This window comes from Equus przewalskii, chromosome 32 (genome assembly GCF_037783145.1).
Source record: "Equus przewalskii isolate Varuska chromosome 32, EquPr2, whole genome shotgun sequence".
In the NCBI taxonomy this organism is placed as follows: Eukaryota; Metazoa; Chordata; class Mammalia; order Perissodactyla; family Equidae; genus Equus; species Equus przewalskii.
In genome coordinates, this window is record NC_091862.1 from 312,261 (window position 1) to 369,262 (window position 57,002).

Sequence of the window (57,002 nt, forward strand, 5' to 3'; positions counted from 1 at the left end):
AAGACAATATAGAATATAGAATTGGTCAAATAAAATCGCTGTAGTCCTGAATATGAACTGGATATGTCAGTGTGAACTCAGGAGGTGTTTTATCTTGAAAACTTTTAAAGAGAAAGCAGCATTTATCCTGCTATATGAAGTGCATCACTATAAAGGTATTCCAAAAAAGAAATTAAATGATTAGAATTTCATCATTTGGTACCCACTAACAAATTAACGGACCAATGAAAGACAATCAGACATCTGATTCCTAACGAAGAGAACACGTCACCTACCGTCTTACAAAGGGACTAAGCCCCTGGATGCCACTACCCATTTGCAGGAAACACAGAGAACAGAGGAACACACTGAACTACACCACGAATCTGCAAATAGCAAAACAAGCTATAAGGAATAACCAGCCAATTGGCCTGTAAATTTTAAGGAAAAGAGCTGGAGGAGGAACTTAAGGAATAAAACAGACATAAAAACATCAATGTTTTTAAATGGAAGACTGTCATTACAGTGATTAGGTAATCACTGTAAAAGTCAGGCTAGTGGTTATTTTGGGGGGAGCTGAGGTTGTGGCAGGACTGCAGCATAGAGGGGCTTCTGGGGCAGGTGGCAAGGTTTTGGGTGGTGGTTGCAGGGATGTCTGTCTGAGTAGCAGTATGCTAAACATTTGTTAGGTTTTCTGTGTGTGCTGTATTTTACAACTATAATCACAGGAATTCAGTGAAGTAACTGGGAATAAGATAAATATATCAACAATAATTAATTTTAAAGTATGAAAAATTCCATTAATAACAGAAACCATAAAATAGGTATTAACTTTCAGGAAATGTAAAAGTCCTGTATGAAAAAAATTATCAAACTTTACTGAAGAAAGGAGAAGACCTATGTGTGCAGAGACACTTCTTTCTTGGATAGAAGGAGATGATATTGGAATGATGTCTTTCCAGTTAATCCACAAGTACTGGCATCACCAATGACTGGGAAACGCGAGACAAGGGCACTCTCTCTGGACTGCAGCCTGGCACGGAGCTGTCCAAACTCAGAGTGTAGAATGCTCCAGTATAGTGACTCCTTGGAATGTTTGCTACAGAAATACCTGTACTTTTCCACACATCCACACAGAAGCGCGTTCCCTGCAGCTCTGTGTGTAACAGTGCAACACTGCAGATAACGTAAATGCCCACAATTAAAGAAATGGGTAAAGAAAATGGGTAATGAAAGTACGTAAGAGGTGGTGTCATATATCTGCGACACCACTGGCTTCCATGTCATGCAAATATGTTTATGGTATATACTGACTGAAAAAGAAGGGAAGTTATAAAACCGAACGTATGCTTTAGTCTTTTTTCCAAATATGGGCTCAAAGCGGCCCCAAAGGAAAGACCCTGCACAGAGAGGGCTTGGGAGATACCCAGTCATCTGCTAGCTAACCTGGAGAAACAGGCAGAAGGGAGAGGAAGAAAGAACTTTCTTTTCTGATTATACACCTCTGAGCTGTTTGAAAATATAGTTTTACAATTCAAAAGAAAAACACACCCAAACAGTGAAACCCAACAAGGTACAAATGCCCCCCTGATGTTCACGAGAGAAACAAACACACCCCTCACCAGCGTCTGGATACAGCCCAGCTTTAACACGAGGCCTCTGGCTTAGAGCCTGCTGCTGCCGCTCACTAGCTATGCAACCTTGGGCAGATACCCCCTCACCTTCAAGAGAGGAGCAAGACCTACCTGCAGCTTCTGTGAGAAGGACAGGCAACGCACCTGGGAGACAGGAGGTGCTCAGTAGGTGAGACATAATAAACATGTTTTGTGGGCAACCTTAAATTTTCAGGCAGTTCATGCGTTCTCGTTGCAACATACAATGAAATGTTGATTGCAACAAACAACAAGCAAGCACACTGAAATGATTTCAGTCATTATATCTAAAATACAACTTTTTAACATGTATGATCACATGAATCTTACAAGGTATTATTTATAACATCAATCTAACACTTTTATAAACAGCATTTATTGTACAGAGTACTCTGAAGAAACAATTATGTACAGCCATCGTTTTCATTAATACGTCTATTCTGTCCTGCAATACTGAAAAGGTGGAATGTGTCTGGCACAAAAATAACCCCTAGGAATTACAAATTAGAAAACAACACTTTTAAAAAAGATCTTTTCTTTTCTGGTAGAAATATAAAAACTGTGGTTTATGGGGAAGAAACAAGCCAAAATAAAAAGTCCAATCAATTGTAGAGGTGGCTTTAACACTTAAAGTTTTGTCCCTTAAACCAACTGTCAACAGCAGTAAGTGTTTAAAAATCTAAATATAAATTAACGGGCAGCGCTGCCCAAATAGCAGCACAGTGTGAGCAACTTACAGTAACGCTGCGGTGTCCTCTGTGCAGAAACGACACCCTGCGCAGCATCCCCGCGGGACACGAGCAGGAGAGCTCCCCCTGGTACAGCAACCCACTAGAACGTCCAGCTTCTCACCAAATCGTCCACAACACCACCACTTGAATGTACCAAAACTGATTTGTTTTAAAAAAACAAGTGGGTAGGGGAGGCAGGAGAATACGAGGGCCATTACGTGGTCTTCCTGAAACCTTTTAGGATGGGGTAGATGTTTTCAAATGCTTCGTAAATCTCTGCTCTGACTTTAGCACCTACGAAGACAAGGTGGAGTAGAGATGAGTCTGAAATAGCATTTCTTAATCTATTAAGAAGGTGAGATCATTACTTTAAAACGAAACTACAAGCACAATTCTCTCCATACCCAGTTAGACTAAGGGACGCAGGCATTAAAACATGCATGACGGATCCCTTGTCACAATCCTATTTTTGTTTTTAAAGTATTTTCTTAAAACGGCCTACAAAAGCAACGCCCCAGGTGAATCCGGCCTCCCTCTCTGCAGTTTGCCCGTGTGACCAGCCTGGGTCCCTGCACCAGGTCATGAACCCAGCAGGGCAGCAGTGGAAATGGCTGAATCTTATTCTCCCAGTTGTTGCCTTCGACCAAGCTCTTCTGAACCTTCCTCTGTTTTCTAGAAACAATACTACTGATGAATCCCACAGCTTTAGAGGACAATTTCTAACTTAAAACGCCACCTCTTATCCAATGTAATGCTCACTGTTCCCCCTCTCCCCACCAAAGGTCATGCTTCGACTAAAGGATCAGCAGGACTGTGGTCTGATGCCCCTCCTCTTACGCCCTCTAGTGGGTATGTTTCTCATCAGGGTCAGGGTCGGGGGAAGAGAAAAAAGGGCACACAAATTACTTTTCAGCGCTGAGAAAATGCCGTTCTTGAAACCCCTTCAAACCTTCAGATACCACCTGCCATTACAACATACCTGTTAATACAACTTTTCCAGAAACAAATATAAGGAGAACAATTCTGGGTTTGATCATCCTGTAGATTAAACCAGGAAATAACTCTGGCTCATAACTAGAAGGAAAACAGCAAAAACAATTTAGAAATTAAAAGCTGTCCATGCTTTTAGATAAAATGAGGACATGTACAAGGGAAAATACTGAGTAAACAGCAAAATAATCAGGAGGGAAAGCCCAGTTCTTCAAGGAGCATCAAAGGAGAAAGGACGTGAGGCCAAGTGAGGCCAACTCTGTCTCTAATGAATCTGGATTTTCTGAGAACAAGAATTTCAGGTTTTGTAGTCTCTGACCCTTATCAAGCTTCATTCTGGACAAGTTTAGGTATATGGACTTGTAAGAGCCCAATAATCATTTATGTCTAAGATCTGATAGTAACAATTTGCCTTTTAACCATTCCCATCTCATCCCACTAAATGGAAATATGCTCTAGCTGTTAACTTTGGTCAGGCAATCTAACCACAGTGGTAGAGAAGACGCTGGCTGGAGAAGGAGTCTTCCCCTGACCACATGCACTACTGTGATGTCTTATTCTAACCCTAGTGATCTCATTTTGTTAGTTGAGAGAGGCTGAAAACAGTTAGGATGAGTGTCTGTTTAACCTGGTGGGAAATTCAGGACAGGCTTCTCTGAGGAAGAGACGCTTGGGTGGATATCTGAGATGCAAGTGGGAGCTTCCTGGGTGAAAGGTAAGACCAGAGTGTGCCAGGTCTAAACGCGGGATGCACAAAGGCCCTGTGCAAGAGGGGCAAGTCTGGGCGGTGCTGTGAGCAGAGAGGCTGCCGAGGTGGGCACGTCCTCACCAGGGAGTCACAGGGAAACCAATGGAAAGAATATTCCTATCACTCAACTTCACACTTTGCTGGCACATCTGATAGAATGCTGACTAGAAGAAAAGATTCAAACAACTGGGGAAAAAATTGATACAAGAGGTGGTGAATTTAATGCATGCATTTATAATGCATTGATTGAGCAATAAAATGATGAAACATACAGAATGGGAATCAATTCATCCCAGTAACAAGGAGTTTTGGATGTCACTAAGTGAAATGGGAAGCAGGAGGCTGGCGACAGTAAGAGATATTACAAAGACATCAGGAAGAAATTTCAATAATAAATACATCTGTGACCACATCATTTGTTTCTACATACTATTTTGCATATGTTTTATCATGAACAGTGTTTAAATAGATTATAAATGAACTGTTGCCAAAAGCAACAACAATACATTTCAGACTCACCTACTAAACTGCTGGTGGGTGAGCACGAGGCCTTCCAGCCTTATAGGGAACTTCACATCGCAGCTCCCCACCATGTTCTGGATCTTAAAGTCCAAGAACTTGGCTGGAAAACCCAACTTCTGTACAACTCTGGCATATTTTCTTGCTGCTAGTCTGGACTGTTCTTCACTAGGGAAAGGGAAAAGTGAGGTGTTTATACTCCAAGCCAGCTAAAATAATTATTCAGATGAGTAACTTACAAAAAGTCCAAAATAGGAAAGTTGTTTCAAAAGAAAAGTGTAAACTGGTCACCCCCCCCTTCCGATAAGAGAAAAGATCAACAGACATTAACTTCATTATAAAGTACTCCTGTGTCCTTGACAGGAAACTGTAGGCCTATATAAATGATCACCTTTTCGATTCACCAAATTACTGACAGCCATGGATTTTACAAGTATGAAGTAAAATATCATCATCACCATTACCTTGATTATTGTATTTTAGTCCACATATACCTACTGAGATGAAAACTAACAAGCTTCGTTTTGATAGGAAAATACTGATGAGATTTATACCTAAAGAATGTATACACTAATCCTGTCCTCTTTTATGTCAAGTCTCTATACATTTCTTTAACATTTGTTGCAAAAACTATGACAATGTAGAGCTCAGGGAAAAACAGCAGAATGAAAGTAACACTACGATCACACAAAGACTCAAGAACAGGGGTCAGGAACAACAGAAATTAAGCATACAAACATGCAGTGCTTTTTTTTCTTTGAGGAAAATAAATGTATTTATAGTTTCTTACCTTGATACAATAATCACCCAGCTAGATATAACACTATTCGGTCTGAGCAAACGCTGTGGACGAAGAGAGCTAACCACTGCAGGAAAGGCCATCTGGGACAGAAGCAAACATCTAGCACCCCTGAGATAAACTCATGTTTCTGATGTTCCATCCAGGCGAAAACAGGCAAATAAAAGGACTCCTAAACGAATCATTACGTGGAAGCCAGGGACAGACTCATGTGTTGCTTTCGGAAAAAACTCTGAGAGACCAGAGTCAGAAACATGCACAACAGTGGCCCTCCATTACAAGACAACTCTCCAAGTTCAGAAGCAGCAAAGGCATCCACAGCCCTCTAAGTAATGACCCCCCACCTGCATTTTATTATCCTTCTTTCAAAAGTTTAATTTGCTTCATTTCTAAAAGCTCTACAAAGCTAACGTTCCTAATCTTCCCTCCAGCTTTTGCCTTCTACCAAGTACGTGGCTCTGTTAGACAAGGTTTAGAATACAGTCTTGAGTTGCTTAATGACGGAGAGACATTCTGAGACACGCTTCGCTAGGCAATTTCGTCGCTGGGCAAACATCACTGAGTGCACTTACACAAACCTAGACGGTACAGCCCACTACACACCTAGGCTGCGTGGTACTAACCTTATGGGGCCACTGTCATCTGTGCCGTCTGTCCTGGACCAAAACGTCATTCTGCGGCACATGACTGTAGTCAAGGCCCCAAAGCACTAATCTTCACAGACAGGATCACCCCAAACAGAAGAGAACAAGGGCAACAGCACTTTCTGAGAGGGGGGCATTCCCTCAGCCCTGTATAACTCAAGCGCTCGCAATTAGGACTATTTACGACCAGGGGCAGCAGGCATCTATAACCAACACACGTGGTGCACTCACACACTCAGCTGTGAAATTCTGTGATTCCTGACTGGTGAATCTGTGCTATATATGAAATTCTTTACATAAAAGGATCCTTATTAATAGTTTTGATGTTAATTTATCAAATATACAGAAAATGCAACCAACTTATATGGTAATGAGCACTGTAACGTGCATGTGGAACTCAAGCCTGGTTTTAAGAAAATGAAATTAATGCTGTCTAAAGTGATTAGAATCAACCATTTTAATAAGAAAGCAACACTCACATTTATTAAAGTATTAGCCTGATACCTAGGAACCATGGGATACAACCATTTCCTTCAGAACCTATAGACCAGGAGAATGACCTGCTTACACCTACCTCTTGGCTCCCGTGCACACCATTTTCCCAGAGCTGAATATCAGTGCAGTGGTTCGGGGCTCTCTTATCCTCATGATTACAGCAGCAAAACGCTGAAACAGTCAGAGACAAGCGTTAACGAGGTCACGTCAGATGGCTGGTTTCTGTGGGGAGAGCTAGGCAATGACAGAGAACATCACAACTGAAAACAAGGACCTTGGACACGCACACGTTCCTACACAGAGTTCCCTCACATCGCCAGGTGCTATACATGCTTTTGCATAGAGAGCAGAACAGATAAACCGTGACTACTAAGGAGGTTAGACCAAGACCCGTGTCCATCCACACACATTCCAACAAGAGAAGATAAGTAATATCTGCAAAATTTTTTCAACTAAGTACATCATCAATAAATACCAATGCCTCTGTTTCTACCTTATATTTGCTGATGATCATGATTAGCTTCTATAACTATAAATGTTTTATTAATGATTTTTTAGACAAACTGATAAACCTTTTCTACCTCCAGAGGGAAATAACAAATCAGATTATAAGCATTATCAATATGTACTGAAGTGACCTCCTGTTTCCAGTTCACTTTTAGACACAGTATTAATGCATTAGCACTTACATAATGCAAAGTAAGACAAGATCAAAGTTTTTGCTTTTAATTTCTACTTTTTATGTTTTAACATGTTTTTCTTGTAACTCATGGGGAAAATATTTCAACCATGGGTTGAATTAATGGCCTCAGTTACTAGGTTACATGATAAAAAGCAAAGAATTACTTTCAGATAACTAGAAAATTTTACTATCTTGTATTTAATTACATAAGAAAAAATTCATATATTTCTAGTCGAGATGACCCTTGACAATTAGATTGCTTTAACAATTTGTTTAAAAACTGCTCTGTCTTCCCTGATTTTACTACCATGTAAAAATACTAGCCCTATATTCCAGTTTACACAAGTCCCAGGAAAATCCTAATTATTTTGCATTTCCTGAATTCCCTCTACTGCTTTTATTGGTCAGATAACTAACATCACTTCATTAGAGACTAGAAAATTATAAAATTATGTATTCAACTAAATAAAATTATGCTAGATAGAGATGAATTCTTACAATGCTACACATCATACGAACTCGCCGTGGTGGTTAAATGGTGACTTTCAGACCTTAACTACCTTAGGATCTTAGACGAATACTTAAAAACTTTTTTTATATTTAGATAATTTCTTAAGATAAAGATGAAAACACTGGTCACAAAACGGTTTTTCTTTACCCTTTACTCTCATTTTTATGTTACATAACGACCATTCAATTAACTGTGGAAGGGGTGACATTAATGTAATGTCCATTCTTGCCACTTCAACAATCATCAAATAGATATATAATGTGCACTGATGGACAGACAGTCAGACATTTCTTGGTTATCTGCCTCCTACTCTTCCTTGTGTCTGGAGAAAACAACACTGGATTGCTTTGGCTAAGGTAATAATATAAATGGCTGAGTCTATACCAGGTACGATAGTTAATGAGAAATATATATTTTATTTCCTTATTAAGGAAATTGTTACAGTTTATTAACATCATAAGTTCAACGTGATATATGCATTATCTTAATATGACATTGTATTTAAAGTCAAAGGTAAAATGCTTTAAATGATTTAAAAAATTCAATAGTTCTAACAAATCATCTTTCTTTCTTAAATTCTCACTCTAAATTCAAAATAATAGAACTGTTCTTATATCTAGGTATCTTTGTGGTTTACTAAATGGACATTGGTTAACTATAAAGATTTATTCTCTCGGGGCTGGCCCCGTGGCCGAGTGGTTAAGTTCGCGTGCTCCGCTGCAGGCGGCCCAGTGTTTCGTTGGTTCGAATCCTGGGCGCGGACATGGCACTGCTCATCAGACCACGCTGAGGCAGCGTCCCACATGCCACAACTGGAAGAACCCACAACGAAGAATACACAACTATGTACCGGGGGGGCTTTGGGGAGAAAAAGGAAAAAAAATAAAATCTTACTAAAGATTTATTCTCTCACTGTAAAAAGGGGTTCTAAAATGATTAGGTATATTTGATGTTCTCCATATTTAAATTAATTAGCTCAACCAGGCTGACCAAAAAGTGTCAAAAGCTAAATGAGCCATCTTCTTTCTTGGCCAGTTATTACAGCAACTCTGACTTCGGATCTTTCTCGCTTGTACACAAAGACAGAGTTATGTTTTAGAGATCTGGAAACTCACCCTAAGACCATTACTTAAGATTTTTCTCAACCCACAGCTAACATTTATTTATCCAACCTCCCTATCTGCTGTAGCTGGCAAACACACCCCTACACTTCTATAAAATTATTGTCTGCTTCCTACCTAATTGTTAACTACTACTCCAGTCTAAACTCATCTACATTACTTCCCTTCCCTTAACAGAAAGTAAACAAAAATCTCTGGACGATCAAAATAAATCTAAACCTGCCTCATTTTGACTGATGTTTCATCCTGATGATAAATGCTAATGAGTCATTCAATAATGACTCATATTTAAAATAATCAAGCTATACTTTATATTGATACAGTAACTTCTAAATATTGTTATGAAATATTCTGTTACCAATAGCTCATTCTACTAAGATAGTTATCTTACTAGAGGTTCATGAGCAAATATTAATAGTCGATAAGCTTTTGGGTTTGTGTCATTATGAAAATAAGAGTCTTCTATCTTCTTTGGTTATTGCCAATTAAACCATTAAAAATACACTCATGACTTCTTAGAGAAAATCAGACTCCTGAAGGAAATATCAGTTGTAAGATTACAGCTCATTCTAAGGAAAGTGCCTTCTCTAGCTTATGCAAACAGCAGCTCTTACCAGGTTTGGCCACCACCGATACCAAAGGGATAATCTTTCTTTTTTCAGGTTGAGGGGGAGGCAGAAACTTACTCATTATCTTTTCTCTTTGTTTTATTTAAATATCTCAAAATGGCTTGGTGTCACTCAAAATTATCAAATTTTTATACTTATGCATGTGCGCACACGTGTGTGCACAGACACACAACAAAAAGCCACCACCACCAGAAAATGACAGAGAAAAATATGTACATTGATTCAGACTTCACAAAAATATTGGTGGGGAAATTTTACTTGAGAAGCTCAAGAGGGTACTGAGAAATGTCGTATCTTGAGTTATCACAGGCCAGGAAAGACGGAAATGGAGGGCAAGGCTCTGGGCTCCCACTTCAGATTTCATTCAATGCCCAAATCAAAAAGCTCAGATTTGCTTAATAATGGTATGTAAATAGTTTTTCTGTTGATTGAAGCTCTCCTCTGTTAAAAGGCCAAGGCTAAAATAGTCCAAGTTTCCAACAACAGTTTTATTTTCCTTGACCTAAAGTCTTAGTGCTAACAACAAGGTGATCCAAACCTCAAAATCCCCACAAATTCTCAACCTGGGAAACTGCTCCTGGAAGGCCTATGAGAACTGGCCTGGCTCCCCTAAGTCTCAACCTGGTCACACCCTGACCCTGCCAAACAATGTCCTGTCCAGTCGGCTGCTCCACGGGGTGAGCTACTCTCCACAGAAGACATCACTGCACCTATCTCTACTCGATACACAGGAGCAGACACATGCCCGAGGAGGCATCCGTGCAAGTCGGCCTTCTAACGAACAGCCTACAAGGAAGTGTTTCAGGCTCTCCCAACTAAAACACTGTTTTCAGGCATCAGAATACATTCCCCAGTTTGCATGTGCTCAGAATCCAACTGGACATGGGTTCTCCCGGAAGATCGACCTGAAATCTACTAAACGGCCTCCTGAAAGACATGACTCCTGAAAACACAGATTCCTCCCTAGACCTCTGAATCAAGACCCAGGATAAGACAACAGACTTTCATTTTATTATTTACAGCCTCTTCCTTCTCACTTCTTCCCCTTGGTATTAACCCTTTTTTTGCTGTTTGTTCCACCATTACATTTGTTATCCAGCTCTTCCAAGCATTCAAAACCAAAACCTCAGGTAAAACATCTTATTAAGATCCCAACATAGTCACTTAGCAAAAGGGGTACGAGAATGTGATTTCACTGTTTCTAAGAGATTTCTACCCTGGCTAGGAGTTCCTAAACTAAAACATGTGACCTGGATTGTGGTTCAAAAAACAAGTGAAACAGCTCACTCAACATAGTATAATAAATTCACTGGCTAAAACAGAGCCAGATAATAACAATATTGTCCTCAGCTATTTATTGGCCAGCCAAGTAGTACCTGTACGACCGTTAATACATCTTTTAACACCCAGATAAATATTCCACAGGGGTGAGGAGCAGAACAATCAATTAATTAATTGAGAAAAAAGACTTGGTTCCTAACTGATTCTTGGGAGTTAATTCTTCCAGTTAGGATTAAGCAAACTAAAAAAAACTGGATATGAAGTGAGTTCCACATATTTTTTATGATATTTATGATTATTCTTATTCTTTTCCTCTCCTCCACCAGTCAGGTGCTTAAATGCTGCTACATGGTCATTGTTTCACGATGACATTCAACTAATGATATGATATGAAAGAAAAACTGAAGCTCTCATGGGTGACCTGGACAGGGAGTCTAACCAAGGGAGGCACAGAAGGACATCAGTAAAGACATGGCACTAAGCTGGGAAAACTTGGAGGTGCTGACACACATTACAGACAGGCTGTCACACAGAATTCATAGTTTTTCCTTCTACCCTCTCTTTTCTTTTTCTGATATAAAATCTTATTTTTCCCTTGTTACAAGAAATCAATTTAATGCTGGTTTCCCTTGCATAAAAATAAAGAGCATGCCAATAATTAATTATCCATCTTGGAGTTACTCTTTGACAGATGCCCCCACTTCGGGGGAACTATCTTCCGCAGGACCTTGCCTCAGAGCTCTTCGACCTGACCGTCTTCTAGATTCAGATGCCTGGTTTCTGTCTGGCCCTCTAAGAATGTCCACTCATTTTTGAATGCAAATGTTTACTATTTTTAAAAAATTAGCTTTTCTACTATGCAAGGATAAAAGACTTAACATACACTCAGATTGCTCTTAAAATCAGAAAACTTGTAGGTATTTTTCCCTCTAATCTTTTTATTATAAAAAGTTTTAAAGTTATACAAAGGTAGAAAGATATATTGTAATAAACTTCCTTGTACTTATTATCCAAATTTAACAATTGTTAACTTTTGGCCAATCTTGTTTCATCCATGTGCCCCTTTCCCAATTCTCCAACTGGATTATTTTCAAGTAAGTTCCAGATAGCATGTCGTTCTATATAGTTTTCAAAGTATAAGTGCAGTCAGACTATACATGTTGTTCTCTAACTTCATATGATCCCCACCACAATGGGTTATAAACTTAGTTTATCTTGCAGACTGCTGAATTCCTAGGGTCTCTTACATGGTAGCTATTCAATAAAAATGATACACATTTTGCTTTAAATTCTCGTTTTGTTGGTGTCAACAAACTAAAGCATGATACAAACTTTTTGATCTAGGAACCTTTAGAAGTAAATTCCTGTATTATTATAGTTTGAAATACATTAAAATTGTTCTGACCTTGGGATTATATTCAGCATTTCGGGCACGAAGTGCAATGGTCTTTAGGTCAAGTTTACAACCGAGATTCACTGTGGATACAATATTTCTGCAAGAAATTTGAAAAGAAAACACGGTTATTTAATTTTTACAGGATAAGGTATCAGATGGATATTTAGAAATCTGATTCTTTCACTTGAACTAACTGAATTTCATTAAATTTACACTAATTTATATTAATTTTTATATTAAAATTTTTTAAAAGTTGCTGACTTAAGTGTTTGACAAGTACAACACACCATGGTGAGCATTTTCCAAAGATTATCACTCCACATTTACGATGCACTATGAAGTCCTAACTATTAACATTCCCATTTTCAGAGGAAGCAGCTGAGGCTTCAATGGGGGAGCACCTGCTCTGGACACACATGGCTCCTAAATGGTGGAGTCAGGGCTGGGCCGTTTGTCTCCAGCGCCCTGTCCAAGCATTCCGCCTGTACTGACTCAACTCATCCCTGAGCTCTGAAACACCAGCATCACCACCACTAATCCCAAAAAACACTATTTATAAAGAAATATGCAGGCATGACTTTCTTAGTCCTTTCAAAATTAAGTATCTTTTGCAGGAACAAGAGTTCAGTATCTTTGACACAGGAAAAAAACTATTTTTTCTTCTGATTAGCCCTCAGTAAATCCAGAAAAACAGACATCACCATTTATTATCTGGGTCCAATGGACCTTTATTTTTCAATATTCTTATATAATTTTAAGAGTCACTTACAAAAGAATAACTACATAATGGAGAAGCAAGTTTATTAGAAATTTTAACAAATATTTAAATACAGCAAATCCAGAACTATTCTATATTTTCCTGGTTTTAAAAGTATGGACTCAAAATGGGCAATGCCCTTTGAATGAAACTAATTGCCCACCAACCATCAGGCATGGACCTGGAACATCACTGTCCTCTGAATACCGATTCCAGATTGCAAACCATCTCGAATCAGTGCTGGCTCATTGCTGTTTCTGGTTTGTTCTCTTGTACTGTCAAAATACAATACTTTTGATAGCTTACCATTTGGTTGAAAAGAGGATGTTGTCTTCTTTAATGCACAACTGTAAGGCCAATTAGGATGACCAACTCAATGAATGTTTCCACTTCTTCATCACCTATTTCCTTCCAATTTTATATACACACTTGCCTTCAGCATTTAACCACTTATGAACGGAACCAAGTAAATTTTGGTGCATCTATCACAAATTCAGTCATATAATTGTTAAATGTATTTTTTTTCTCTTTGTATGAAAATTGTGTTAAAATACACATAACATAAAATTGACTCTCAACTATTTTTAAGTGTACGGTTCAGTGGTATTCAATACATTCACATTGTGTGTAGCCACCACCACCATCCGTCCCTGTAACTCTTTTCATCTTGTAAAACTGAAACTCTGTCCCGATTAAAGACGAACTCCCCATCCTTGCCTCTTCCCAGGCCCTGGCAACCACCATTTTACCTTCTATCTCTATGCTTTTGACTATTCTAAGTACCTCATTTAAGTGGATCATATAGTATTTGTCTTTTTGTGACTGGCTTATTTCACTTAACATAATGCCCTCAAGGTTCCCCATTGTAGTATACTGCAGAACTCCTTTCCTTTTTACAGCTAAAGAATATTCCACTGTATGAATATACCATGTTTTGCTTATCCATTCATCTGTCCAGGACATCTGGGTCACTTCCCTATTTTAGATATTGTGAATAATATGGCTATGAACATGGTTGTACAAACATCTCTTTAAGACCCTGCTTTCACTTCTTTTGGGTATATACCCAGAAGTGGTCTTGTTGGGTCATATGGTAATTCTACTTCAATTTTTTGAGGAACCTCCATATTGTTTTCCACAGTCGCCGTACCATTTTACATTCCCACCAACAGTGCACAAGGATTCCAACTTCTCTACCTCCTTGCCACTTGCACTGTTTTTTTTTTTTAATTTTAGTCATCCTAATAAGTGTGAGGTGGTATCTCACTGTAGTTTTGATTTGCATTTCCCTAATGATTACTGATGTTGAACATTTTTTCATGTCCTTATTGACCATTCGTGTATCTTCTCTGGAGAAATGTCTATTCAACTCCTTTGCCCTTTTTGTGAATCAGGCAGTTTAGTTTTTGCTGTTAAGGTTTAGGAGTTCTCTATATATTCTGGATATTAATCCCTTATACGATACATGATTTGCAAATATTTTCTCCCATTCTGTGGGTTGCTTTTTTACTCTGTGGATAGAGTCTTTTGATGTACAATTTTTTTTAATTTTCATGAAGTCTAATTTGTCTATTTTTTCTTTTGTTCCTGTGCCTTTGGTGTCATATCTTGGAAATCACTGCCAAGTCCAATGTCATGGAGCTTTTGTCTTGTTTTCTTCTCAAAGTTTAATTTGTTTTAGGTCTTACATTTAGGTCCTTGATCTACTTTGAGTTAATTTTTGTATATGGTGTTAAATGAGAGTCCAACTTCATCCTTTAATGTAGACATCCAGTTTTCCCAGCACCATTTGTTGAAAGACTGTCCTTTCTCCACTGGATAGTCTTGGCACCCTTCCCCTTCCTGATTCGTTCATTGAGGCCAGCATTATGCTGACGCCAAACCCAGGCAAAGATACTACAAGAAAAGAAAACTACAGACCAATGTCCCTGTGATCATTGAAGCACAAATGCTCAAGAAACTTCTAGGAAACAGAATTCAGCAGCATATTAAAAGGATTATATACCATGACCAAATGGGATTAATTCCTAGAATACACGGATGGTTAAACATGAAAATTGATCAATGAAAAGCACTGGAACAACAAAGTGAAGAACGAAAAAAAACACCTGATCCATCATGATGCAGAAAAAGCATTTGACAAAATTCACTGCCCTTTCATGATAAAAACACTCAACAAAATAGGGACAGATGGAAATTATCTTAACATAATAAAAGTCATATGTGAAAAACCCACAGCAAACATAATACTCAATGTTGAAAGATTTAAGGCGTTACCTCTAAGATGTTTTTTCTTTCTTTCTTTTTTTTATTGAGGTAACATTGGTTTATAACATTATGTACATTTCAAGTGTACATCATTATATTTCAACTTCTGTATAGACTACATCATGTTCACCACCAAAATCTAGTTGCCATCTGTAATCTAAGTATTTTCTAATTGCCCTTGTAATCTCTTCTTTGATCCGTGGCTATTTAAAAGTGTGCTGTTTAATTTCTAAAATTTTGTAAATTTTCCGGTTTTCTTTGTGTTATTAATTTCTAACTTCACCTCATTTTGGTCAGATCCTTTGTATATCTATCTTTTAAAATTTACTGAGACTTAATTTGTGGCCTAACACATGGTATATCCTAGAAAATTTCCCATGTGTACTTGAAAATAGTGTGCATGCTGCTGTTGGGTGGCGTGTTCTGTACACGTCTGTTAGATCCAGTTGGTTTATTGTGTTAAGTCTTCTGTCTCCTTAGTTATCATCTGTCTGATTGTTCTATCCAGTATCGTGAGTGGGATACTAAAGTCTCCAACTATTATGGTAAAATTGTCTATTTCTTCCTTCAATTCTGTCGATTTGGGCCTTATATATTTTGATGGTCTGTCATTAGGTATGCAAAGGTTTATAATTATTCTATCTCCTTGCTATATTGAACGTTTCATTAATATGTAATATTCTTGTTTCCTGTAATCTTTTTTGATTTAAAGTCTGTTCTGTCTGATATTAGTATAGGTACTCCTGCTCTCTTCTGTTTACTATCTCCATAGATTATCTTTTTCCATCCTTTTACTTTCAACCTGTTTGTGTCTTTGGATCTTAACTGGGTCTCTGGTAGACAGCATATAGTTGGATCATTTGTTTTTATCCATTCTGCCAATCTCTCCCTTTTGACTGGAGAGTTTAATCCACTTACATGTAAAATAATTACTGATAAGATGTTTTCCGTATGCCCTATAGCTTCTTTGTCCCTCATTTCCTGCATTCCTCTCTTCTTTCGTGTTTAGTTGATTTTTAAAGTGAAATACTTAAGCTACTTCTTAATTTCTTTTCGTGTCTATTCTAAGCTATTTTCTTTGTGGTTACCATTGGGATTACATTTAACATCCTGAAGTTGTAACATTCTAATTTGAATTCATAGCAGCTTAACTTGAGTAACGTACAAAAACTCTTTTCCTTTAGGGCTCTGTCCCCACCCCTTTTGGTTACTGATGTCACAAAACTACATCTTCATACATCGTGTGACCCAAACATAAACTAATCATTATTTAAAATGCGCTAGTCTTTTAAATTATATAGAAAACAAGATCTGGAGTTACAAACCAAAGTTATAGTAATACTAGCTTTACGCTAACAATTGCTTTCTTTTCTTTAAGAGGTATTAGTCTCTTAAAATTATGTAGAAAACAAAAAGTAAAGTTACACACCATTGTTACAATAATCCTAGCTTTATAAATGATGTACTTGGCTTTAATGAGATCTTTATTTCTCAATACGGCTTGGAGGAGCCCTCTGGTATGGTTGCATTTCATCCAGCAGAACTCCCTTGAGCATTTCTTCCAGGGCAGGTGTAGTGGCCATGAACTATAAACTGTTTCAGCTTTTGTTTAACTGGGAATGTCTTGATTTTTCCCTCACTTTTGAAGGACAGTTTTACCAGATATAGGACTCTTGGCTGACAGTTTTACTTTCCCACTTTGAATCTATTGGTCCACTGTCTTCTGGCCTCCAAAGTTTCTGATGAGAAATCTGCTGATTCTGCTATTGAGCATTGCTTGTATGTGATGATTCCCTTCTCTCTTGCTGTTTTCAAGATTCACTCTTTGTATTTTGAAAGTCTGATTATAATGTGTCTCAGAGTGGGTGTCTCTGAATTCACCTTGTGTGGAGTTCGTTGAGCTGCTTCAATGTTCATATTCATGTCTTTCATCAAATGTGGGAAGTTCTCAGCCATTATTTCTTCAGACATTCTCTCTGCCCCTTTCTCTCTCTCTCCTCCTTCTGGGGCACCTACAATGTGTACATTGGTCTGCTTCATGGTGTCCCCCAGGATCCTTAGGCTCTGTTCATTTTTCTTCAATCCTTTTTCTTTCTCTTCCTCAGCCTCGATAATTTCTGTTGTCCTATCCTCGAGTTCACTGATTCTTTCTTCGGCCTGCTCAAATCTGTCTTTGAATCCCTCTAGTGAATTTTTTCACTTCAAATATCATACTTTCCAGATCCAGAATTCCTTTCTGGTTTCTTTTTAGGCCTTATAGCTCATTAGTGACATTTCCATTTTGCTCACACATCATTCTTTTTTTATTTCTCCACATCTTCCTTTAGTTCTCTGAACATCTTTAGGACAGTTGTTTTAAAGTCTTTGCCTAGTATATCTGTCATTAGGTCTTTCTCTGGGACAGATTATGTTGAATTGTTTTTCCCTTTGAATGAGCCATACTTTTCTGTTTCTTTGTGAGTCTTCTTTTTGTTGGACAGTGGACATCTGAATCTAGAAATGCGGCAATTCTGGAAATCAGATTCTCCCCCTTCTCCAGGGTTAGTTGTTTTTGTTATTTTTGTTTTTTTGATTGTTGTAGGCTATCTGTGCTGTGGATCAGCCTGAGGTCTTCTCAGGTCTTTTCTAGCCTTTCCTTGGGCATGCACATCACTTTTTTCCCTGTGAATGCAGTTGGTTTGGAACATCCCAGTCTTTGATGTCTGGCTCCCAAAAGAGGAAAATAGGTAAGTGAGGGTGGGGGGAAGGGCAATGACATTTTAAATCCCCTAGAAGTCACTTCAGCCAGAGGAGGAGGGGCTTGCAACAATGGGGGGAAGTGCAACAATGGCTGCCTGTCTCTTTGTCTGCACCTCTGTGATCAGCAGCAGCAATCAGTGAACAGAGAACAGAACCACAATATTTGTAGGACAGGGTCCTTTCACCCACCCTGGCTCCCACAGTCTGTGTGCAAGCTGCTCCAGGAACACCTGCACCGCTGCCTGCCAGGGAGTTGGGGGTGGAGGATGGGTAGCTGTTCCTGTGCTAAGAGCTGACACTGACCAAAACTGACTGCAATTCACCATCCAAACCTTACCCTGGCAGTTCCAAGCCTTCAACAGACTCGAGTTCCAAACTAGTTATATCAGACTGATTCTGCCAGTACAATTGTTGTCTGGGTGGGGAGACTGATTTCGGGTTGTCCTACCCTGCTATCTTTCCAGAATCTTAAAAAGGTATTCTCATACATTTTCATTAATTGAATATTTACCCTAATTCTTCATAAGGCTATTAAGATTTAGAGGCCACTGGATTCCCACTCAGTAGGGCTCTTAGCAGATAGTGGAAACTCAGTAATGTGGCCGACTGAACACTTTGTGGAATACCAGAAAGATTAAGGTGCCAGCAAGAAGCAAACACCCCATCCAAACTGGTTATAATTTATGATTTAAATCAGAGGTGCAAACTTAAGTGTCCCCAGGAGGCAGACAAGTGCGCAAGCCAACAGGAAATGGTGTTGAGAAAAGTGAACTAACAAGTGCTTATCTCTCAAAAATCATTAAAATTAAAATTGTGTCAGATCAAATAAATACCTGAGCCAAGATTTACGTCTTTGGATAAGAGAAACCATGACTAAACACTACTTAGTTCTAAAAAGGATGAGAAATGGCCTACAAGGAACCTGGGTGATGCAGTTATTCAAATAACCCCTTGATTTGGCCACAAGCTTCCTAAAAACAAAAGCTATACACTTCTCACTGATAGGTACAACGGAATATTTGTGCTTTTTAGAAAGGAGAGATTTCGTCCTACCCCTCCTATCCTGTTACATATGGGACCCTCTCGATTTAGGGACAGAAATCCACTTAGGGCAAGAACAGCCGTCCTCCGCTTGTGGGAAGGACATAGCTCTTCTAAGATTTATATGCAGCCCTCAAAACACCAATGAAGAAAAACAAGGACCACTGTGAACTATACTGAATCTGTGACTAAGCAATTAATTTTCCCAAAGACCTAAAACATCACAAAGGAAGGAGACTACATAAGGCTTGATTTAGCAAATCAGCTATAGGGAAATGTCTGTGACAACAACAATGAAATCCAAGCAGGATTTCATAGGCCCAAGTACACAAACACAAGCTGGCGGATTTCTGAAGATGTTCTAAGAGCCTCTCGCTGAGCACGCTAACTCACTAAGACAGCTCTGCTTCCCTCTCTTGGGCACAGAGAAAGCAGATTCTGACACACGATTACCATTAGCGCCACACCCTTAAAGAAGTCAATCCACCTGAAAACAACAACAGCTCCAAGGAACCCCCCCAGGGCAAGGCCGAGGACAACACAAGTACTCACTGTAGCTGCGGCACAATCCCAGAGCTCTCGGAGGCTGGCGTGGCAGGGGTGATGGGGGTCATGGGGGTCATGGGGGAGGGGTACAGGGGCGTGGTGCCTGGCAAGGGTGCAGTGGTAAGAGTCTGCGAGTGGAAGAGCTGTGGTGTCTGGCCCGAGGCCCCCTGTGTCGCCTGCTGGGATGTCGACTGCTGAACTGCTGCCGCTGCCTGCTGCTGCTGCTGTTGCTGCTGCTGCTGCTGCTGCTGCTGTTGCTGCTGCTGCTGCTGCTGCTGCTGCTGCTGCTGTTGCTGCTGCTGCCTTTGCTGCTCCTCCAAAATAGACAGGCTATTGGTGTTCTGAATAGGCTGTGGAGTCAGTCCTGTGCCGTAAGGCATCATAGGACTAAAGATAGGGATTCCAGGAGTCATGGCACCCTGTGGAGAGTCAGGAGAACAACGGGTTAGGCAGGCCGGTGTTGAGTGTTTGCAGGACTTGCCTGGTAGAAGAGCATGTGACACATGCAAAGACAGACACCTTCCGAGTATAAACGGGGTTATTAAGCATTAATAGGGAGGAACCTATTGTTCTTAGAGACATCACTTTCTTCTTCACGCTAACATGGTGCCTAAGAGCTTAGGATTTGCGATTAGACCTGGGTATCAAATCCAACTCTGCTACTTACTACACGTGAGAACTCGAGGAAGCTGCTCAACTGTTTAGGCATACCTAAGGGACAATAAGGCTCTAAGATTGTTAGAAAGAATAAGGGAGACAAGCAGAGTGACCACACATCCTTGTTTAGACTACTATCCCCGCATACCACCTGGAAGGACCCAGTTTCCCTCTCAAGGCATCTGTCCCAGTTTAAATGAAAAATTATATGGTTACCCTAGAGATATCCACTTAAACCATTCAACATGACAGGCACATAGAAAACTCTGAAGTGTTAGTAATGATAATGACGATTACTAGAATACTATTCGAAAAGGCTGATCATTTGCTCTCCCAAAACTTTAAATCAACAAAATCCAATGCATCTATCAGAATATCAATATGCTTTTCCATAATGATTCTAAACTTTTCCAGACATTGCTATATTCATTAATTCACCCGAGTTCTACAGCAGCCCTTCGGGAAAGGGAAAACAGATGCTGGTCTTCCCACATTAAAGACAAGAAAACTGACACCAAGAGAAGTTAAATGGCTTGCCCAAGACATAGATATCATTAGATGAGCCAAGATCACAACCAAGTTTTCCTGACACCCAGCCCCGTGCTTTCCCACAACACCAGAAGCCGTGGAGCCATGGGGCCTGCAGAGCTTGTAACGGCTTTGTGAGCCCCTCAGAATTACACCAACATGTCTGCATGGAGAGATCCACAGTTTTCACGGGCTGATTCTCAAATGGGTGCAGGACCCAAAAAAGAGCCATCCTTTCCCACTTCCTTCACTTTATTTGGCAGAAAGTATAAACTAAAAATATCTAAAATATTTACGTTAAGTTGTTTCACCAACATAGGCAAAGAAAGAAAATGAGAGGAGGAGACCAAATATATACTGCAGCCCTGACACTACAGGCGTCAGTCTGTTGCACCTATTACTTATTTCTACAAAAATATTGGCTAGGAAAAAATTCAGGTTACATTAATTTAGTAAGAGTAAGGCTTTGAAAGGTCTGTCTTTATGTCATACAAAAACATGAACTCAAAATGGATCACAGACATACATGTAACGGCTAAAACTATGAGGAGAAAAATCCTTAAGACTTTGAGTAGGCAGATTTCTTAGACAGGACACAAATGCACTAACCATGAAGTAAAACTGATAAATGGACGTTAGAACAAATTAAGAACTTCAACTCTTTGAAAGACACCATTAAGAAAATTAAAACATAAGCCACAGACTGGGAAAAATATCTACAATACATGTATCTGAGAAAGGACTTGTATTAGAATACATAAAGAACAATTACAGTTCAATAAAAGATGAATAAACCAGTAAAAAATAAGTAAAAGATACGAAGTACACTTTACAAATAAGATACATAAATGGCTAATAAGCACTTGACAAGATGCTCAAGATCATAGGTGACCAGGAAAATGCAAACTAAAACCATAAAGAAATACTACTAAGCAACCACCAGAATGGCTAAAAGTAAAAAAACCCAAGTGTTGGTGAGGCTGTGGAGCGACTAGGACTCACACATGCTGCTGGTGGAACTTTAGAATACAGTTTGGCAGTGTCTTAAAAAATGAAACATACACTTACCATATGATCTAGCAATCCCATGCCCAAGCATCTACCCAAGAGAAGTAAAAATACAGTGTACACAAAGCCTGTGCACAAATGTTTACAGCGCCTTTATTCATAATAGCCCCAACCTGGAAGCACGCTGAATGTCCACAACTGGAGAATGGGTAAACAAACTGTTGTATATCCACACAGTAGAGCACTACTTGGCAACAGAAAGGACTTTGCTGATATACAAACGTCATGCGGGGCAAAGAAGACAGACACAAAGAAAGCACGTACTGGTTTGATTCCATCTGCATGAAATTCTAGACTAGGCAAAACTATCTTTAGCTCTAGAAAGCAGTAGCTGCCTGGGGTTAGGGGAGTGACTGCAAAGGGGCAGGAAGGGATTTTTTTAGGGTAATTGAATTGTTCTATAACTTACACAGGGGTGTATGATTATCAAAACATACACTTAAAGCAGGTGTTTTTATTGTATGTAAATTATACTTCAACAGAGGTTATTTAAAACTTTTAAACATAGACATGTTATTTGGAACCTTAAACAAGACAAAAAGATAAAAATAGATAAAAAGATAAAATTAGAAAATGATTTGGTGACTTATTTTCAAAATCAAAGACCCTATAATAATCACTTGGAACACTTTCATAAGTGTTTATGAAAAGATCACATTTTTATGGACAAATACATATTTTAGCTTCCAAAGAAACTCCCCAAATTAAACACTATCATGCCTGTCCAAAGCCTAAAAGAACTTCTCAACAAAATAAGGGAGGTTTAAAGAAATACAAATCCATTTTCAACAGCAGATTGTTCAATTCCTTCCTTCCCTTTTACACCGTCTCCAGGAGGGACATCTGTCCCACCTGTGCCCCCGTCCAGCTGTGTTACCTGAGGGGAGGCCAAGCCCTGAGCATAAGGCGGCAGGCTGTTGTTCTGATCCATGACGCTCACTTTCTTCTTAGCAAATCAAAACCCTTTGGACTGGAACTCGCCTCAGCATTCGGTCTTTTCCTGGACCATCCCCAGCACACTCTTCTTAGCAACTTCCTCAGCTCTCTGGGTTATCTTCACATACACCAAGAAACAGTGACGCTGTCTTAAAAAAGGTTTGAAGTTTAATGTAAGAATATAGGTAAGCTGGACAGGCTTATAAACCAGTTTCATGGTTACACAAAAAAACAACAAAAAAACCAATGAAGCTCTTTTGGAATACATTTCTTTTTACCTTATAATGCTGAAATCTTATTCCTTCCACATTTCCTGTGACTGCATGCAAAACTGCCAATAGAAAAATCGTTTTGTTACATGTTTAATTTAAATACTCTTACAGTGTTCAAAATTAAGGTGTCATAATCAACATTAAAAAGTTTCAGAGCAAAATACCCAGAGAAAATGAATTTCTGAGCAAACTATCATATCTGAACAGAAATATTTATTAAGCAATGTCTAGACAGTGCTATTAGGCCAAGTTCAGATTTTTAAACATGCCAATCAGTTTTACATCCTCCATCATGTCTTGGGTGGATAAGTTAAGTTCCAAAATATTGAATTGGATCCAATACACTTTAATGTGATCATTTATTGAGCTGCTACCTTAATAAAACAGTGATAGAAGCTGTATAGACAAAAATAAATACAATATCATATTTTTGTATACACAATAACTTTACCTCTTTAGAACACATAAATACAAACTGTGCCTGTGTCTGGCTCTCCTTATGTCATCATCTCGTTACTGGCTACACATCTGAAATTACTCTTAGACCAAAGAAGCAAGGGACTGTCGAAAGACCTTTTTGTTCAGTTTAGTTCAGATGGGGATCCCTAACTTGCCCAGGGTTGCTGAGAACTGATTGAATCAAATAGGACTGACTGACTGACACATCAAGAACACGTCCAGTCACCACATGTAGCACGCACAGGATAAATGTTAGCTATTACTAGATTTCAGCTTAAACATTATCATTTAATAAGATATTCCCACGCAGAATGCATAGGTCTCAAAGTTACAAGCTATATGTCAAAGACACACATATTTGTTGGATGAACGTAAGAATCTCGCAATCACTTTGAAAGGACAAAGGACCCCAAAGATTATATATCTTACGCACTCATCACTAAAAAACAGACCAAAAATAAAAAATAAAAACTCTGCTTCAAAAACATAGGGCCAGCCCAGTGGTGCAACAGTTAAGTGCACACGTTCCGCTTCGGCAGCCCGGGGTTTGCTGGTTTGGCTCCTGGGTGTGGACATGGCACAGCTTGGCAAGCCATGCTGTGGAAGGCGTCCCACATATAAAGTAGAGGAAGAAGGGCATGGATGTTAGCTTGGGGCCAGTCTTCCTCAGCAAATAGAGGAGGATTGGCAGTACATGTTCGCTCAGGGCTAATCTTCCTCAAAAAAAAGAAAAAAGAAAATATGAGATGTAAGAAAATTAGCGTTTTTTGGCATCCTATAATAACAACAGTATCATCCTATAATTAAAAACAATAGAAGTGCTGCAAACATAAAAATGAACAGGATATGCAGTCTTTGGCATCACAGTTCCATCTGAAGGGTATGCAAATAATTGCTATAGGGCAAAGCTTAAGTGCTATAACAACAGATATGCACTATGCTAAGTTCCTTGAGTGCAGAAAAAAGCACACAAGTCTGTAATCCCTGCACTTAGCACCGAGCCTGGCGGATGGTACACGATCATGAATAAATGCACACATGCGCTGGAAGAAAAGATAAGATAAGGGCCATGTGTTCTAACAAGGGGTATTTTCACAAAGCAGGGAGCATCTGACGAGTCTAGTAAGGTGAGGAGGAATTTACAAATCAGCTCTTGACGCAAAAGAAAGATGGAACACGCAAAAGAGAGACGAAGATTGAAAGAGCACGCAGTACCCAAGCAACAAGCTTGGCACGACTGTATGGAAGGCTCCTGCAGGGGATGAGTTGGCAAATACAAGTGGGGTCACATTATCAGGAGTCTTAGTCATTATCACATAAGCAGTAAGAGCAGGGACCAAATTTTGAACGGCAGAGGAGTAGATCTCCTTTGGCGAGAGTGTGAATGAATTCGATGAGGTAAAACTGGAGGCTGCAAGTTCAATTTAAAGCAGGCCCTGCTAGAGACCGGGAGGGTGGGATTTAAAGCACTCACAAATATGACTAGCAATTTATGCAGAAGCTGAAGCTGATGGCTTCAGACTCCTTTCTGCAAACTGCCAGTCTAAGAAGAAACCTGAGTTCCTGGGTTGGGGCCTGATGTTACGTTGTTCAGAGCTCATGGCTCACTCCCAGTGATGGCACTGACCATCTCCCCTCGCCGGTGTCGTGAAAACCGCAGTGATTCCTGCACTAACTTAGGAAAGAAAGCTGTCTGCAAAGTGTCTTCATCTTTTGGAAACTGAAGCATCATATTCCATACTGTTTGGACACAATTACTGGTAAGGGAGAAGAATCAGTTAATGCTGCGCAGTCTCCTGGTGTCCATACAACTCAATCGAGCACCCGCTTTTCGTAGAGTAGCCTACCCAGACTTCTAAAGCGGAAAACCACGCTGGCCAGGGCCTCGACCGGGAGGCCTTGTGAATAAAGCGGCGTGCATTTAACTCTTACGCGCTCCCGAGCCCGAATCTCTGGCCTCTGGAAAAACCTTAGAACAATCTCAAGCGCAACTTTATACCAAAACCACGTCTGCTGGGAGCAAGACAGGTGGCACCGGCCAGAGGGAATCGCCTTCCAACCTCGTGGAGGAGACACGGACTGCATAACCGAGGTCCCCGGGCCCCGGCCGCGCGGACCGCCCACCCCCGCCGCCCGCGCCCGCCCCGGGACGCCGCTTTCGAGCCGCCGGCGGGACGCGGCCGGTACAGGCCCGAGCAGAGGACGGTCCCCGCGCGGCCTGCGCGCCCCCTCCGTATCTGCTCCCGCCATCGCCCCGGCCGCGCTGTAGCGGCCGCCTCTGCACGAGGCCTCGGAGAAGAGGAGACGCGAGGAGGGCTGTTACCTGGAGTCCCGGCAGAGACTGCTAACGGCCGCGGACACGAAGCTAAGCCGCAGGCGGCCCAGGCACCCGCCACGGCGACCCTTCTCGACCCTCCTGAACTCCAGGCGCGCGTTGATAATGTCACTTCCGCCAGTTCCGCCCTCGGCTTCAGCGGGCGGCCGGCGGCAGAGCGGCCGCCATAGCAAGTGTGGGCACTCCGTCACTTCCTGTGTTTCTTCGGCTGCTCGACTTACGGGGCGCGCGGGGCGGGGCGGAGCTCTCGAGGAGTTCCGGGGCGGGGCCGCCTTGCGCAAGCATCTTCTCATTGGTCTTTGCTGGACGTGGGCGAGATAGTGATTTTTAAATGTTGACTTTTCAAGCCGACTAGCGGTGTGACCTTTGACAAGTTACCTGACCTCTCTGCCCCAGTTTCTTCGTCTCTAGAATAGAATAACAGTAGCACTTGCCTTCGAAGGATTCGTGAGATGCATTAAGGAATGCATGAACAGTGGCACAGCATAAGCACTCAGTGCCTGCTGGCTATTCCCAAACACGCAGAAGGAGAAGGAAAACAAAAGCGGACAGCCTGGTTTACAGATTCAGTTGTATTTTAACTCTGCTGCTACCATCTTATTCACTCTTTTCATATTGGCAGGAAGAAACTCTGAGTAGTTTCTGTCTTTACTTCCTTGGTACTTGGTTGGACCTCAACACCGTCCTCTCCTTCTATGGCTCGTTTAGGCATAATCATATATTGTACTACTTGCAATTTTGCTTCCTTTGTGTTTATATAATCAAAGAGGTTGTGAACCCCTTAAGGAAAGGAAATATTATATACGTTTTTTGTATCCAGGACAGTACGTGAATAAGTACAGTACTTCTCTGTCCATAACCATCGAAGAAAACCCTTTGTTTTATCCTTTCTTTGTTTACAGTAAAACATGGGGAAAGTTTTAATTAAACAAGTACTTTTCAAAAGTCTTTTCTGGTTCCAGAATTGCATGTATACATCAGCAGTCCATCCTATGTTAGCCAATTGCTTGCTTGCTTTTTAAAAATATTTTAAAAATTGTAAAATATAATATTCATATAAGAAAGTGCATAAACATATGTACAGATTAACAGATGGCTAGAAATCAAGTAAAGAAACCGAGTATTGCCAGCACCAGAACCCCCCCATACCCCAAACAAGCTGTTCCTACTCACTGTGTACTCCTGAGTTATGTAGTGTGTATTCTTTTGCCCAACGTTACAAGACTCATCCATGTTGATATGTCTTCCCTCTAGCTGAAGTCGGTTAATTTTCTTTGCTGTGACATATCCCTCAATTGGTTCATCCATTCTGCTGTTTATGGACACTTGGCTCATTTCCAATTTGGGGCCATTAAGAACAATGCTGTATGAACATTCCTGCACATGTCTTCCGGGGAATATATACCTCGGCGTGAAATTGCTGGGTCATGACGTGTGTACATCTTCAGCTGTGCTAGGTGGTGCCAACCCCTTTTCGAAATTTGGCTGTACCAATTTCCACTCCAATACAGTATTTGAGTTTCCGTTGCTCCATAGTTTTACCATATTTTTTTTGTATAGTCAGACTTTAAAATTTTTGTCCATCACAAGTGAATTCGAATGCTTTCTTAGGAAAGAAAACCCTTTACATCCGTCAGCTTTCTTGCTACGGGGGTGCGCCGGTACCGACACGCCAAGCGGGGGCGCTAACCTCCAGGAGCAACGAGGGTGCGAGATAGAGCGGCCGGAGGGAGCGCCGCGGGGAAGCCGGAAGTGGCGCCGCTTCCGGCGGGGCCGCCATCTCGCCGTGAGACAGCAGGAGCCGCGCCGCGCGATGCTGTCCTCCGCTGCCCGGTTGCCGTGCTCCGGCAGAGACCCGGCGCTGGAGCCGCACGGCGCCGCGGGCCCTGTGCAGCTGCGCTTCTCGCCCTACGCCTTCAACGGAGGGTGAGCCCCGAGGGCCGCGCTTTCGCTTTCTCCCCCGTTCCTGCTCGAGTCGCCGCCCCGGGCCCCTAGCCGTGGGCGCTCGGGCCGCCTGGCTTCCGGCTTCTGGTGGCCGGCCCCCGGGTCTGGTGCGGACTACCGCGGGTCCCCGCTCTGTGCCGCAGGGAGACGTCAGGGAGGCTCTGAGACCTGCCTCTGACCTGGAGGATCTTAGACGCGGTCCTCCGGTGCGGTTTAGCATCTGAGGTTCGGGTCCTAGGCGCGACGGTGAGGGGCGGCTTAGCATCCGAGGTTCGGGTCCGAGGCGCGGAGCCGCGGCGGCGAGGGGCAGCCCAGCGTTCGAGGTTCGGGTCCGAGGCGCGGCGGTGAGGGGCGGCCCAGCATCCGAGGTTCGGGTCCGAGGCGCATAGTCGTGGTGGCGCTGCTCGCTGCGAAGTCCGATCGGATGACGCGGTCATTTTCTGTTTGAAGGGGAAGGTAGGATGAGTTGTCCAGGCTTAGTTTCATAGATCAGTACTTGTCTTTAAGGTTTAGCTAAGTCCAAGGAAACAGAAACTCAGAGTGGGGACCTTTTAATGTGTGCGTTTTTGCATGTTGCGTTCAAGTTGTCTTTCTTTTTTTGGTGCCAGCTTTATCTCGCGTAATACTTTCCCTTAGTAGCACGCTGAAAGAATTGATAGAAAGATTCTGTTTAGGGCTCTGAATGAAGATCGACGTAACAATGTAAATTGAAGTAATGGTTATATCAACCAGACTTTGTGCTTGAAAGCATGCACACCCAATTCGGACAGATGGTTAAGATAACTGGGTTAGTTATTACTTAAGCAGGTACTTCTGGATTAGAAATTTTAAGGCAGGTGTTTGGAGTATGTTGGAAGGAGAATGGAGGCCTGTGATGTTAGCCTTATTTCTGCCCCTGAAGGGCGGTGTGGTCTTGGGTACCTCTCAACTTCTTGAACCCAAGTTTCCTTATCTTTATTAGCTATTTTTAGTTTGGGAGAAGAATCAAGAGAAGCTTTTTGTAAATTTCAAGTGGTTATCTTTTCTAATCCTCACGATATTTGAGCGTTAGATGGTCTTAGCCCCATCTTGTCAAGTGAACTGGGGCTCGTAGAGGTTAAATGGCTGCAGGTGCAGAGCTGGTGTGGAGCTGAGCCAGGACCTGAATCCCTGGCTCTGTTGCCACTGAGCACGTCTGCTCTTGCCATTGCCCTTCTTAACACTTCCTGTGACAGCTAGTGAATAGTTACATCCTAAGATGGGTTATTAGACCCTTCATGGGGCAGTTACAACTTTTTCTAAGACTTTTCAAGGTACTTAATATTCAGTACTTCTTACTCACTTTTTAACCCCTTGTAATCCAACTTAAGCCATTATTGCCCTAAAACTTAGCCACTTATGACTTTCTGGTTGTTAAATTACCGTTTCTCAGTCTTTGTTCTTTTTGTCCAGCGTGTGTTGCTGCTTGCTCTTGGGCGGCCTTTGCTTCTGCATAGTAAAGTTCAGTTCCCTATCTTTTTCTACTCTAATTCTTTACTTGTGATTAAACTTCAACTCGTTGACCTCCATGTTTGTCACTCAGCCCTGTCACATATCATGGGAGGATAATGTACAAATCTGTTTCTCCAATTTTACCTCTCACGAGTCTCTCAATTCTGGCTTCTTAAATAAAACATTTGTACCTGGACTCTTTGCTCTCACCTTAACCCAAGATACTAAGACAGAAAGCAAGCTAATTATTCCTCTCAATCACCTCTTCTCCTTTGCACTGCTTATAATTATGCCATCGCTTACCCAAATTTAAAATCTTGGATGTCATAATTGGCTCTTCCAGCTTCTCACACATTTTGGTAGTTACAAAAACTTGTACAATTTGTGTGTTTATGTTTTTTGGATTTGTTTCTTCCTGTTCCTGTTGCATGAATCTTATTGGAACATTGTTTCTGTCCTATTTCTCATATCATGTTGTTGTCACGCTAGTCTTCTTAAAACTCCACTTTGCAGATGGAACTTTCCTCGTTCTTGCTTATATAACCTTTATGATCCCTCGCTAAAATTCCAAAATCTTTGATTGACGTTTGGGATTTTCTGTCGTCGGATCCCTGTCCAGCACATAAGCCTCCACTTGCTTACACAAAAAGGGACACCTGAACCAGTTGTTTGAATGTATCATTTGAATTATTACCTGTTTTCCTTTATTCACTGCCCATATTATCAGGAATGCCATTCTTTTCCGTTTCAGAGCTTTAGTGCACATCCCACCTCAGTAAGGATGGTGGCTAAAGTTTTCCAAGTGCTTACGCTCTGTTATCCCCATGCTGGGTGCTTTCTGTGAGTGATGTCATTAACTCACAGTCATCCTGTAACACAGGAACTGCTGTTATCGTAACTTGAACTTGGATGATTTGTCGAAGGTCGCAGAGCTAGTGAGTGGCAAGGACAGGTCTCAAGTACCTCCAGAGCCCACGTCCTCAGTGATCACTGCTCATACGTTTGCCACAGTGATCATAGTTAGCACTTACTGGGGGACCAGTTATGTTTCAGGCATTAGTATGAGGGCTTTACAATTATTAACTCAATCCTTGCAGCACCCTGACAAGATCACTACCATTATGACCTCTGATCTACATATCAGGACACTGAGGCCTTGAGAAGTTAAGCAGCTTACCCACAGCGTCATGTCTGCTGAGTAGGAGAGTCAGAATTGGAACTCAGTCTGCTTTTGCAGTTCACGCTGTAGGCCTCTTCAGTAAACTGCTGTCAGATCATACAACCACAAAGGGAGAAGTTTGATCTTTGTTCATTTTTCAACAGATATCTGGGTGTCTACGGAATGCTAGACGTTATAGAAGGGCTTGGATATAAAGAAATGAAAACACCAAGCGCCTCCTTTCAGCTCCGATAGCTTGTGTTATGGTACCGCTGTCTACACCTGAGCCTCCTGGGCAGGGCCCTGCCTTTGGCTGTTTTGTATTATCAGTGCCTTACACAAAATAGGTGCTTAACTTTTTGAAGATGATAATTCAGAGGTGCTTCTGTGACCATCTGCAAAAGAACCTTTGCTCTGATTTAGGCTTGTGGTTTTTGGGGAGTACTTAATGTCTTCTTCGCAGATGACGTGTAGCCAGGGCTCCTTTCCCCCCATCTTCCCTCTTCCATCTGAATCCTGCTCTTGCTCACATCTAGTGAATTTTATCCCTATATGTGCTATGGAGCCCTCTCCTGTTGGGAGAGGAGTTACTGCCATCTGGAAGAACTCATTAATGTTTTTGTCTTTCTTTTCTCCTCAGTACTATCTTGGCAATTGCTGGAGAAGATTTTTCCATTGTTGCTTCTGATACTCGATTGAGTGAAGGATATTCAATTCACACCCGGGACAGCCCCAAATGTTACAAATTGTAAGTAAATATTTCTAAGGACACATTTCCCAGTGCTTTGTGATGATTTAATGCTGCAAGAGATTCAACTTCTGAACAATTTGCTTCATGAGTTTCTAGATTGCCTCTTTGCAGCTTAGCTTGCATTTTTGTTAGAAAACGATTTTCTAAATTTGTGTTTCGTCATACTTACACAAGCGAGCCTAGAGTATATCTTTGCAAATTTGTGTATATTGACAGAATGAATTTCTAGAGTGGAATTGTTGAGTGAAAGTGCTGTGCATTTAAATTTTTACTAGGTACTCCCAAATGTCCTTTCTAAAAAGTTAGATCATATATACTCTTCCCCAGTATCTGAGAGTACCCATTTTCCACGGCATCACCAGCATTAGGCATTATTGGCCATTCTAATTGGTTGAAATCATCTCTTGTTTAGATTTGGATTTCTGAGTGACATGGAGGCTCTTTTCATATATGTATGGTGACTTGTGTCTCTGTAGCTTTCATAGAACTTTACCCATCTTTCCGTGGGGGGGTCGTTATACAGGTATAATTGATGCAGAATGTTGTATTGATTTCAGGTGTACAACACGATGATTCCATATTTGTGTATATTGCAAAATGGTCACCGCAGTAAGTCTGCTTAACGTCTGCATCACTATCCATGATTACAAGATTCTGCTTTCTTGTGATGAGGACTAAGATCTGTTCTCTTAGGAACTTTCAAATATGTGATAGAGTATCATTAACCATAGTCACCATGCTGTGCATTCCATCCCCAGGATCCTTTGTGTTGTTAATGATTTTCATATTTGTGGGAACCCTTTGTACACAAGAAAGTTAAAATTAGACTTTGGTCAAATGTACTACAAATATATATTCTTTGGTTTATTTTTTTAAACTCTGGTCATCTTATTTTTCTTTGTAGAAGTTTTAATTTTTTATGCAAAGTTATGACACTTTTCTATATGGACATTGGATTGTATCATACTTAAATCAGCTGCCCGCAAAACAAGATTGTAAAAAAGTCACCTATGTTTTCTTTAGTCCATTCAGAGTTTCATTTTTTGTTTAAGTCTTTGATCCACCTGTAATTCGTGTGATACAAGGAGTGAAATTTCAGGATTCAGACCTCCCACCCCTCTAAGGGCTAACTAGTTGTCCCATTACCATTTAGTAAATAATGGGAATAGGAGTTTTAAATTTAAAATTGTCCAAGACGTGTTTTGCCTTATTGTCTAATCAACTCAATTTCCTGAAATGTGCTTTTTACAGAACAGACAAAACAGTCATTGGATGCAGCGGTTTCCATGGAGACTGTCTTACCCTGACAAAGATTATTGAAGCAAGACTAAAGGTAGATGCCTTTGTGCATGTCTACACTGTTGAAAGTTAATAACAGTTCGTTACGTTATTTTAAGCATACACGGTCAGTACTGCTCAGAATAACTGGAGAAGTGCTGGGTCCGCAGGTGAAACTGTAGGCTATCCTAGAAATGAAGTGACGCTGTCAATGCAGCATCACTAACACAGCATAATGTGAAACTACAGGAAATTCCGTTTGTTAAAGTGACTGTACAGTAGAAAGGATTCTCTATCCTTTTTGGAGATACCCTGGGAGGGAGTTCCTCTGAAGATATTCTTCCCTCAAAATCAAACAACTCAATTTCTGTGGAGGAGCCAAGCTTTTAGACGGGAGGGTGGTTTGAAGTACCATCAGGTGACATGCTTTCCCGCTGTACAACATTGCACTCTTACTGGACAGGACATGTGAGCAGGAACAGGAAAGAATGAGCCAGGAGTGTGGATGAGAGTCACAGCCTAAGCCCATGTCACCCAACAGCTTAACAGGTGTTTGTTGACAGCCCCTGGGGAAGATGTGACACCAGATAGATGGGGGTAGAAGAGAGGAAAAAGGTTCATATTAGGAAGAAGTGAGAGAATGAGAGGGACTACCCTGCTTGCAGTTTTTAAAGGGGCTGACCTCTCACTGTCTGCGTGTCTTTCATGCAAGATGGGCAGGCATGTAGAACAAAGGCATACTGGCTCTTAATGAAACCCAAAGCCTATCTGGATTTTGATTACGGCCTGTGCGTATTACACAGTGTTTGCTTCAGCTGGTTTCAAGGAAAACAGGATAGGAGTAGTTTGGACTGTATTAAAATGAATTTTGTCTGCAATAACCAGCAAACACAGATTCTTCTCAGTTGGCAGCACTGCAGGGTTGGAGTGGGACTCTAAGCCACCGTATGTCAGTATTCACTTATATAGATCTGTGTCTCAAGCAACTATAGCCTAGTGACATTTTTTTCTTGGCTGTGGAATATCCGTACTACATGTATCAATATTATGTGCCTTGACTCTCACTTAATTTTGTAGGATATATGTTATGATTTTTACATAGTTGGTAAGTCCATCTGGTATATGAAAAAATTAGGGGTGATCATGTTCTGTTTTGCCTATTTGTAAATAACGTGAAATTTTTTACACTTAAGAGCAATGTCATAGTCACTGGAGTGTGAAATGCATTTATTTAACTGACACTTGCTTTTTGAATGTGTAGAAATGGTTTCGTTTCGTATTTATCAATTGTTAATACTTAAAATCTTTACTTATATCGAAAGCTTCAGCGACTTATATTTATTGACATATTTATACAATTCCTAATGCATATCTTGTAAGTGGAACTTGGAGAACAAAAATAAGCATGACATGGAGGTTAGTGTTTTGTTAATAAAATGAGAAAAGGAACAGTGAGTTTACCTTAATACACAATCCTTGAAATTTTTCTTTCATACATTATTACATAAATGGTGAGGTGAATAAAATGTTGGTGCATGCTTGTGAAATGAAATGAAGTTAAGAATTTTTTTTATAACCTTCTCCTTGGGAAAAAATTCTTCCGTACACCAATTTATCCATCACATGTAGCTCATTTCCGGTCTTTCTTCAGTATTTTGACTGTCACTGTTTGATTTTACAGTACTCTGGTTTCTCTTTAGACATGCATGCTTTGTGGCTGACAAAGAAATTGGTAAACTTAAATTCATTTTACGTTTGTAATTTTTGTAGAATTTCTCGGTCTACTGCATAATTTAGGATTTCCAAGGAGGTGGTAAATCTAGGATTGGAAGTCACTGTATGAGATCCTGTTTTGGATGCTTCTGTTCTCCATGGTGGATGCTTTAAGGAGGAAGACCACTGTCCTGCACTAGAATATGCAGAGCAAGGGTGCTCCGCCCGCACCTTCTGTTTGCACAGATACCTGCTCTGCAGAGGGAGTTATATCTGGGTCTGACCAGGGGTCAGCAAACTATGTGTAAAGGACCAGATAGTAAATGTTTTCAACTTTATGGACCATTTGGTCTCTGTTGCAGCTACTCAGCTCTGCCGTTGTAAGGCAAAATCAGGCATAGACAGCATGGAATAAATGAACGAGACTGTTTTCCAGTGAAACTTTATTTACAGAAGCAGATGGTGGGCTGGATTTGGCCCACGGGCTGTAGTCTGCTGACCCTGGTCTAGATGCAGAGTGGAGAGCTGGATTTGAAGCATCTTCCCCAGGTCACCTCATATGCACATGTAAGTGTGCCTTCGCTCTTAAATCAGCAGTGCCTGAGATAAGATGGCGTGAAAAATAGTCTTTAAACCTAGCATTCTGTCCCTTGAAAATTTTTATACCACCCAAAATGAGAGTATCATGAATTGATATTCTTAGTAATACTGTCTTGTTCTATTGTGAAAGAAATAAGCATCCTTTCAGCAAGATACTCATTCATTCTTTTCACTTTACTGTTCATTGTTTAGTCTAGTATATATATTCTGCCTCTCCATGTCTGTTATTTTTGTTAATGGTTTGCAGATGTATAAGCATTCCAATAACAAGGCCATGACTACGGGGGCGATTGCTGCGATGCTGTCTACAATCCTCTATTCAAGGCGCTTCTTTCCCTACTACGTTTACAACATCATCGGGGGACTTGATGAAGAAGGTAGATTCTTTCTTTCTGGAAAACGGAGGGGGTGGCATTTCTTAAATGTGTGTTTCCACCTAGAGTTGAAAAGAGCTATAAACGCCATCTTGCCCAACAACCTCATTTTCTGGATAATTAAAGCAATGAAGAAACTAAAACTAACAGGGAAATAAATGACTATCTAAAGACACACAGCAAGTGATATATTAAAGCTCCAATAGTGAATGAAGTCAGTTATTTTACTGTTTTCTCAAGATCTTGAATGAGTTCAGTAGTAGATAATTAGCATTTTTATCTTATAGGAAGAAGTCTGACTTGGAGAAGGTTGACCTGAGTATGATTCTAAGTAATCACAATTTATTAACAAGCGTATTTAACTTCGATAAGTTTTTTAAAAGTGATGTCTTAGAAGAAACGCATGCATTTCCACCAGTGTTTTCGGAATATTTTTGAAACACCTCTTTAATTTTCTGTCAGAGTCAGGCCTAAGAAAATCATTCCTGTTACTTGATATTTCCATCCTGTTTTTGATCCAAAGCTGTATTTCGGAGCAGGGGCACTGATGTTTTTCGCCAGGTCCCATTTGGATTGACTTGGTTGCTTCCAAAACGAAATACAATCTCCCAGCACAGATCTGTGCCACCGTTGAGGGTAGTCCCTTGTCAGAAGAAGTTCCAGGAGTGTGTGAGTGAGGACACCGCCACGGAAATAAGTGTGTCTTCTGAGGGAGACTCTGGGTGGGAAGGAGTCGGACTCTTCTCAGTTCCTTCTCTCTAAGACGTCAACTCCTGTCCCTTTCTGTTTTCGTTGCTCTCCCCGTCTTTAACTGCTACCCCATATGTGGCCTCAGGGAGCATTCTGATCATTTTGCCCCCCAGCTTGAGATGGAGACAGGTTAGGTTGACACCATTTCTTTCAAGGATTTCAACCTTCCTTGAAAACAAGCAGAAAATGTAAATCATAGAAATGGTGAATAGAAATTACCGTAAACCTAGGTCCTTCTAACCACAGATTAGCTTGCCTAACCCAGCAGGCTGGACACCTCTCGTGCCTTTCTTGACTCACATTATGTTTTGACGTGAGTATCAGATTAATAAATTCAGATTTTAGCAACATTAATAATAGCTACTATTGAATTTCAGCAGGCTGGAGTGTCCTTGGAGCTTTCCTGAGAGTCAGGCTCATTTGGGGAAGCTCGCATCTGCTCAGCAGCTGGGGTTTGGTGCGTGGCCGGTGCTTGATCTCCACGTGATGGTTTGGGCGATGGCCCCAGACGTTTCTAACCATCTTTTCTCATCTTACCCGGTTTCTTTGATTATTCTTTAAATTAGTTTTTATTTCTTAGAGGAGTTTATGTGTAATAAAGTAGTCCTCTGCCCTCCTTTCTCTTCCCCGAGACAGTCTTCAGCTCCCTCCTCCCGCTGTGCTGCTCTCTGGGTGTCTTTCCTTGTTGGAGTGGTTTACGTCTCGCAGCAGATTGCTGAGAAAGAAATCAGGACACCTTTTTTGAGACTTTGCTTTTAGGGTCTTTTCTTTGTCTTGGTGTTCTGAATGTTAGCGTGCTGTTCCTTGGCTGGGGTCTTTTCTCACTTCTTGTGTCTTCTCCTCCATCTCCCCTCCCCACCTTCTTGACAACCACCTGGATGATGGTCCTGTATTACCTCATTTTTTTCCCCGCATGTTGTCCATCTGTTTTTCTTTTTGTTCTACTCTGAGGATTTCTCCAACTTAGCTTCTCATCCTTTACAGAGTTGTTTTTATTTCTGCTGTTATTAATTTCCACGAGCTTTTTCTTATTTCTGGCTTCCTTATTTTTTTTTTTAAGTATCCTGTTATTAGATTTTTTTGTACTTCCTTTGAAGTTTTCCTGTGTTGGCTGCGTTTTATCAGATTGCTTTTTTCATTTTGTTTATTTATGGCTTCAGTCTTCTGTGTTGGAGGCTTCTTTCAAATTTCTGTTCATTTTCAGCTGTCCATTCAGACTGAAGAGTGATATTCCAAAGTCTGATTGTAAATTACGGTCTGCATTGTGTGGCATATCAACTTTGCATTTAATGCTTCTGTTTTCATTACTGCCCTTTACCCCATCTGATGTGCTCCTAAACCTGCTGCCCCAAGTCCAGCGCCTCTGTCAGGGTCTCAAGAGACTGAACTTCTGTCTTTTGTGTGGGTGAGGCGGGGACCTGGGGAGCAGCGCTCCTTACAGAGACCTTCAGGACACTGGGGTAAGCAGCTGACTTTCAGGACAGTGAGATCAACTGCTGACCTTCAGGACAATGGGATCAACTGCACCCTAGTTTGCTTACTGGTCCTGTGAAGGTCATTTAGGTAGTTTCCAGTTTCCTTAATATAAACAACAGGATGCACATCCCTGCATAAAATTTTGTGTGCTTCTCCAACTAAGCTCATCTCCCTGGAAAAAATTCCTAGAAGTTAAGTTTCTGGGTCAGATAATATATGCTCTCTGCATTTTGATGATGTCACTGGCTTGCCCTTCAGAAAGCATGAGCCAGTGCCCTCTACCGGCAGGGGTGTGAGTAGCTGGGGTTTTTTTGCATCCTTACCAGTATCAGGATTAACACATTTTAAACAGCTTTGCCCAATAAATACTTCATTGTTTTAGTTTATGTATATTTTTCATTTATTGAAGTTGAGCATCTTTTTGTATTTCGTGACCTTTTCATTTCTTCTTTGGAGACTGACTCATATATTAATCTTTGCTCATTTCCTTATTTTCAGGTTAGTCTTTTTCGTGTTGATTTATAAGAACTCCAACCACCAGTGTCAACCTTCTGTAGTGTATGTGGCAAATGCTTCCCAGGCCTGCTCTGTCTTTTACATTTTGGGGGTGTCTTTAGCTACACAGAGGTTTCTGAGTTTCCTGCAGGCAAATCTGTCAGTCTCTTCTTTATGGGATTAAGTGTCCTGCTTGTTAGAAAGGCCTCCCCCATCCCAGGCTTACCTCTATTTCTTTCCAGGACTTGTCTGGCTTTTTTTTTACATTGAGAACATTTTGCTTTACTGGAATTATTTTGATGAAGAAAAACACTTTATATCTACAGTCAAGACTCATGCCATTCTGCACTGCTGTTACAGGTGTCTCTTTTGCCTTTTCTCAGGGTCTTTCTGTCCTACTCGTGTTTTCCTCAAGTCTATGAGTGCAGTTTTCTGAGATTGGTTCCACCCTCAAGTGTGGGCCTCATTCTACTTGTGGCCTGTTGGGCTCACGAGATAACAGTTGCTCTTCTGACTTTAAACCTTGTATCCTTTCTTCTTGTGTTGAAGTTAGTCACCTGCCCGCTCTGGTCTTGTTCCTCGTCCTAAGCTTGCTTCCAGCGGAAACATTCCCCTGGGTTCTCCTAGGTGACCTCAGAGGCTGCCTTCTCAGCAGGGAATTCTGTCTTCATAATTCTACATGGAAAAAAGACACACAGCTAAGGGTGGCCATTGTCCATGGGTGGTAAGAAAACTGTCCTCTCACATCCCCAGGGTAACTGCTGGAGCATTTCAGTTCTGGTGTAATGTGGTTTAACAATCAGTTATATCACTTTTAAGTCACATCTTGTAAATGATCCATGATTTCTCACACCCAGGACAGTTGTTTTTAAAAGGGTTTTTTTTTAAATTACAGTGACGGACGCTTGTTCTTTGTAATAAAGTCAATACTGAAGCTTACGAGGTGATTCCCTTTTCTTGCCTCCAGTCCCACAAAGATAACTGACTGCAATTTGCTGTTTATCTTTTCGTACATTTTTGTGTGCTTATACAGATATATGTATGGTTTTCATATGCTTTTAAACAAAAATGGGACCGTGCTATACGTGTCACAGAGCTCTTCATTTTACGTTGTCCTGTGGATGTGTCCCCGCCCCGTCTTCCTCTTCCTGGGCTGTACATCGCTGTGTGGACGTGCCATTTTCTGCTCATGGATTTTAGGTTGCATTTAAGGTTTTGCTCTTTTCAGAGATACAGAGATGGTCTCTGTGTATTGATGTAAGCGTTCTTGTAGACAAATCCCATTATATAAGTGAAGGTAGTACTTTCACGTTTTGATAGATCCCACGCCAGATTGCTCTTCATAAAAAAGCATCATAATTGGTGCTCGCTTCAGGGAGCCTGCAAGCCCCGTTGATCCACCCACTCACCGTTGTCTGACTGTTAGGTTAACAGTGGGTGGATTCAGATCCTGTTTTTCTGACAAAAAGAGTGATTCTTAATTTTGGTAGTACAAAGCAAGTGGTTATATTTTAGGCAAAACTAACCTTTTCTTGTGGCTTTTGTGTTTTTCTGAAATTTCTCCTTGAGTAAATTGGTTTTTTATGGTGCTGATGCTGAAGAATGTGCTTGCTATTAGTTTAAAAATGCACAGTAAGTTTTCCCTGGGACTGCTCACGGTCATTGCTAGGGAAATGTTAAGTGCAAGTCTGTACTGGAACTGGACTGGCTCATTTTTTAGGAATATCGTGAGGAGTTTGGTGCAGAACTTAGAGCAGGACCCCTGATCCTTAACCAGTGCACCTGTGAGACCACATACGCATTGGGAGCTGCAGGGTAGTCATAGGTGACGTCAGTGTGAAGGGAGCTTAAAGCTCCTGGTGGCAAACACCATAATGGAGATGAGTGGGAGGTGGGCCTCTGACTGCATTCTGAGGGGAGCTGGGCAGACTGCTGGGTGTCACCTGGACAACAGTGAGTGTGCTTCTTGCTGGAATTTGGCTAAAATTTTAGCTGCTGGTCCATTTTGTATCACACTTTGAGTAAATTTACCTTTACCTTGATTTGGGATTGTGGTCAGGATGCATCCTCATGGAGACTGTTTTCTTCTTTAAGGGAAGGGAGCCGTGTACAGCTTTGACCCAGTGGGCTCCTACCAGCGAGACTCCTTCAAGGCTGGAGGCTCAGCCAGCGCCATGCTGCAGCCCCTGCTTGACAACCAGGTAACGAGCCTGCGTCCAGGTAGTGGTGACGTTGACACGAATCGCTTTCCTCCGAGTCCTCTTCCTTAGCTGGGGAGAGCAGGGCAATCAGGTTTTCTTGTAAATCACCGCTGAGTTTGTTAGGCAGATTTGCCCCCCCAAAACCTTCTTGCCTCTGTTGTGCCCACGCTTCTGCGGCCCTTCTGCTGCTCCCATGGCTTCAGCTTCTCCTGTGTTCTCTTGACTTCAAAATCTCTTATGTCAGCCACGGTTGGTCCGTGTTTTCAGGTCTCCTCTTGCCATCTTTACCTGAAGATCATGAAAATACCTTTCTCCTCCATACTCATCATTTCTCTGTCACCTAATTTTGTGTTCTCACTTCCAAGTAAATTTTTAGTTTGCCCTCCTTTTCCATTCTTGCTGGCTGAACTCAGAGCTGCATGGCGTCTTGCCCGGGGTGGTGTTTCCTCACATCTCTGTCTCAAGCTGGCTTCCCTAGTTCATGCTCCCTGCTTTTCTAAACTGTGTCACGTATGGTGACTTCTCTGCTTTTTGCGTGTCTGCCTCCTCTCCCGTCACTCCACTTTCCACCCAGATCCTTGAGAGGATGTCCTGTCCGAGCCTTCGGACGCCCCACACCCTTGTCTAGAAGGTCACTCCGCTCTAACTCCACTTTATCCTTCCTCATCCCCACTCTAGCGTGTTCTCTGCTGAAGCCTTTCTTCCTCCAGTAGATTTAGTTATGGCTGCTTGGGGCTCCCCTCGCTCTTCTTTCTTGTTAGTTATCGCACGTTCTGCGAGATGCTCTGCTTACAGATGTCTGCCTCTCTAGACTATGTGCTTCTCGGGGCAGGAGCTTTGTCTCAGTGAGTATTTGTCAGATGTTAGGTTTGTGTGATTCAGCCAGATCTGGAAGCGTTCAGCTGAGCAACATTTTATTTTATGCGTTTATTACGAATCCTTCAATATGTGCATGTGTTGGGGGAGACTTGACCCTCCTTTGTGCTGTCACTCGATGCTTCATTCAAGTTTCCTGTCCCACCAGGTCGGCTTTAAGAACATGCAGAATGTGGAGCACGTCCCGCTGTCCTTGGACAGAGCCATGGGCCTCGTGAAAGACGTCTTTATCTCTGCTGCCGAGAGGGACGTGTACACTGGGGACGCACTCAGGATCTGCATCGTGACCAAGGAGGGCATCAGGGAGGAGACCGTTCCCCTGAGGAAGGATTGATCCATGTGCTGTTAGCCTTAATCGGTTCAAAACTGGTTAACTTTGTCCTTTGGAACTGTTCACTCACTCGTTTTATTAAAAATAAAACCTCAGGTTCTCATTTGATAACTTGTCTTCTCGCAGAAGGACAGATCCAGGAAGTAGAATTCCTTCTTCCTGTCGTTTTCCTCATTCTTCCATACTTTCCTGTCTTCAGAACTATTTCTGTGTTTTAAGGATGAAAAAACGTACAGGTCGTGTCAGTTTTTCTTCACATTTATGAGAAGGAACTGTATCTGGAGAAGTTGACTTTGATCCATTTGTCGTCGTGATGTTCAGCCCATCCTACACGGAGGCTCTTTGTGTTTCTTTAGTCCACCCACCTTGCCTTGAAGGGCATATTCCCTGTAGACTACCCGGTTTTACCTTTAAGCCATCTTGGTTTATTAAGACACTGATGGATGTAAATGGAATTTCTTAAGATTCTCCATTCCTGGGGTGGTTAAGCAATGTGGAATGGCTGTTTTGGAGAATAATCTTCAACCAGAATAGAAGAAAATTATAAAAGCAAATGCCCTTTAAATGGGCTTTAGCCAGAAATCTGAGATGAATTTCTTTTTTAGAGGAAGATTAGCCCTGAGCTAATATCTACTACCAGTCCTCCTCCTTTTGCTGAGGAAGACTGGCCCTGAGCTAACATCTGTGCCCATCTTCCTTCACTTTATGTCAGACGCCTACCACAGTATGGCTTGATGAGCGGTGTGTAGGTCCACACCCGGGGTCTGAACCGGCGAACCCTGGGCTGCCGAAGCGCAATGTGTGAACTTAACCACTATGCCACCAGGCTGCCCCAGAAATCTGGGATCAATTTTACACACACTAGGAGTATTAAAATTGAGACGTAGGGCTGGCCCTGTGGCCTAGTGGTTAAGTTTGGTGTGCTCTGCTTTGGCAGCCCAGGTTCGGTTCCTGGGCACAGACCTGTGCCACTAATTGGCAGCCACACTGTGGCAGCATCCCACATAGAAAATAGAGGAAGACTGGCACAGATGTTAACTCAGGTGAATCTTCCTCAGCAGAAAAAAAAAAAAGACCTAAATTTTTATAGAGCTAAAGTGGTCTTTGTTTTAGAACCATTAAATACGTTTTAACTCCATTATATACAATGTTGGAGTAATTGTCTCGGTGTTGAACAAGTCAAATTGTACAGTACAACCTGGGGGCTATGATTTGTTTGTAGCAACAACCTATGGTATAATGGGGTTTTACTAGTGTCCTCCTGCTAAGAATTTATTTAAAATTATCAAAAAATTTTAAGAAGTGTTCTACAAATTCTGTTAAATGCTCTGTCACAGGTGCTAGGGACACCTTGCTGAGATCTTGTTTGTATTTCCCTTATAACATCACAACTGAAAACTATAGACTATCCCATTCAAAATATACATTTTTTAATATTTCTTTATTGTACAAGAGTTCTCCAGAGAAACAGAACCAATAGGATATTTGTAGATACTTAGAGATTTGTTCCGAGGCATTGACTCAAGTGATTCTGAAGCTGAGTCGTCCCTCATCCCTCAGCTGCAAGCTCGAGATCCAGGATAGGGTGGTGTAAGTGCCAGTCTGAGTCCGAAGGCCTGGGAACCAGGAAGACGGATGGCGTGAGGCTGTCTCGAAGGACAGAAGGACTGTTGCCCCAGCCCACAGTCGGGCAGAGAGCAGATTCTCCCTTCTGCCTGTCCTCCAGCCCTCGGCGGATGGCACAGTGCCCACCCACACTGGGGAGGGCAGCCTGCTCTGCGCAGTCTAGTGATTTGAATGCACATCTCATCCGGAAACCCTCAAGACCCAGAAATTATACTTAGCCAAATATCTGGGCACCCTGTAATCCAGTCAAGTTGATTTAAAATTAACCATTAGAATTATATAAACTAGGTCTTTTGTTGTTCCAAGGAGTTTCCTTTTTTGGAGGGATTCAGTTTTTCACTGTTTAAAATTACACAAATTGGTGTGTCTAGAACTTTGGTAAGGTCCTCACTCCCCAAGGCTTCTGGGCAAGTTCTACAAATGCGTGAGCTCTTTTCCACCTTCAGGTGCAGATGTCCCTCTAGGCCCTGAACATGGTCTCATTTGAAGGTCTGTGTGTGAAGGGGGCTGGAGTCCACACCAGCTCGTTCAGGGCGTGCTGGCATGTTGATCCTTCTGGAGCTAGCTGACTCCAGTCATTTGGGTGGCTTTTGTAGATTGTTCAACCACAATTCCTCGCCTGAAAGCTACCATTATGTTGCGACTTCCCTCCATACGTCAGATTTACATTCCTGCCCACAGCACAGAAGGAAAGGGCTTGAGAGAAACCGATCATGGTAGAAACTGGGAAAACAGTGCTTCCCCTCTGGTTCGCCACGACGGTGTACACACTGAGTTGGCATGCTGTGTGGATGTCTGTTTTTCCTTTAATTGTCAGACAGGGCGGAAGTGCTTTCCTGCAGTCCGAGGTCCATGCAGCCGCCCAGTGGGGCTCTGGAGGCTCAGAGCTGAGCTTGTGACCTGCAGGTGCTACTCTTAGGCCTCCATGTTCCACACAGCCACATTTCCTGCTCTAATTGCAGACAGAAAAATCAGGCTACAAGACAGTGACTTTGCAATGCTACTTGAGAGGAATATGGAACATTTAGTAGGAAAATGATCTTTATTATCAAAATGTCCTGACTATTAATTACACTGATAGGTTTTTTCCCTGCCTTTTTTCTTTTACACCACCGGCCAGCCCATTCCCTGCCTTCTGTTCCTGTTACCTAGGAGAGCCCTTTATGGCTCGAGAGCAGTCACTAGCATGCTTTCCGACCCAAGGGTCTCCCATTCCCTGTTTGTGACTGGTGGATCCCCTATATCAGAATCACATAGAGCACTTATTAAAACATTCGATCGCCTGGTGGTATAGTGCTCAAGTCTGTGAGCTTTGCTTCTGTGGCCCAGGGTTCATGGGTTCAGATCCTGGGTGCAGACCTAGTACAACTCATCAAGCCATGCTGTGGCAGCGTCCCACATAAAATAGAGGAAAATTGGCAGACGTATTAGCTCAGGGCCAATATTCCTCAGAAGAAAAAAAATACTAATTCCTGGGCCCATCCCCAACACAGTGTCCTAGACTCGAGCTGGGACATGAAAATCTGCATGTTTTTTTTAATCAAATGCCCAAGTGATGCGCATACAATTTGAAAACTTCCTTAACTCCTCTTCATTCAGGTTCCGTCAGAAACAACCCCTGGGAGACATGTAGTAAGGGATTCATTATAGGGCTTGACTTCGTGCAGTTAAGGAGCTGATTGGATGGTCTCTGTGTTTGCAGCTGGAACATAAAAGCCCCAGGGCAGGCTGTCGGGAAGGGACAAGGGCTGTGAGGTGGGGATGCAGTGCAGTCTGGAACTTGTGAGCGGGGCCATGAGGACGCTCACGCCAGCCTCACTACCTCCTGGCCTCCTGCATCAGTGACGGGCCCAGGGGCTGGGCAGCTGCACACTCTCCTGGCCCAGCAGCAGAGTAGGGGCTAGAGAGGGTCCAGCGGGAGCTGCACGCGCTGGGAGCCCAGGTGCCGCCCACAGCTCCAGGCAGATGCGAAAGCAAGACGGCTGCTGGCCACCCCTCCCCTGCCAGCCCTCTCTGTTCCCAGCAGCAGGACGCACCTGAACTTGGAGAAGGGGCTCCAGGTGACTTCTCTTCAAGTTGTCGCTTCCCAGAAGGAGAGGGCGGCTGCGTCCATGGGCAGTGTGGACTGTTGGGGAGCCTGAAGGCCAGGAGAGTTGGGGTACAGAAGCTCGTGCTTGCGCTCTGCTGTCAGCCCGTTTTCCACCAGGACAGAGGGTGTGAGAGAGCTGGTGGGAGGGGAGTTCCACCCACAGGTCACCGTGGGTTTGTTAACATCCTGAGGCTCATTTTTTTTCTTGGACTGGGAGAGGCTCACAGGGTGCTTGTGTGCATGTCGGATGTGGCGACTCTGGAAGCATCCAACGAAGGGAGAGGCCCTGACTGCCCCAGCCATGGTCACCCTCTCTGAGCGAGTGCCCAGCGTCTGTCCTGAGGATGCTTCACGGGCGTCTGCTCACCTCCATCCTCCGGCATGAGATTAGCTGCCCACGTGGCTCTTCCTGGTCTCAGTGGCTCCTTGGAGCTTGTCATCATCTCTGAGAAACGTTTTTCCTATAACGGGAAAATCTCCACTTAAGAAGCAACATCGGGTGTAGCTTGATGTCCACAGGGCTGACTTAGAAAGCATAGGTGACCCGGATTGTGATCTCACACCACTTTGTCCTCAAGCAGACAACGAGCTGTGCCTTTTCCGCAGTGCGACCCTGCTGGAGAGCGCTCTGCGTGAAGCTGGCGGAGTTGGAAGAGGAGTTGGCCTCCGTCCAGGGAAGCGGTGGGACCCTCCTTCATCAGAGGTCAGCTCTGCGTCCACTCCCAGAGGCCGCCAGATGGCAGTGTTGTCGCACCTGGCCTGGCTGTCCCACAGCATGGGATCTGGTGTTCTGTAAAGAAGTGGGTTGCTGGCCAAGTTCTGCCAGTGTGTAGACTTTGCTGAGCTCCTGTGAGAGCCCTGAGCGTAATCGTAAATCCTGTTTCATAACGTGGAAGGAGGGGAGCCTGGCTGACCCCGTACATCTCAGCTCATCCTCATATCAAAGTGGAAAGGACAGGAGACAGACCCAGCAAAACGAGTAGTCATCTCTACCAGGAGGAGCTAAGCGAAAAAGCTGGTAGGTAGCGATGTATGCTGGGGGCCCTGGCGGGGTGTGGGTCGGGGAGGGGGGAGGCGGGGGAGAGGAAGAGAAAAAGGAGGGGAGAAGGGACTGCTGGTGGTTTGGGGAGACAAGGATCAAAACAGAATTTCTTTGGAAACAGGGAAACTTATGGGGTTTGCCAGGCAGCTAGCTGACTGGTGGCAGAGCTGAGATGAAGACTCGGTGTTCCTTTCGTGCTGCTGGCCTTTCCCTCTCTTTGTGTTCTCTCTATTTTCTGCTGCCAGCAAATCCTTTTATTTCTTGTGCTTTGGTAAATTCCTTTCAAGTGAACTTGATGTTATGATGATCTAAGGACCCAAGTCTATAAATGTGTTGAGGTTCTGGGTTGAGGATTTTGTGCTCGTAGTAGGAACCGTCTGCAAAGTTGTGAAGCACAATCTCTGATTAACAGAGTTCTAAGTCCCGGTGAGCAGGCCGCTTCCTTTGAGGAGTGTCCAACGACACCCCAAGAGAATGCAAGAAGAGATTCACTTTTCTTGATTTAACTCAATGCCTATTGATTTAGTAAGTGTTGGCCTGTACTGCTTTCATTTGCCACCGGCAAGGGGTGTATTTTCCTTTTAAATCACAGGTAATTTCGCCTTTTTTCTCTTTTACTTAGAAGAGAAATCAAGTAAGTCCAAGGCAGACTGGCCCTAACTGGAGATAAGTGGAGAGTCTGTACTTATAAAGACCACATTTTCTAAACCAAAGGTTGAAACATGCTTTAATATAGGATCTGACCAAATATTTGAATTCAAGGCTGTCTGAAATATTAACACTTCTAATAGACTTGTTAAGACTCCTTATTTAATTTCGTTTTTCTTTCTAAATATTTATTTTTAACTATCTTAAAAGCTATAATTGGGTACTGTTTTCTTCTATGTTTCAACTCTGTCTTATTGACAGTTCTCATTTTCTTTTAGAGTTGATTGTTGGGAACCTCGAAAGAGGCTGAGAAGGTGACGACACTGCTGCTCCGTCTGTGACGACGTTGCTGCTTCTCTTCTTCATTTAGGATGCTGAGAACATTCATAGCTTCTCCGGAAGTCGTCCTGTGGGACCACACCAGCCTTCTTCTTAGCTTCCTGGAAGGGTGCTGTTTACAGATTCTCCGGAACCTTCTTGGGCTTAGGGAAGATCTCCAGAAGACCTCCAGCCATCTTGCTCCTGGACCCTGAGACTCTGGAAACCTTTTAAATGTCGTAAAGTTTTCTCCATTTGTGGTTTCCTTGTGAAATTTCTCAGGGAGAACTTTTCCTGAAAGCTGTTGTCAGTGACTTGAGCAAGGAGGGCATTTCTGCGGGAAAGGTGTGAACTGAGAGAAAGCATGGAGGACAAGGACAGAGCCGGGGAGACCCGGGGAGTGTCACAGAGCCTGTGCGATTCGTGACAGTCCTTTCTGCAGGTCTGAAGAGAATACGAACCAGCGCTGAAGCCAGCATTGCTGCATTATGAGAGCATAGATACTAAATTATGCGTTTTCCTGGAAATCAGAATGTGCTTGTTTTATGTTGTTCACTTAGAGGTTGGGTTAGAATATATATCCAGACACTCATTGTGCTCAATTTAGTCATTCTTTCACCAATTTTCAAGCTCCTACTATGTCCTGGGCACTTTCTAAGTCCTGGAAACACAACCGTGAGCAGACAGATGAAGTCCCTGCTCTCGAGGTTGACAGCAGACAGACAAACAGGAAGACATCAGAGTCTACGAGGAAAACCGAGAGTGTGAGGTGGCAGAGAGCAGGCGGGAGCTACTGTAGTGGAAGGGATTATGGAGGCGCTGACGGGGAGCTGAGACTTGATAACAAGAAAAAGCCACGGATTTGAGAATCTTGGGGATGAGCTTGCAACGTTCATTTGTTCCCCAATTACCGGCTGAGCGCTATCTCCGTGCCAGGCCCTGGGATGCGACCCTGAACAGAAGAGACCCCAGTCCTCCTCTGGAGAAGCTCACGGAATAGTGGGGGAAGTGAGACACCAACACGAGAGAAAACGTGTGTGTATTACAGTCTGTTAGAAGGCGATGAGCGCCATAGAGAAAAACCAAACGGGCAAGAGGCTAAGGAGGGGAGGGGCCATGTGGGCGTCTAGGAAGGAGCCTGTGCTCTCCACTGCTTCTGAGAAGGAAGGCAATAGCTTCGGATCCCTGTGTTGCGCCTCAGCATGAGATCCAAATCCTAACACTGAAGTCATTTCTTGCAGCCTTAAGCTTTGTGTCGTGTAGTGTTCATGGTTGTCTTTGAGAAAAGGCCTGGAGCGTCTCCCGTGGGGCCCGTCGCTTAGCAGGGCTGTTGCTGGGGGGACCTGATGGGCAGCACATGTGGGTGAATAAAAACCTTGTCACAAGAGGGGTGTTTTAGTTTTAAATTCCTTAAATAACCAACAATTGGGAAATGGTTAAGCAACTTACAAAATACTCACTACAAGTGATGTTATGTGGCCATTAAAAGTGGTGCCTATGCAAAAATAGCCAAAACAAAAAATAACAAATGTTGGAGAAGTTGTGGAGAAAAAGGAACCCTCATACACTGCTGATGGGAATGCAAACTGGTGCAGCCACTATGGAAAACAGTATGGAGATTCCTCAAAAAATTAAAAATAGAAATACCATACGACCCAGCTATCCCACTACTGGGTATCTATCCGAAGAACTTGCAATCAGCAATTCCAAAAGTCCCATGCCCCACTATGTTCATTGCAGCATTATTTACAATAGCCAAGACGTGGAAGCAACCCAAATGCCCATCGACTAATGATTGAATAAAGAAGATATCATATATATATATAGAATGGAGTACTACTCAGCCATAAAAAAGAATAAAATCATCCCATTCACAATAATATGGATGGACCTTGAGGGTATTATGTTAGGTGAAATAAGCCAGATAGAGAAAGACAATCTCTGTATGACTCCAGTCATATGAGGAATTTAAACCTGTAGACAAAGATTAGATTAGTGGTTACCAGGGGAAAGGGGGGGTGGGGGGGGTGGGCACAAAGGGTGAAGTAGTGTACCTACAAAACGACTGACAAACAATAATGTACAACTGAAATTTCACAAGGGTGTAAACTATCATAATCCAATAAAAAGTTTAAAAAAAAAAATGGTGCCTGTGAAGTCCTGTAGTAACGTAGCAGAACATTAAATGAAAATCAACAGGATGCAAAATTATTTGTGCACCATAATTGTAGGTATGCGAAAATGTGAATGTAATAATGCAGGAGAAAAAACATGCAAATTAATATAGTGGAGAGACCCAGTATGAATGGTTTTCTTTATTGTATAGACTTCCATAATTGACTTTTATCATTTATTTTTTTAAATTTGTGGACAAAGCTTTGTAAATTTAGAATTCCACATTTAATAACTCCTCTTCCATTTTTGCATGACTCCAAAGAGCCGACCAACCTCAAAGTATTTTGTTTTGATTGTGGATGCAACGTAGTAATCAACCTCACGAAAAAAATCTGGCTGGTAACTTGGCGTGAATTGGTAAAAAATCAGGTGGTTTGATAGGATATCTCTCTTTCACCAGCCATGTTGACATCAGTGGCTTTGCCTGATCATCTCCTGATTAGGAATGAAGACTACTGCCTCCATGAGCACTGCTTTCAGAAGCCGCAGCTGCTTCGTGGCGAGCGGCTGGCAGAGGAAGTGCTGCTGTGCTGACTGCGAGGGCGCGAGCCCACAGCGCTGCCGACTGAACCTGGAGCCTGCTGGACAGGGAGGTGGCGGCCCGGCCAGAATAACGGTCCGATTTATCTGTTGGATCATGAAAGTGAAACCCCAGGATTCTCAGACAGACGCGTACTCTGGGTTGTGTGGAGAAAACCACAGAAAATTCCGACTTCCCTCGGGCTTCATGAAGGTGAAAGGAGTTTTAACCTTTAACACACTTTACAAAATTCTAATAAAGCAAATGGTATCGAAGGATGTACTTTCCCTCCGAATGGCTGGGCTAAGAAATGCTTAAAGGGAATATGTCCCCCGCAAAAGAAGTTAAGAAAAAAACCACAGGGAAATGACCAATGCCTTTTCTATTCCATTGGAAGCTGGGTGTGATGTCAAATGTCAACTTTAAAGAGAAATAGATGCATTCTCTCTTACAGATTTCACAAATTGGAGGCAACAATTACCAGTCAAAACTGATCAGAAAGTTTGGTGTAGATTTAGGGGCATTTTCACTTTCTCTTATCCCATTAATAAATTTACATTGTCCCATGTCCCTCATGGTCCTATGAGAAAAATAAGTTTGGAATTTTACAGCAGAGAAGACTTGCATGTAAGATCTTCCGTTGCTCCAAATTTACAGCCAGCTTGGAGCTGGGCCTCCTGCTCCTTCAGCACCTCTCGCTCTGATGCATGGTTGTGATGTGGGGATGGAAGCTCATGTGTCCATCCTAAACGAGGGAGTATCCCAGACGGTGACAGCTTGTCTGTTTATCATCTAAAGGGCCAGCATGCTTTGGTTTATTATGAGGTTCAAGCTATTTTTTCCTTGAATTCCTCCAATGCTTCATTCATTCATGTATTTCATTACAGAACGTTTCAAGCACATACTAAAGAAGCTGAGAGACTAATATAATGGACCTTACGTACCCCTCCCGACTTCACCTATACTCATGGCCAGACTTATTTCACTTCCTCCCACTCCCAGATTATTTTGAAGCAAATCCCAGTAATCCAGTAACTTCCATCTGTAATATTTCAACCCTCTCAAAGATAATGACCATATTTTAAAGTAAAACAACAGTATCATAATCATATCTTCAAAGATTAACTATAATTCTTCAAATATCCAGTCTATGTTCAAATTTCCTCAATTGTCTCATGTCTATTTACAGTTCATTCAAATCTAGAGCCAAATATATCTCTCTCCCGCCCTCTCTCTCTCGCTCTCTCTGTCTTTCTCTCTCTCTCTGTCTCATTCCCTCGACATTTAATTGTCAAAGGAGCCAGGGGGTTTGTCCTGCAGAGCTCACTTCCTGGACACTACTGATTGCACTTCTGTAGTTTCTATAAACATCTTTTCCTATAAATTCGTAGTTTGATTTAGAGGCTTGATCAGATTAAATTTTCCATCAGCAGAGCAATCTAAGTGTATATGTTTTAGCATTGCTTAGATGAGGAAATTAGATGTGTTCTATTAGTTAAGCAATAATCCATGTGATAGAAATCTTTTTGTGATATGACACGTATCTCAGAGTATCGTTGATTTTGGAGTTCATGCCATTATAAGATAAGCTTTAGTTTCTCGAAAAGCTATCAGCCTTCTTTCAAACACAGGTACAAGTCTCAGACCCGACAGGGCTTCAGCCTCCCCATCACGGAGGATGGACGCCCCTTCCCACTGCCCTGGGTAGGGAGCCACCTGGCCTCTGGATGAGCAGCTGGGATGGGGCTCCTCCACCTGGCCAGGCCCCTGGGCTACATGGGATGCCCCCTCACAAGGCCTCAGCTTCTCCTTTAGGAAATGCGTTTTCTTCTGAAGTTTTTTTTGTTTTTAAACAGGGTTTCTACTCTGCCATGTCACCCTGCTCTGTATTAGTAGCACAAATATCACTGATTCCTCCAGTAACAAACTCCCCAGACCGTCTGGTCCGCTCTCGGAGGGTTTTTGGTGCTCCTCTGAGCCCTCTTACAGTTCAGCCCACTGTTCCACACTTTGTCTACTGTGCTCGCTTTCGGTTAACACCTTTGCTTAAATATTTCATTCTAAGGACGACAGTCATAGTGCGCTGCTGGCAGTCTCGTCGTCAGTGCTGCTGTTATCTTTATTGCTCCTGTGTTGGACTATTTTGGGGGCAGGGCCTCAGTGACAGCTGTGGGCCACATTTAACCTGCCGGCTGAAAGGTCTTACAAAGTGCCCTTTGCGTTCCAGCTCCTGCGGACGGCTCCGCCCGGGCACGAGCAGCAGCAGGTAAGTGTGACTCGTGCCTCCTCCCGGGGGCTCAGGTGGTCCAGGTTCCCTTTTGGAAAATTCAGAGTCAGGCTGTTCACAGTGATGGCTCCAGCTGCCTGCGGGCTCAGCTGACAGCCTTAAAAGGAGAGACCTTGAGCAATGCCGCCCTGAGTCAGACTGCGGGTTGCAGGCAGCAGCTTCTCTCTGAGAGCCGTGCCAAGAGCACAGGCTGTGGGAGCGAAAGGGCGTCGTGCAAGAGCCTGGCCTCAAAATAGCCTGGTCGTCCTGAGCTTCCCTTAATAGCCTGCCCGGAATCAATCATGCACAACCTATCTGGAGCCTCCGTGAAACTATTTATATTTTATGTCCACGCCATTGCGAAGAGCAGTTGCGCTCAAACTATTGTTCCCCAAGCGTTTCTCTCTTATTTCCCTAAAACTAAAGCCATCTTTAAGTTTCTATCTTGCCTCTATCACCTGGGATTGGGTGGAAAATGGCAAGACACATCAACTTGCAAATGTGCCATGGGGAAGTCCAGCCACATCCGGATGTCGATTCATTGTCACTGTCACCTTTAGTTGGTATATTTTGGGGGGACTACATGTGGCCCAAATGACATCAATTTCTGGGTGAAACTAAGTGTCTTACCTTCTGGAGTAGATTCTATCTCAAACAATTGTCCAGAAAAGGAAAAACTTGTGTACCACAATTTCCTCCATGATTACATTCCAAGATAAGCTTCTATAGGAAAAGTATTCCATGCAAATGTGACAAATGGCCCCGGCTAGGTCGTAGCTGTCCTGCTTCCTTGACAGTAATACAGGTGTGACAAATGTATGTGACGGGGCCTGAATAAGGGAAGACTTTAAGGAAAGTCATAGATTGGAACCAAATTCATGTGAATTTCCACCCAGAGAGAGTCAGAGCTGGGCTCACTCAGCAGCACAGGTGGGCTCAGATGCCAAAAGCAGCCCAGGGTATCCAGGGAGCCGCGGAACGTTTACGAGATGTCAGCCTTGAGATGGGGGTCCGATGGTGATATTGTGGGACATCTAACACGAATCAGACATTTACACGACATAAGGAGACTCTGTTTTCTTCATGTTTGCAGAACGCCTGTGCAGTCAGGCCCTTGGGTGGGCTCCTCTCCTCAGCTTTGCACTGTGGTTGGCCCCTCACACGGTTGCCAGAGTGGCCAATGGAAATCGCTGTGGATACAACCCAGTTCATACCGGGGGGCCCTCCCAGGTCCTGGTCGCCTCACTTCGCTTCGTCTTCCCACATTCACTTTTCTGGCAACACCAAGCTGCCGCTTGTTGCCCAAAGATGCCTGCAGACGTGGTGGTTGTGGGCTCTGGGATCCAGCCCCACCATTCCCCAGCCGTGTGGCCTCGGGCAAAGTGTTAACATCCTGAGGCCATTGTGTCCTCGCCTGTGAAACGTGGGAAATGTCAGTGCTTCCTCCCAGTGAGGAGGAGACGAGGTGACGTGTGTGTCAGTGTCAGCCCAGCGCCTGACACGTAGTAGGTCCTCTGTGAACTGCAGATATTATGACCAAGCATGCTGTGCCCGCTTTCTGGAGGGGCCCACAACGCACCCCACCTCTATCTGCCCGGAAACTCTTATTTATCCTTCAAACCCTTCAAGCTCTGACTCAGGCATGCCTCTGGGAATCCAGCCCAACCCTGGCCCCCCGCTCCCCTCCCTCTTTCACCTCCTAATCCACTCTCCTCTCTCCTCTCGCACAGACGCTCTGCAGACCAGAGGGCAACTCCTCACGGAACATTGACTTTCCGACTGTCACCCTAGAGGGCCAGAACCTCACCCCTTTGCACTTCAGGCTCTAGATCCACGTCTACCATTATTGCTTAATAAATATTTGTTACAATAATTAATTAAATCAATTCAGTGGTTTCTTGAATAAAACTTTGGCTGGCAGCTATAAATCTCTTTGATGCTTGAAGAAGTTATTGTTACTAAATGCAGTTTTGTAGGAAAAACCTTCCCAACACAGGGCGGGTCAATGGGGGTGGAATGGGAAAGATGAAAAGGATTCTTGGTGGTAGAAAGTTGGTGGAACCACCGAGCTAGCACCTCCTCCCCTCCCAGCGGGAGCTCAGTCTCCAAATTAAGCATTTGTTTCCAAGCTTAGGAGGCAGCAGCTGCCACAGAAGTTTAGGGAGCAGCTGACCAGGGCCCTTTGTGGACCGCCCCCCTCCGCCTGGCATGCCGCCCCTGCGGGCTTCTCGGAGCTGGCCGCCAGCCCCCGGCCCTCCCTAAGGTCCCGCAGGGTCACTTGGCTGCAAAAAGCCCTGGGATTTGGGACCAGCTCCTCTCACCTTCTGCTTCCGTTTTGCAGTTAAAATTGTCTATGTGCAAAATTTTGTAAATGACCCAGCACGACATGGTGCCTGTGTTTCCAGACCCCAAAACTGAACTTATCAATCGAGGATTGATTTCTGATTTGTGAACTGACTTATATGAGAAGGCTTATAAAGTGATAAATACTAAATTGTGTTTTTAATGTAGAATGTGATTTAGATTCGGAACCATTTCAGAATACCCAAAACACGGTGACCACACAGGTGAACTCAGATCTGCGGTTATTCAAGCTTCAGTAACTCAGATTCACACATTCAAGCTAGAAATGGGACCACCTTTTTGACATGGTGCCTCAGAATCACTATTAAATTTAAAAATTGAGTTTAAAACAGCATATTTTGCTTAACTGATTTTTGTAAACATATAAAATCATGTACAGGCAAACAACACACACACAGAAGACAGACTGGAAACAGATACATCAAAATACCAAAAGTAGTTAATGTTGATGGTGGAATTTTGGGTTTTTTTCTTCCTTTTTGTTAATCTGTCCTCATTTCTAAGTAAGAAAAAAATTAAGAAAAATAAATAGACATTGTTATCAGTCTGGGAAAAGAAAGAACATGCAGGAAAATGGCTCCATTTTTGGACGCTGCCGTGCCCCGAGGCAAAGGTGCAAAGCACTGGCTTCTGTTCACAGTTTTTCACTTCTTCTCGGCTCTTCTCCACATCCTGTTTCCCGGAACTCTCGGGATGTTCTCTGTCCAGAATCCACTGCACAAGCTGGTCCTGCCCCCGTGTTCTGGATTCGCACGCCCACACTGGACGGCACGCTCCCCTCCTCCCCATCCTACGGTGGCTCCTTCAGCGGGGCACTTGGAAGGGTCAGCTAAGACCCTGCTCTGCTGGGAAGGCTGACGGGCTCACTCACCTGGGAACACTCTCAGATAAAGGAGGAGACGCCAAGGGACGTGAGCCTCCACGTCGACGAGGGCACGCTTTGGCGCCCTAGCTACCCTCGCTCTGGCCTTCCTCCACGACCAAGGCTGGGCCCTGGCTTGAGGACAGCACGAGGGAGGTCCTTCCATCTCTTCGGCCCCAATTCCTAAGCAGATAAAACATTTCTAGCTAATTTCTTCAGAGAAGGAGGGGTGGGATGTACGTATGTTAATTTGGGTGACTCGTTCATCCTATATTCTATATCCTATATTCTATTATTTCTTACCTTTTTCAAATCCCTTCCTAGTTAACTTGTAAGCAAACATTTCAATGAAAACATTTTATTTTTAATTGGTGTTTAATATCCCTGTATTTGAACTAAAATTATAAAATCCTACTCCCGTGTCCCTATCCTTCAGCGTCTCATAAAATCAGTTTCCTCAAGCACGTGGCTTTCTTGCTTTTATCCACGTGTGTAAGTCACTCTTTTGCACACTGGTTGGCAGGATGAAAGGATTCACATACCCCCTGAGAAAAACTACTTTCTTGGAAGGAACCACATCCAGTCCTAAAACAGTCCTGGGAGTAATTGAAACCACCTCCTCTTCCCTATCTCTATTGATACTTAATTCCGGGTTCTGGTCCTGCTCGTCTTGACCCTGCACGCCTCCAGATTCTCCTCACCAATCTGCTGGCCTTCAAGTCCTCGCCTCCCCCCTCCCACTCCACTCAGCAACAGGAGCAATCTTCCTAAAATGCAAGTCTGACCGTGCCGCTTCCCTGCTTAAAATTCCTCACTGCTGTTTGTTTTTACGCGCTTTACAAATATTCACATACAATCAAATGAGCTCTTTTAGGTGACATTCTATGTGTTTTGATAATGCACGCAGTTGATGACTATCACTACCACCAAGACGCAGAATAGTTGCTTCATCCCACAAAAGTCACCCATGACCTCTTCCTCCACCCCCAGCGCTTGGCATCCGCCAATCTGTTTTCTATTTCTTTACTTTTGCCTTTTCCAGAAGATCACACAAACAGAAGCATACAGTGTGTAGCCTTTTTGAAAATTAAACTTTTTATTTTGAGGTAATTGTAGATTCACATGTAGTTGCAAGTTGTACCCTCACCGTATTTCCCCCAGCAGTAGCATCTTGTGACGTTGATTCAGTCAAGAGACAGAAAACTGCCGTCACCACAAGGATCCCTCCACCCGCCCCTTGACGTAAATGCAATCACACAGAAGGTCACCTTTCGGGATTGGCTCTTTCCACTCAGCGTAATTGACTGGAGCTTCATCCAAGCTGTTGTGTGCAGCGATAGCTTGTCCCTTTTCAGTGCTGAGTAGGATTCCACGGTGCAGACGTGCACAGGGTGTGTCTATCCCTCTGCCAACACCCCACAGTCTCGATTATTGTAGCTTATATAACGTCTTGAAATTGAGTAGACTGATTCCTTCTGCTTTATTCTTCTTCAAAATTGTTTCAGCTCTTTTGATCCCTTTGTACATATAAATTTTAGAATAATCTTGTCTATCTCTATTAAAAAATCTTGCTAAGATTTTGTTAGAAATTGTGTTAAACCTGTATATCAGTTTGAGGAAAACTGACGTCTTCCCTGTGTTGAGTTTTGCGATCCATGAACGTGGGATGTCTCTTTATTTAGATCTTTGATTTCTTTCATCAGTGTTGTGTAGTTTTCAGCATACAAGCACTGTACATGTTTTATTAGATTTACACTGAAGTGTTTCACCTCTTTTCGAGTGATTGTAAATGGCACTGTGTTTTAAATTTTGATGTCTGTGTGCCCATTGCTGGTATATCGAAATACAATAGATTTCTGTATGTTTCTCTTGTATCCTGTGACCTCACTGA

The 57,002-nt window shown here is 42.7% G+C and overlaps 2 protein-coding genes and 2 long non-coding RNA genes across 5 annotated transcripts; 3 read left to right on the forward strand and 1 right to left on the reverse strand.

Annotated features, from left to right (window-relative positions):
* Positions 1–1,985: 1,985 nt before the first annotated feature.
* On the reverse strand, positions 1,986–27,108 carry TBP (TATA-box binding protein). Of its 2 annotated transcripts, none has more exons than XM_008540594.2 (9): positions 25,772–27,108; positions 22,996–23,048; positions 22,659–22,866; positions 19,535–19,947; positions 12,187–12,274; positions 6,637–6,728; positions 4,620–4,787; positions 3,342–3,436; positions 1,986–2,656 (listed from the first exon to the last, which is right to left on the reverse strand). In XM_008540594.2, the coding sequence occupies exons 3-9, from the start codon at positions 22,710–22,712 to the stop codon at positions 2,577–2,579; spliced, it is 990 nt and encodes a 329-aa protein (XP_008538816.1). In that variant the 5' UTR covers positions 22,713–22,866; positions 22,996–23,048; positions 25,772–27,108; the 3' UTR covers positions 1,986–2,576. The 2 variants fall into 2 exon arrangements, with proteins under 2 accessions (XP_008538816.1, XP_008538817.1); XM_008540595.2 differs by having other exon boundaries at positions 22,659–22,862; positions 25,772–26,190.
* Positions 27,109–27,228: 120 nt separating this feature from the next.
* PSMB1 (proteasome 20S subunit beta 1) lies at positions 27,229–41,312 on the forward strand. The gene is made up of 6 exons (XM_008540596.2): positions 27,229–27,709; positions 30,997–31,104; positions 32,359–32,440; positions 34,946–35,075; positions 39,888–39,994; positions 41,019–41,312. The coding sequence occupies exons 1-6, from the start codon at positions 27,597–27,599 to the stop codon at positions 41,202–41,204; spliced, it is 726 nt and encodes a 241-aa protein (XP_008538818.1). The 5' UTR covers positions 27,229–27,596; the 3' UTR covers positions 41,205–41,312.
* Positions 41,313–44,067: 2,755 nt separating this feature from the next.
* On the forward strand, positions 44,068–48,786 carry LOC139080810 (uncharacterized). The gene is made up of 2 exons (XR_011535612.1): positions 44,068–45,934; positions 46,885–48,786. It is a non-coding gene; the product is annotated as an uncharacterized lncRNA (long non-coding RNA).
* Positions 48,787–51,757: 2,971 nt separating this feature from the next.
* LOC139080781 (uncharacterized) lies at positions 51,758–53,813 on the forward strand. The gene is made up of 2 exons (XR_011535538.1): positions 51,758–51,885; positions 53,616–53,813. It is a non-coding gene; the product is annotated as an uncharacterized lncRNA (long non-coding RNA).
* The last annotated feature ends 3,189 nt before the right edge of the window (positions 53,814–57,002 follow it).

What these genes read in the sequence shown, in the direction of transcription:
- TBP (XM_008540594.2), bottom strand. Translation starts at nt 22,712, where the DNA reads ATGGATCAGAACAACAGCCTGCCGCCTTATGCTCAGGGCTTGGCCTCC. An exon ending in GGGATTGTGCCGCAGCTACA is followed by an intron (nt 12,275 to 19,534) that starts GTGAGTACTTGT and finishes AATTTCTTGCAG; the next exon opens with AAATATTGTATCCACAGTGA. An exon ending in ATGCTGAATATAATCCCAAG is followed by an intron (nt 6,729 to 12,186) that starts GTCAGAACAATT and finishes TGACTGTTTCAG; the next exon opens with CGTTTTGCTGCTGTAATCAT.
- PSMB1 (XM_008540596.2), top strand. Translation starts at nt 27,597, where the DNA reads ATGCTGTCCTCCGCTGCCCGGTTGCCGTGCTCCGGCAGAGACCCGGCG. An exon ending in TTATTGAAGCAAGACTAAAG is followed by an intron (nt 32,441 to 34,945) that starts GTAGATGCCTTT and finishes AATGGTTTGCAG; the next exon opens with ATGTATAAGCATTCCAATAA. An exon ending in CGGGGGACTTGATGAAGAAG is followed by an intron (nt 35,076 to 39,887) that starts GTAGATTCTTTC and finishes TTCTTCTTTAAG; the next exon opens with GGAAGGGAGCCGTGTACAGC.